Raw genomic sequence first — 70,464 nt, forward strand, 5'->3', positions numbered from 1 at the left:
GGCATTTAAGATCGCTGTCCCATGTTTTTGATCTTCACTGTACATACTTATGGGAGCAGTACAAACAAATCATTTTGGTTTTATAGAGTAACAAAGACAATGATAGTAATTTTTTATATATATTCAAATTCAAGTCAAGGTTTAGACAACTCCAGCTGCGTTTTCTATAGGTGTCTATATTACCATAACTAATCCTGGTGTTAACTGGTGGTGTTGTAATCATGTTCACGGTTTATGTTCAAAAAGCAAAATGACCCACGTTTACTGTAATATATATAAAAAGAAAGAAAAATAGCTGATAAAATTGTTGCATTGTCAGGTGTGGTGTGTCTTTAAGATAATAATAATTATTAATAAGGGATGGGTACTAATTGTTAATGATGTATGTATGTTGAGCGGTGAAGTCTAAGTATATTGCCACTTTTTCTTTTTTTTTAAACAACTAAACTGAAATTTAAAGGACACCCCACTGCTCGTGTGAACTCTGACCTCTTCTGGACTCTTACTGTAAAAAAAAAAAAAAAAGTCCACTGGAATGTAAACACTTGTTTTCTTTTAGTATTTATTTGTTTACGGATTAAGCAGATAAACTGACTGCCGAAGGATGCAGCATGCAGGCAGTGGAAAATGTGCAGCCGAAGAAGAAACATCAGGACGGACTTTGACTGAGCTGCTGTGAACGTGGACCCCCTCCCTTCCATCTTGTCCCACCACAGCAGCAGTGACCGCAGCAGCCCGTCCACACAAGTCAGTGTTCAGTGATGGTTTCACCTTCAATCGTTTGGGCTGCCTGAAGGACATCAGACATGATCAGAACTTTTTTTAAATTCTTATTATTATTGTAACTTGAACTGAAGGAGCAGAAGAAAGATAATCACCCTGCTGTTTGTATGACTCAGAAACACCAGCTCAAGACAATTCTCTGAATAACATGCTACTTTCTGCTTGGTTGGACTGATTCTCGGTGCATGCATAAACTCCTTGTATAAACTCATAGACTGCGGGTTTGGGACGGCCTCGGTGTGTGGAAATCAGTGTGTGGTTGTGTTTGTTCGGTCCCTGTCGGTGCAGGGAGTCTCCGTTCCTGCAGCATCCCTGGTGACAGAGGAACACAGGTCCATCTGTGTCTGGCTGAGGTGTTTTTGGGGTTGGTTTTTTGTTTTTTTTGGGTCATGTTTTTGATCGGTGGGGGGTATTTGTGCTTCTCAAACATTCACATCAAGCAATTTAAAGCTTGCGTAGGGAAAGAAAGGTTACCACATGTATTGGAAAATGATGGGGTGTTTTAAAAAGTCATTTAAGATAATAAATTGATATTAACACATTAACGTGTCTTGATTTGATGAGTTTTACTTTGATTTTACTAATATTTTCACAGACACAAATAAGCTTGTTACCACAACTAGCTAGCGTTTTGCTACTTTACGAGATAGCAAATCTTTTGCTACTTTTAGTTTTCTTTTGCTAGCTTTTGGCTACTTTTAACTGTAAGGTAGCCTTTTGCTACTCCGCTTTTAATGAGCTTTTAGCTACTCAAACTTTTGCTACTTCTAGCCTTTTGCAAGCTTTCATCTAATCTTTTAGCTAGTTTGACCTTATAGCTATCAATTTGTAGTTTTTCTAGCTTTTTTCCATTTTCTAGACTTTTGCAATGTTTGACACAAGTAGCTTTTTGCTACATCTATTTTTTTTTTTTAACAATTAGCTTTTATTGAGCCTTTTGCTGCTTCTTGCTTTTTAGCTAGACTTTTTTGTTTGTTTGTTTTGAGGGAGTGGTGGTGCAAAGGTTAGAAAAGGATTGGAAGATCGCCGGTTCAACTCCCAGTACCGACAACATGAAAATGTGGGTAGGATAGGTGAAGCACCCACACCTGCCCCCACCCTCATTTGTCCCACTCTGGGCCCTTGAGCAAGGCCTTTAACCCCCACCATCTGCTCCCCCAGGTGTCCTAGATGGCAGCTCTCTGCTCCACACTGAGGGCTGTAGTAGCTCGACGGTTGCGTCAGGAAGGACATCCAGCATAAAAATAATCGCCAAGTCTTCGTGCGACTTAGTTCACTGTGGTGACCCCTGAAGAAGGGAACAGTTGAAAGAAGATTATAGCTAGACTTTTGCTACTTTTAGTTTTTACCTAATCATCAGCTAATTTAACCAGCTAGCTTGTCATTTGCTAGTCTTAGCTTTAGTTAGCCTTTTGCTATCTTTAGCTTTTTGCTCCTTTTAGATGTTGGCTAGTCTTTTGCTAACAATTAGCGAATGGATATTAAATTATTAATTATGTTGTTTATAAAAAAAAAGAGCTCAGTCCTATATATTGCTGCATTTTTTTAACAAAGGTTTTGGTTTTACAATAAAAATCAACCATAAAACTTGTGAAAAACAGCTTCCCACCAAGATTGTCACAAAACAACATGAATATATATAACATGAATAAAAATAATAATTTCACCATAAAGGTTTTAATAATATAAAAAAAAACTAAACGCTGTTTGGTTTATTATTATCTAATGTTGCACATGTACGTTTTAGTTTTGTGATCTTTTTTTAGGACCCATCGCCCCTTTAAGATGCGTCTTTAATGTCCCGGCTAATAGAAAGTCATTCTGCGTGTTTCCCTGCTCGGAACCGCCTGGCCCGGAGAAGAAAGGAAAACGCCGGAGCGCATTTTGTATCGGCCGAATATCCAGGAAGGAAGGGGCTAGAGGACAAGCTGTCCACGAGAGGACGGAAATCAGACGGAGAGGAAACGCTATCCCTTTAAGAGCAAGTGGGACACAGCGGTGCGAGGAAAAAAAAGGAGAGGAGGGGGAGAAGAAAGAGGAATTAAAAAAGAAAAGGAAGAAAGAGACAGGGAAGGGAGGAGGGAGCGCGGGGCGATAAAAAAAGAAAGATGACATCCTCGGAGCTGAACGGCCGAGGTGGAGCGAGAGGCTGCGGCCGGGCGGGAGCGCCGCTCGCCGGGGTCAGAGCTTGAATCCAGCACCGAGGCTTCGACAAACACCCGATTGGCCTATCGGGGGAAAATCGGATCAAATAGATTCATACGTTCAAAACAAAGCATGACCCGCTGTGCTGTCAGATACGTGTGTTATAACTCATTAGTGGTCTATTGCGCTAAAATATGCATTTATTTCACGGTGACTGGTTTAATAGTGAATCCTCAGCAGGGAGCGCTTTGTTTTGGGGGTTATTTTTTGTAAGTTCTGCTGTGTGATAGTTCCGTGTTTTGGCAGGTTGGTGTTAAACGAATTACTAAAGTTAAAAGTTAAAGACTTAATCGGGCTGTTTTGGAGGACTCGGCCTGCTCCTCCTGTGCCTGTGTTACTCACTGCTGCCCGCTTTTACTCAACAGCTGCCTGCGTTTTAAGTGACAGCGCTCCCTCAATGAGAACAGATTCCCGACGACTTTGTGATTATTCGCGGTTTTAAGAGGACCCAGGAGCCCCGTGGCTCCTGCTGCGGGACTGTTTGGACCCATCCAAACCATGCGAAAGCTGCTCTCCACGACCTCAATCAGGAGCTGACTTCATAATCTCCATCTCTGTGGCGCAAAATGGATGCTGCTTGGAGCAATTTTCTCTTCCAGGTAGGCAGGCTTTGCAGGCCTCGGATCTGATTTTTCATTTTCTGCTTTCACTTTATTTCCTCCACACACGCACGCACGCAGGCCTGCTCGGTGTGTGCCCAGCAGTCCTCACCTGGTGTTGCTACAAGATAATGCTGTGACTGGTGTTTACGTTTGGTGATGGCCTTTCTCCTTGCTTCTCCAGAGTACTCCCATCCAAAACCAAGTGGAGGGGAGCCTCCAATCAGAGCTCATGCAAGTGCATACGAGTTCTCCCCAGACCCCACCCACAGAGCACATAGCACAGCCTCCTTCCACTGTGGACACCACTGCTCTCAGTGAGGAACCCCTGCCTGGTGAGGAACACACCTCTGCATCTGTGGAGCTCTAGGGAGCAGAACTTAGTCATCTATTGGCTGTTCTTAGGTCAGTCAGGTGTTTGGAAACCCCCAGGGAGGACAGGATGCACTTGACTGAACATAAAGACTTGACTGTATAATCAGATAAATACCTTGGGAGTGAGTTGATAGCACGGAGGTGGCCCTGAGGTGTCAATGAACAACGTTTGAAAAAAACGGAATTACATTTGAAAAAACGGAAATGCATTAAGGCAAAGCGGAAGTGGTCAAAGCAGAAGTAGCCAAAGCGGAAGTGGCCGTAATTACATTTGAAAAAGTAGAATTGCATTAAGCCAAAGCGGAAGTGGCCAAAGAAGTGAAAGAAGTGGCCGGAATCACATTAGAAAAACAGAACTACATTTGAAAAAAAAATGGAATTACATTTGAGAAAAACGAAATCACATGAGAAAAAAACGGAATTACATTTGAAAAAAATGGAATCGGGTAAAAAAAAAAAAAAAAACTCAATTATATTTGAAAAAACTGAATTGCATTAAGCCAAAGCGGAAGTGGCTGGAATCACATTTGAATAAAACGGAATTACATTAGAAAAAACGGAAATACTTTAGAAAAACATGGAATAACTTTATAAAAAACGGAATTACATTTGAACAAACAGAATCATTCAAAAATGATATAATTACCGTTTTTTAATGTAATTTCATTTTTTTCAATTGTAATGCCGTTTTTTTTTTTTCAAATGTAATTCCGTTTTTTTCATATATAATGCCGTTTTTTTCAAATGCAATTCTGGCAACTTCCACTTTGGCTTAATTTAATTCCGTTTTTTCAAATGTAATTCCGTTTTTTTCAAATGTAGAGCCGTTTTTTTTCAAATGTAATTCCGTTTTTTTTCAAATGTAATTCCGTTTTTTTCATATGTAATGCCGTTTTTTTTTTCAAATGTAATTCCGTTTTTTTTCATATGTAATGCCGTTTTTTTCAAATGCGATTCTGGCAACTTCCACTTTGGCTTAATTTAATTCCGTTTTTTCGAATGTAATTCTGTTTTTTTAATGCAATTTAGTTTTGTCAAACGCTGTTTTTGTTGGTTTTGTTGTGTTTTATCAAATGTAATTCTGTTTTTTCAAATGTTCATTTACACCTTAGGTGTAAAGGAGGTGCTTCAAATTGAATGCTAGCAGTTATTTTTAAACCATGCTCTATTTGGTGTTTTTGCCATGACGTAGATAAAACATGCAAAATACACTTCCTGGTGAATTTAAAGGCACCACCTGAATTTAACTAAACAATTAGAAAAGAGTCATCAATTTGAAAACATTCAGAAGTGTTGTCAAGTTATCCTGCTGTTTATTAAATCAAGGCTAAACAAAATAGGGATGCACGATATTGGATTTTTTGCCGATATGTTAAAACTTATTTGGCCCATAACCAATAACTATGTATTTTTTCCTAGACCTACTTACAGAGACTAGATAGCTTTCTCTGCTGTGGAATTAAACTACATTATTCTGCATGGTCTTTGTCAATTTGGCCTGATACCGATGCCAAAAAGGGGGCTGAAAATGATGTAACACTATATATAATATATATTTAAAAAAAACTGCACCTTTTATATCGGCGAGTTATTTTGATGGAATGGCCGATGTCGATATTTAACTTTATCACAAATATCAGCTGATATCATGCCGATAATATCGTGCATCCCTAATACAAAATAATTAGCACTTGCACAGATTTTTAACAAATTTCTCTCTTGTTTTTTTTTTCTCCTTGCTCTTTTGGATCCAGTGAAGCCAGCACCTCGGCCAACCCGCGCCCAACACATCTGTGCCATCTGCAACAAGCAGTTTAAGAACAACTACAACCTGCGGCGGCACCAGTCGGTCCACACTGGGGTACGCATGAAGGACAGGGCCAGAGTGCAGGCGGAGGGAGCAAAGGAGGGAGCAGCTGGCCAGTTGGTTGTGGTGGCAGCAGCGGCCCCGCCGGCAATGATAGTGGGGGCCGGAGGGGGCGTGGAGAGGACCACTGTTCCCCTCTCCCTGCTGCACCTCTCTGCGCCTCCCCCTCTTGCCCCTCCTGGCGTGCTGGTGGGCGCCCAGCATCCCCCACTGGGTGGTCAGGATGGTGAAAGGGTTGCCATGCCTAACATAATGGCTGGTGTTAACCCGCACGCTCCGCCTCCTGCTGCTGTCGTCATGGCCACAGGGGCGACAGTACAGGTGGGTCAGGGCCTTATGAACGATGGCTGTCGTTGGCGCCAAACCTTCAGGCATGTTGTTTCCTAAACCGTTGCACTGTAAGGCTGCTTCAGCTGCTGCCTTAGAATAATTTTTAATTTACCTGCGTGTTAAATATGAGGAAAAATTAAATGAAAACTAACCAGTTTTGGGACCAGTAACGCTCATTCCAGTGTTTGATACTGGCCCCCAGTTTAAGAAACAATGTGCTTGAAGCCCCCACGCTCCCCTGCATGTTCTCTGTAACACAAACAGTGTGCAAGTCAAGCAGGAAGTAACTTCTCTAACATAAGTGTCAGAATTGTCTAATTGGCTAAGTTTCTGTATTTGCATGGGTTCCAATTAGAGCACAAGCGTTAGAGTAGTGGTCTGAGTTACTTCTTACAGTGTGAATAAATTGACTCCTGAGCAGGAAACACTTCCCGATCTAAACTCTGCAGCCTGTCTGTTTTGCCTCAGCGGCCTGCTAACCCAAACCCAATCCCCGTGAAGAAGAACCACGCCTGCGAGACGTGTGGGAAGGCCTTCAGGGACGTGTACCATCTCAACCGCCACCGCCTGTCCCACTCGGACGAGAAGCCTTTCTCCTGTCCCATTTGCCAGCAGCGCTTCAAGAGAAAGGACCGCATGAGCCACCACGTGCGCTCCCACCAGGGTGGCGTAGAGAAACCCTACATCTGCCCTCACTGCAGCAAAGCTTTCTCAAGGTAAACAAGCGGTCATCCCGTATGTGTCATTAACCCTCAAACCATCACCAGTTCTAACGTGTTTTTCCTGTTTTCTAAAGGCCTGATCATCTCAACAGTCATGTCAGACAAGTGCACTCTTCAGAAAGACCCTTCAAATGTCCTGTACGTCACATCAGCATTGTCATATCATCATAGCTTTTTCAAGTTTAATTATCAGGTTCAATCTGTATCTCCAAGTAGAAGTCTGACAATTAATCTAAAAGAATTGATGTAGAAAGGGGTAAATATAATATGTTTAAATTAGATTAGGTTTTTCTGTTTTCGTCATTCATATATTTTTCTTTTTTTTTTTTAATGATGCGTATCCTCTGCCGTTCCTCAGACGTGTGAGTCTTGCTTTGCCACAAAGGATCGCTTGCGAGCGCATATGATTCGTCATGAGGAGAAGGTACCGTGCCACATCTGTGGGAAGCTGCTGTCTGCTGCTTACATCACGGATCACATGAGGGTTCACAACCAGTCGCAGCACCATGTCTGTCACCTCTGTAACCGCAGTGAGTACATAAATGTATTTATCTTACCGCTATATAAAGACAGACATGGGTTAAAGTGGGTACTTAACCTGACAGTCATGTTTTAATGTGGGGTTCTGTGGAACAGTCAATATCTTATCGGTTGTAGATAGCGCTTTCGATGACCTTGGTTTGAAGAAAAAGTTAAATTCTGACCAGATTTACAAGCTACTGCTAATCCAGACAAAGCCAAGGTCAAAGTCGATGGCTGCCATCTTCAAGAACTTAGCATTAGCATTGTGTTTTATTTAGAAACGTTTCAAAGTCATTTCTAAAAGCAGTGATGTTATCACGTCAACGGTTGTTATAGACATACGGTCCATTCCTCAGGGTTCAGCAAAGAAAAACTAACAAAGATGTGAAAAGACAAAGCAACATGTGTGAACTACAGCAGCCATGGCAACTGTTTTAGGACAAACTGCACAGCACCTACTCAGCTGACTTAAAGTGGCAGCACAGATTAACGTTGACAAAATCTGTTTTTGAAAATTGATTTTGAATCTTCCATGTCGGCGGCACTTTACATGTAAAAATAGATTTTACCCTCCCACACATTACTCTAACCAGTATAAATACAAAAAATATGTGCCGTGTTGGTTATAAATTACAACCAATGTTAGGATATAAACACATCAGTAGCAGAAGATATTTTGGTTTTCACTTTCATTCAGGTTGAGTTGCGGTCACATCCTTGCTTTTAGTCTTTATGCTAAGAAAGTAATTGCAAGTGAGCAGTCAGAAATTTATAGCTTTCAATATTCAGTTTCAAACTTCCAGTAAAATGCTTCTGTACTTTTACTTAATATTTTCCTTTGGAATAACTCGTGGCTCTGCTGTCCTCCATCAGGCTTCACCACGCTGACGTACCTTCGTGTTCATGCTCAGAAGCACCACGGTCAGGAGTGGAAGGACAGTCCAGGGGGCTTTGGAGGGACAGCCTCGGGTGGTATTCTCGTTTGCCACTTGTGTGGCATCCACTGCAAGACGCCCACCCAGCTCCAGGGTCACATGGGCACCCACAGCACCGTCCAAGGCGCCCCGAGCCCCATCACCTCTAACGTGGTTGCCAGCAGCTCCGTCTCCCTCAGCAACATGGTGACAGCCCCCACCGTTTATGTTACCGGTAACACGGTGGTGGACCTGCTGGTCACAGACTGCTCTAGCATCGCAGCTCCACAGTCCCACAGTTAGCAGCAGAGAGCTAGCTTGAGGTAGAGGGTAAGGGTGGAGAAGGTGGAAGTTATTTAGATGCTGACCTGGTTTCAGTTTTGTCACACTTACAGGTAAGATCACAGGAGAAGCTAAAACCAGCAAAGCAGTTTCACCTCAAAGCTGCATAGCTAGAGTAAAAGAAGAAAATAAATGGTGACAGACTGAAGCCAATTAAAAGATGGACCTTTGTGGCTGCGGCAAGTTCACTGACACGAATGACAAATGTGGATGTGGTGTCCAGATGTTTCTTAATGCTCCCGTGAAGCGGTAGTTTTGTGAGCATTTACTGTATCGTTCTCCCCTCTCTGCCCTCTCTCTCTCTCGAGACGCTTTCACAAAACATTTCCACACAAAGGCTGCACAGACCAGTCTGGGCTTATCCTGCCTCTGGCCATTCATAAACCATGAACCGGCCACGTCCTGTAGAGACGTGAACTTTCAGAAATAACGTGAACATCGTGGATCAAAAAGAGGCATGGAGCAGAACTTAGCTGGATTGACGTGGAGCGCAACGCATTAAATGTGTGACGGATGGCTCCCTTCTATCATTTACAAAATATGAATTAACTCACTTTAGCAATCCTTTTTGTGATCAATTAATTTGTTTTTAACTAAATGCAAACTTTCTGTGCATCAGTAATAAATCTGTTTGTTGTAGTTTATTCCTGCTGCCACGTTGCACAGACCGAATGTCATCACAATATTAAGCTCACGTCTTTATCATTTCAATGCTACCTCGCTTTGCAGCGTAAAGGTGCTTCAGGGGTAGGTTGGCATTGACCCCTTTGCCTCCTCAGTCCATTTAGAACTGTCACCGAGGCAGCCAGAAGGCGTCAAGTCCCAACTTGGAAGTGTTTTGTGAAAGAGCCTTCTGTATGATCTTCCCCTCAACTCTTTTTGGCATCAGCTGCTCTCTGCAAGCGCTCCAAGTACTGTATGTCTCACACCAGCTCTGATCTTACCTCCATTTTTGCAACTCAGAATTAAACAGAAAATAATCCAAATGACTTGCGTTAAGAAGTTGCAGGGAGAAAATAGCTTGTAGAAAACAAAACATTAGACGGGAAGTTTCACTTGCATGTTTGTTTTCCACAAGATGGAGATTCAATTTAGATTAAATGCTAGTTCAACATGTCTTCTCTTGGTAGGGTGTTAAAGAGGTGGTTCGGATCTTTTGAAGTGGGGTTCCATGAAGTAGTTGTCAATAATTAGTACCTTGTAGTAGACAAACTGAGATTGTAGAAACAGCAATACATTTTAAGATGGGGATCAAGCTAAAGACTGGTCAGACTGGGGTTCTGATTTTAGCAAATTTCGGTAAAAAAAAACAAAAAAACCCACAAATTCAAAAATTTAATTGCAAATAAATGCTACTTGGATTTTACACCTCGGTGCTTTTGCATGAGATTGTCTAGTCCTGGAGTGGGCTACTATTTTTTTTTTTTTTAAAGGCCATTTATGAAACTGGCACTTTTCCTGAGGGCCAGACTGTGTTAAGTTCATTTCAGCCAAATTTAAAAAACATAATTGGCTCTAAATTTATATTAGCTGCTAGAAGTAATCAGTAAAAATCTTAACCAGTCGTACAGAGAATTTAACTTTATCTTTAATGTAAATAGTGAAACGTTTGTTAAAAATATGCACGTTTTACAGCATTTAAAACACCAGCATTAAATTAATATTATTAGCTATTTGTTACATTTCTTTTTAAATAAAAATCTTTTTTTTTTTTCTCCCTTGGGTTTGGCCCCAAAAAAAAAAAAATACACTTAAAAGTTTATATTTTGTGAAAAACATTCAATATCGATTCATTTTTCTTTTCTTTTTTTTTTAAATTTGTGTGCTGATGTGACTGTAACTCATTCACAAACTGGTGACCCTCCCCTGTTAGCGCACACACAGGAAACAGCCGACGTAAGCATTCACTCACCTTCAAAATAAAAGCACTGCAAAAGCAGGGTTTAAAATAAAAGCAGGGATTTTGATTGCAGAATGAGACGTTTGATTTCAGGTTTTCCAATGACTATAAGATTCCCATGCCTGGTCTAGTCAGTTGCTGTTTAGTAAGCCAAAATGTGTCCGTGTTATTGTGTGAAATAACGAGGCTGCTGGTCGTATCGGTCCGTCTTGTCAGCTGAAGATTGTCGGTTTGCTGGTATTATTTCCAGATCACTTTAAGACTAACAATGAAGGATTATGGCAGTGAAGATGACTTCTGTTTAGATAAGAGGATATCTATAAGCCAGTGTGTAGAGGAAGAACTGTTTGGTTATGGGTGGATTGGTTTCCGTCACAGGAGGGATTGTTCTGGGCTGCAGAGAACAAGTTTCCTTTGTGAGGCTAAATGTTAATGGAGTTTCTGTTAAGTGGCTGTTGCAACACCAGGAACGTTTTGTTCCCTTGCAGGTTTTTAAAAAGAAATATTTTTTAGAAATGCGAAAGGACCTTTAATCTAGAAGGTATCGCACAAGAATGTAAAAGATCAGATACTTTTCAATGCAGAATCAGAATAAGCTTTATTATTATTGTACCGAAATACAGTGAGATTATGTTTGTACAGTTGTCCGAAAGATGGGCGGAGTGCACGTTGCTGCTGCTCCTATAAGAGCACGGCCTCTTATTCTTTTTAATTAGAAAAGGCCATGAGGAGAGGATAGTACGATTTAAAACATCAAAACTCTACCAGCAATCACATTTATAAACACATTACATGTGCATTTGACGACAAGACGGTGAGATTTGTCCATGAAGCACTTCCAGATAGTCCATAGTCCTGATAAGATGTTGGTGTCATCCGGTACAGCTCTAATAAGCATTCACAGAAGTTCTTGGGGGGGTGATAGACAGAGATTTTCCTTAGTTTACCCATGTCCCAGAAGAAATGTGATAAGTCGGCCTGCTTCGAGGCCAAACGGGGGAGTCTGATTCAGATGAGCCACAATTGTTGATTTGATTCAGCTGGTTAATCTGACTCATTCTGTCCTTTTTCTGCTAAATCTGTTCGTTAAGACGGTCTGTCAGGTAACTGCTGCTAACTGCTTCACAGAACCGCACTTCAAAAAGTCCAAACTTGTTAAGCGATCGGGACAGAGACCACGATGAACATGCTGTGGAAGGTGTGGGGTTTGAGGGACGTTCACTTCCTAAAGGTACAAAAACAAACGGAGAGTTGTGTTCAGGAGCATCAAGCACCTTAATCGGTTGGGGGGGGGTTTGGACTCTGTGAGGATCGGGGTTTGAGATTTCCTGGATTGTCTTGCTCGGAGTCTTCCTCTCTTTGGTCTAGCCTTCAAAAATAATTTAAAAAAGAAAATACTAATCAGCACTTCAGCTTCTGACATGGCGACTCGTACACCTGAAAACTATGTTTTGCATGAAAACAAGCTAGCTCGGTCATGCTTATTGTTAGGGGAACTGTCCTGACAAAATAAAAATGTTCGCAGTTCCACTAGGTTAGTTAGCTGTAAACAATAATATTTATAAAAAAACATTAATTTTACTCAAGATTTTGACATAGTTTGCCATTCATTTGATTATAACTGTCATTGCCATACTTCTTTTTGTTTTCTTTATGTACCAGTCCAATAAGTGAAACTTATGCATTAGATTTAGTCGTTTTAACTCTTTGTATAGCACTTGTTTTAAACACAAGTCCTTGTTCTGCATCAATAATGTAATGAATGAACAACCGTCTGATGTGTGGGGTTTTAGAAGGGTTTAAAAAGTTAGCGAGGATGGATAAGAAGAGTTTGAAGTACTATTTGGTTGTAAACAAAACCCGATTTTGTTTTTGAGTGCAGTTTCAGTCAGTTTTGTGTTAATTTGTTGCCTCAAAATTTGTAGTTTCTTTGTTCGTTTCTTTGAAAATGCTTCTTTTTCCCTTTTCTTCCTGTTGACAAAGTTAGTGATTTTAATCCAAATTAATTTTTAGATTTTCCTCATCACAATAAAACAAGAAGAAAAAAAGTTTACCTCTAGAAATCTGTACAGCTCTTGTGATACATCATAATGCCTTATCGTACTCAACTGCATTTTAATTCTTTTATGACAAAATATTTCAAATCTTAGTCATGAATTCATTCAGAATATTAATGGGATGTATTTATATTTATATTTTTATATTTCTCAACAGTATGCATGTCTAAAAAGTTGTTAGAGTAAAAAAAAAAGATGCTTACTACAGTCAATAATTATGTTGTTTTATTTTTTTTTTGTAGATGAAGTAGATATCATGTTATTTTATAATTTGGACAATTTAAAGTAAAAGAGTAAAGAGGCGTTATTCTGTGTGCTGGTTATTTTTATCTTTCTGTCCTAAGCATCCAAAACAATGCACAATATCATTATCATACTACAAAGTACACAACTGGTTATTTATGCATTTAGTCATTTTGCTCATCATTAAATGTGATCATTATGATTAAAAGTTCAGTCAGTACACATTTCATTGACATTCCAGCCAAATATAACCAACAGTTTCTCAAACATTTCACGTTGGCCTAAAAGGCTGTCACCACTGGAGGGGTGGCTGTGGCTGAGTGGTTAGAGCAGTCATCCTCCAATGGGAGAGTTGGGGGTTCAATTCCACCAGCAGTCACGTGTTGAAGTCACATTTGATCATTTTCTTCTACAAATTAACCAGCGTTTAATATTTTTGCTTGACTTGGTTCCTTATTGAAGTTAAGTGAATCATACGATTTAGGCCCTGCTCACACAGATGTTCGTAAAACATTTATTATGGGTAAAGTTCATGTACTGTAACTGAACATAGGAAATTGAAGAGAGTACAAATTTAAATTTTTAGAGACAGTTTTGAGTTCAGTCGGTACACTTCAGTAACAGTAAGGGGTGAAGCAATAAAAACTAATAGTTTGATCATACAGCACATTTTGTACATACAGTACAAGAAGACAGTTGAGGGAATTAAATGTATTTATACTGAACAAAAATATAAACGCTTGTTTTCGCTCCCATGTTTTATGTGATGCACATCTTAGACGCTTTCACAAAGGGCCCTTTTCTCTCAAATGTTCACAAATTTGGGTAAATCTGTGTTAGTGGGCACTTCTCTGCTGAGCTCATCCATCCACCTCACAGGTGTGGCATATCAAGATGCTGATGCATGATATATGCACAGGTGTGCCTTAGGCTGACCACAATAAAAGACTACTCTAAATTGTGCAGTTTATTACACAGCACAATACCACAGACATAACAAATTTAAGTGTGTCCATGTTCAGAGAATTTGGCAGTACATCCAAATGGCCTCACAACTGCAGAACACGTAGAAGGACCTCAACATCCAGCATCTTCACCTCCAAGATCATCTGAGACCAGACAGCTGCTGCAACAATCAGTTTGCATTACTAAGGAATTCCTGCAGGAACTGTGTCAGGGAATGTCACCTGCATGCTCATGTCTGGAAAATGTTCACATTTGAGGTGTTGGAGCGGTGTTCTCTTCATGGATGAATCCAGGTTTTCACTACAGGGCAGAAGGCAGACGTGTGTGTGAACAGTTTGCTGAATAGAGTGGTCCATGGAGGCGGTGGGGTTATGGTATGGGCAGATGTATGTTTTGGACAATAAGCATGGGCAGGTGTGGTTACATGTGGTTTATGGTTATAAGTGTGTAATTATAAATATCAACAAGTGTGTTGGATATTTATTAGGAACTTAATGATGTGCCATTTTAACATGACTTAGGATATATGTACATCTTCAGTTTACTTTTATCTGTCTCAGCAACTCAAAACATTAGGAATTTATAACATTGACTTTTTTACTTTGACGTATTTAACTTTATTTGCAATTCTCACTAAAAGGTGTTAAGACATCTTTCAGTCCTAAATCAGCTTTGTCTCTTTCAAAAAGTTGCTTTCTTTGTCTCTCCTTTTGCATCTTTTGTCTCTTCATGCTTCTTTTTATCCATTTTTATGTATCTTATGCATCCTTTTTAGTCTTTTATGCATCATTTTAATGTCATTATACTTCCCTTTAGTCTTTATATTTATGTATCTAGGTCCATTTTAGGCTTTGTGTCTCCATATTCATCCTGACTTTTTATATCTGCTTATGCAACCTTGCTGTGTCCTTATGCATACTTTTTTCTACAGTCACTTTTGATTTTTTTCTCCCATTTGTCTTGCTTTTTGTGTGTCTTCTTTGAGCAATATTTTAACAAACGTTTAAAGTTTGAACTTTTGAAAGTTAAAGAACGAAAAGTTAATTTTTGTTCCACCTCATGTACCACATGCGGTGAAATGACAATAAACCTACTTGAACTTGAAATTCAATTATTGATAACTCACTCTCGCCTTTAAAAAAATCATTAAACACTCAGCAGTCACAGTTTTCACTAAGAATTACACTACAGCACTCCTGTCCGGGCCCTATCTCAAACTAATTACTGTGTGACTTCATTATGTGATACAACGGACTGCCTTAAATAACGGGCTGGCGCAGCAGTCCTCAGCGTTGAGTCAACGGTGCATCTGTATTTGCTGCTGCTGTGGCGAGAGACAGAGGCGAGGACATCCGCCAACAATACCTCCACATCTGGATCACAGCGTGCCCTCGTCCTTCAGCCGTTTTCGCCTGCTTTATTTAAATAACGCCATTTGTTTACGCCGACTGGCTCGGACGCCAGTCGCCGACGTTTCGCAGACACCGATTTGGATCAAAGTTAGCTGGCGTTAGCTCGCGCTGCTGCTACCCTTCAAACATTCAAGCGGCCACATAAAGATGCGGAGCATCGAGGCTGAGAGCCCTGGGGTATCTTTAAACGCTGCACGCAGGACACGACCTTCGACTGGCCGCTGACTGGACTCTGCAGAGTCGTCGAGGGTAATTGTTGCTTTTCTTATTCTCCTCTGAACATGTGCAGACTGATCTGTTAGCTAACGCTAGCGGTCAGTTGCTACAGCTGAATGCTACAAGCTAACAGCCGCAAACATGTTGCAGTTGAGCCAAGCTGCTCAGGCTAACGCTATGCTTACATTTAAACACGATAAATATCAATAAGCGGCGTGTTAACATATATCCGCTGTGTGTTGTTTTGTAAGCGACCCAGAAGAGCGTCCTCCTCCCTGACAGGTGACATTAGCTAGCGTTGTTTGCAGGAACAATGAGCCCCGGCAGACCTTGCTGTGTCGATACTTTCGACGATTTTAAAATAGCGCATTGCGTATTTCGCTAATGGACTTGAACTTTTTAATGAGTCAGCCAGTGTTTTCTGTTGTAAGCAAAGTATAAACCAGCACATGGACGAGGGAAGAAATGGAAAAGTGGAAACCAGCCTGAGATGGATGATGCTCCAACTGGGACTTTGATTTGCCGTTCATGTCACCGTGGTCAGCAAACATACCCTCTGTATAAAATAAACGGCTTTAGGTCCTGCTTATGTTTTAATCTGTTATTTTTATCATTAATCTGCTGTCCAGGTTAAAAAAAAAAAAAAAGCAAGCGCATATTATTTCACTTGTAAAAGAAAAGCAGACATGAACAGTTGACATTGACAGATGGAAATGCATACAATATTAGAGAAAAGTTTATTTTATTTTTCTGTACAAAGAGCTAAAGTGGTCTAGAGCAGTACTTTTGTTGGCTCTTTGAAGTTTTTATTAGTATATTTTTACCAAGTAAAATATTTTATTCCATCCATCCTGTCTTTTTACTAAATTTTCAAATTGTTTTTTTGTTAGTTTTTTGATAATTAAACACAAACACATTGTCAATCCAGGTTGCCTGTTAGCAAAATACCTCATGAAACATTCATCATCTACTCGCTTCTTTGTCTTCGTGTCGTGCCCATGTCCAGCAGTAATTGTGCGAGAGGTGTGGGACACCGTGGACAGGTCTCCAGTCCATCACAGGGACACATCGAGACAATCAACCATTCACTCTCACTTAGGGACAATTTAGTTACCAATTAGCCCAACATACATGTTTTTAGTTTGTGGGAGGAAACCGGAGTACCGGAGAAAAACCACACATGCACAGAGAGAACATGCAAACATCACCCAGAAAAGTCCCCCCGGCTGGGATTTGATCCGACGACCTTCTCGCTGAGAGACTGCAGCTCTACCAACTGTCCCACCGTGCCACCTCTCATGAACCATTGGATGTAATTAATGAAATCCCCAGTAATCACTGGATGTACATCTAGAACTGAATAACTTTTGGAGTCAACCAAATCTGAGATGGCCCCCACCGCTAATCAACCTAATGAATACAGAAGTGGCTGTAACTCAGTCAGTTTTATAGATATTGAGCTAACACATGTTGTGGTAGTAGCTCACAGTAGCCTTCAACATATACTTTGATTGCTAACATTCATATACTTTACAAGGTTTGACCAAAACGACTAAAACTCATTTCTCAACATGATCTTTGTTCAAAACTCTGGCATGAAATGCAATAAACCATCCTTTAGAATTGTCTTCTAATAACTGAAACTAGAAATTCAAATAGTCTCTTCCTGCTTCTAATTGTATCTGTAAAATGCTAATGATTACACTACTTCACATTAAAAACTTTTTATTTTTTGGCCTTAAATTTCAAAGTTATTGAAATGTAAGGACACTAAACGGATGAAGGACACAAACAAAAACGGGTGAACCGTATCTGAAAGTCAAGAAAATAAATCCTTTAAAGACTGGATACCCCAGTGTGGTTCCCATTGTTGGGGTCCTGAGATGATCTCCTGAAATCAAACCAAAATTAAAAAATATATATTTCTACTAGCATATGTTAACTAAAATAATTACAAAAAAAAAATGAATAGATGTAATATGAGTTTAAGTTTAATCTGTTTTCATTATATTTTTTATTTACTTTTTCTAGCAATGTTTGTGTAGTTCAACCAAGGATATTTGGGGTTACAAGTTAGTTGTTCTGTTACTTTGGGGTTCAGAAGCTAAAAAATCTGGTGTCCGCTGGGATACAGGACATGGACTACATTTTCAGCTTATATCTCTTATAACTAAAATGCAGATACTATGAAATAATTACAACCTATAATTAACTTTAAATAATTGTATGTCATATCAGTCTGTTGTGGAGACATTCTTGGACCATTCTTCTTTAGATTGCTTCAAATCATGCAAGTTTATTAACATTTGTTTAGCTCTCTTAAGGTTTGATAATCAGGTTGAGGTCTGGACTTTGACTGAACCACTCCAGCATCTTAATCTTTTTTTTTCTTTTCTCAGTCATTCCTTTAAAGATCTGCTGCTGTGACCCAACTTATGCCAAGCTTCAGCTGCCTGACACACATTTAGCTTTGATATGCAGAGAAGGTTGACTTCATGATGCAGACACTGTGGCTGTTGAAACAAAATAGACTAAGATTCAATGCTTGTAAATTATATTTTGCTCTATCTCATGATATGTTGTGAGGATTTAGCTCACTATGTGAAAAACCTGACTGAGTTGTAGCCTTTTTTATGTTGGTTGACACCCAAAGTTGTTAATTTAAATCTAGCCTGTGGTTCAAGTAATAAAAAACAGATACATTTTGTTTTGCATGCTGTCCTAAACCAAATGTAGCTCACTTGGTGAAGTTAGCTTAATGTATAGCCATGTGTGTTTGAGTCAGATAGTTGTTTTTTTTGTTATCTCAGTAACTGCAGCCGAATGGAAACACGAGGGAGTTACCGGTGCTCACATCTATGTAAACATTTACCCACTTTTGTCCTGTTATTTTCAGGGAAGAGAGAGGAGAGCGACAGATCTCAAGGACCAGATTGTCTGCTGAACTTTTTGTCTCTTTGAGTCAGCTCGCCGAGGACCATGCTGATCATATTGGCTGCTGGGTCCGTGTTCTTTCCGGGCCTTTTCCTTCTGTCCAAACAATGCCTGAAGTCCATCCCGGCACTGAGATGGAGCGAAGGAGATGCAGTCATTGTATCGGCCAGGTTAGACCACCTGAATTCTTCTTACTTTGTTTATTAGTGCGTCTTTGGTCACGTGTCATTAAAATTGTTCATCCTCTTCATCGATATTTATAATATTTTGGCTGGATTTAGTTAAGTATCGTTAATATTGTTGTTTATACACAAAAGACTAAAAGTACTACAACTTTCTCAATAAACCAGACAACACAAAACTGTTCACTCATTAATTGATGGGAAATACATTTCTTCTCATCTTTTTTTAATTTTTTTAAATTTTGTTCCATCATCAAGGTTGGTGTCATCTATTCAGGCAGTAATGGCTTCGTCAGCTGGCTACATCATTGCTTCTTCCTGTGAGGACATCATTGAGGACCAGTAAGTTATTTTGTTTCATTTTATCACCAGCCTCCTGTTTCCTGTTGGGGAACATAGCGGCTGATGGGATTTATGTTTTCAAGACATCAGCAAGTTAATGTCTAGATTTCTTGTCATTAAAAATCTCACTTTAAACAAATAACTGAATTAATGAAACCAGCATTCCTTGAAGGATTCAAAGACAGTTGTAGCTACAGTGTTTCAGCCCGTCGTGAGTTTAGAGACACTGTTTTCTGGGTCTGAGGGAATTCCTTTGATACTTGTTCAAAATTAGAGTTATTAAAAGTCTTCTTTTCTGCACAGGCACTGGCTGACCAGCACTTACATCATGTTTGCTGTTCCCTACTTCGTGTACGACATCTACGCAATGTTTATGTGCTACTGGTACAAGCTGCGGGTCAAAGGGCACGAGGAGGCCTCAGCCGCCCCCCGGCACATGAGCTCAGCGCTGACCAGCTACCTGCGTCGCGAGTTCCTCATGGTGCTGCACCACGTTGTCATGGTCACCGTCTGCTTCCCCGTGTCTGTGGTAACTGCCACACGCTGAGTTTTTGTTTTGTTTGTTTAGCTGAGATTTGAGTGAGGCAAGAATAATGCAGTACTGACATATGAATCTAAATAAAATACCCCCCTACCCCGGTTGTAGGGGAGGGGGGTATATGTTTTTTTATTTTTTTTATTTTTTTTAATCCTAGAAGTAAAAAAGTGTAACTGAAGAAATAACATTTTTGTGTGATCATGCAGAATGAACACTGAGTGCTGAAAACTACTTGAACAGTTTGAAACAAGTTGTTAAAATTAGGCCTGTCGCAATAAACAATAAATCAATTAATCACATGATAAATGAAAATTATCAACCTCATTTTCATTTATCAGCTTTATTGTTTCTTCGTGTCTGTCTCTTTCTACTGAAGACACTGGATGACAAAAGGCTCAGTTCTGGTGCTCTTCACTGACCCCTCCCTTTCTCTTTAAAATCCATTGAACCGTCCAGAATCATGTTTTTGGATCGTTTAATGCAGCTAAGCTGAGAAGCTAAGCTACGAGCTAAGCTAACAGGCCGACCTTGGAAAATAAACTCTTGTCTAAGATCCACGGTTGAAACCCGTGCCTTCGTGTAAAAAGTTGTTTTTCTCTGCAAAAAGAAGCTGAGAACTTGTTTACTGATTTTTTATTAAAAGCTTTATGTGACATGCTATGCTAAAGAGCTCAAACCACAATAAGCATCCGCCATTTTGAGAACCAAAGCGAGACAGCCCATATCACGTCAAGGGGCCTCCCTCCCATTTTTCTTAACGAGACACGCTGCTCGCTCCCTCACTATCCATCCTTCAGTTCAAACAGTCTTATACTGCCATCCAGTGGTCAAATAAGGTACTACATACAAAACAAATAAACCAACATTTCTTCTTAAATTTGACAATAATTACTAATTATTGCCAAATAAAAAATATTAAAAATCGTTTATCGCAATAATTTCTGAGACAATTAATCGCCCAGCAAAATGTGTTATCGTGACAGGCCTAGTTAAAATCTAAAATTAGCTAAACAGTAGCTAGAAGCTAAAAGTTGCATAAGAAGACAAAAATAAATCATGTTTGCAGAAACAAATGTCAACGAGAGCAATGTTTGAGGGAATTTTAGGCAATTTGCAGTATTAAAATAAAGTTTAAATATTTTGAGAAGTGTAAAAGTCACAAACTTCAGTCACGTTATTTAAAGACGTGTCAAATTGTAATTTTTTTTCCTAGTTTTGGCGGCAAGGAAAGGGAGATTATTTCCAGGGAATCATGTTCATGGCTGAACTCAGCACCCCGTCTGTCTGCTTAGGAAAAATCCTCATCCAGGTAAGTGTCTCACTTCTGCCTGACAGAAAATTTCTAAAGATTATTTTTGCATGGGCATGTCTCTTACTAAAGATCTTCTGCATTTACCCTAGTTTTTCATACTTTTAATTTGTTGGAGAGGATATTTCTGGTCATTTCCCAGCATGCAGCTTTTTCACATCTTTTAAAGTGGGGTTCTGTGGAAAACTATGAGCAGTTAATATGTTACCTGTCGTAGATAACTTTTTGAACATCCTCCGTTTGGAGAAATAGTTAAATTTTGTGTGAACTGATGAGCTAACGTCTAGACTAAGCTGTCATAAATAAAATAAAATAAAATAAAATGGAGGGCGAAACAAGAATTTTTGAGGCGATAATGGTTCATTTTGAAATTTGACAATAATAAATAAACCTGAGGAAAATGTAGAGCTGTTGTCTTGCAGATGCAAGATTTTTTTTTCTCCAAAATTAAACTGAAATGAGAATAATTTTAAAACTGTCCAGCTGCAGCTTTCAAGAAATCGAGACCTGAACTCTGCCCTCCTTCCACCCCTCTTTTAGTCGATGCAGATAGTGTGGAATATAATAACCGTGTTAACATTAACTTTCTGACAATAATAATTAGGGATGCACGATATTGGATTTATGTCCGATATCTGATATGCAAGTATGTTAAAACTTATTTGGCCGATAATCGATACCAATACTGATTATTATTATTTTTTTTTTAATTTTATCCTAAACCTACTTACAGAGACTACATATCTTTCTCTGTTGTGGAATTAAAATACTACATTATTCTACATGGTCTTTGTCAGTTTAACCTGCTGCCAAATGCAGATGCCAAAAAGGGGCTGAAAATGATGCAACACTTCAACTTGGATTATGTTTAATGTCAAATTTATTCATGACATTTACAATCTCTAACACAATGACAACACTCGAATGGTGCAAATTTGTACATTGTCATAACTCACTGTTCACAAGCGACAAGTGAAAAAATGCAAAAGTATTAGTGCTTTAATAGATATACTTGACAGTTTCTTAAATTAAAAAAATTAACTTACAACAGAAGCTCAATACGTGGTAGTGAGTTATTTTGATGGAATGGCCGATATTTAACTTTATCGCTAATATCAACCGATACCAATACCACGCCGATAATATCGTGCATCCCTAATAATAATAATAATAATAAAGATTAACATAGTTGGCTTCACGAAACTGTACTGCTCGCCTTTCTTTCTCCCCTCTCTCTGTTTTTCCCCACTCAGTACAAACAGCAACACACACTGCTGCACAAAGTGAATGGGGCTCTTATGCTGATCACTTTTTTCATCTTTCGAGTCCTACTCTTCCCTTACCTCTACTACGCATATGGAAGGTATGTCTCTCCTCTGTTCGAGGTCGGTAACTTCCACAGCTACTTGAACCTGCCTGGTATTCCTGGAAGAAATCGCCCGCCATCTTTAATGCCAGAGTTCTGAACTAAAATTGTCATAATGAGAAATTCTGGTTTTGTAAATAATGGGCGTGATCTTGTGAGATGTGTTAATGCTCAAAGTATGTGTTGAGAATGACTTTCAGATACTACCACACCAAATTTTACCTCCATCTGTCGATACAACTGTTTGCTACTGTCAATTAGCTGTGGCGGCCATCTTGAATGCAGTCATTTATACATTCAGTGATTACTTTCTCACTTTCTTTGGTGGTGGGTCATAATTGTGACACTAAGGTGGCAACGATTTATTTACGACGTTCCATCCTTTTTGTGTACAGGTACGCATCGATTCCCTTCCACATGGTTCCTCTGACGGTGCCATGGCACTGTAACCTCGGCGCCGCTTTGCTCATGGCGCCCCAGCTCTACTGGTTCTCGCTCATCTGCAGGGGCGCCCTGCGATTGTTCATGGGCACCTCCCGTTCTCAGAGGCCGCGCACGGCCTCCGCTAAGGAGCAGACGGACAGCAGCACGCCGCCACAGCCCGCCAACGGCTACAGCACGCGCTCCACAGAGCCCGAGCTGACCACTCACTGAGACGAGCAGCAAGGAGGGGAGGGAAGGAGGGCGAATGTATCAACAAGTGTGTACAAAGGAAAGCAAGACTTAAAAAAAAACAAAAGTTCAGACGATGACCTCAGATTGTGCTGAAGTGTTTGTAGCCGGTGAACAACTAAAAGGCTCCTCTGACTTCAGCTTCTTAGTTTGTCGGAACCAAATGGCGTGTTAGCGGCGCCCAGTATTTACGATGTCATCAGGCACTGTGAAAGATAGGAACATGCTCTGACCTGAGAGGAGCTCGCCTGGGTTTTGAGCGAGCGTTGAAGGCTATTCCCCTCATGTAGATGAAACACAGTCCTCTCTGCCTCATTGTACAGGGAGAGCAGGAAAATAGGAATGTATTATATTGTACGTTGGTATGTTTGCTGTAGATGAACGGCCTGATTCAGTTTAGATTCAACTCAAAAAAAAGAAAAGAAACAAAAATATCCCAGCTAAGCAGTATTTTGACTTGTTAGTGTTTATTATCTGTATCCTCTATGTAGTCACTGTCACTCTAACAAAATGTAACCAACCTGCAGACTGACTCATCTTTAATAGGGAGATACCTTCATGATACTGTATTCTGCTGCCTTATCCCGTTTCCTTATTTTTTGCCTTTTTTATTTTATTTATTTCTACATTTTTATTTATGTGTTTATTGTTTTTGAGAGGAAGAGAGGACTTGTTAAAACAGTCAAATGTGGTGGTTGTACATAGCGGATGTAAAATTTTCCTTTTCACGTCAGTATTACGTCACTTGGGAGTTTATTTATTTATGTATTGTCCAAAAAAGTATTGGGCCACTGTGGTTACACAAAAAAAGAGAGAAAAAGAAAGAAAATTATTATTATTTTTATTCTTATTTATTTATTTAAAGGATGGATTTAAAAAAAAATTACAATTTGTGAGGAAATCTTTCAAGTTTTAGGAGCAATAGGAGCTCAGTGATGCAGCCAGGTTGGTCCCACCGTACAAAATGAAGCTGAACTGTTTTACAGGCTTGTTAATTTTCAACTTTAATGTCAAAGAAACGTCCCCTTTTTTCTCATAAATTTAAGCCTTGGGTCTTGAAGAGTTTTATCCTTTTTTTTTCTTTCTTTTTTTTTTTTACTACAGCTGTCACAAACCTCTGCATGTGATGATTATAGACTTTTTAAAACGATGCCAGTTAAGATTTAAGACGACGTTTTACAGTGTAGTGTATGCAAACTAACCCAGAAAGGTTTAGTTCTTGTTTTATATGTAGATTTAAATTCATTCCATTCACTGATATCACTTCTTTTTTTTTTTCCTTTTTCATACAAAGTTCTGCACATGAGTACTCACGCCAAACCCTACAGTGGTTTTGTTTTTATGTTTTAGTTTGGTGCTGATGTAAATCTCACAATATCAGTTTGCTTGACGGGACGATTTTCACAAAGGGATATTCATAAGATGTATTTTTCGTTGTTTTTGTTCGGAAACTTTTAACATTGATGTTTAAAGAAAACCAAAAGTGTACATTTATCTTGCAGGAGGGCATTTCCTTGTGACTGACATGCAGCACTTTTGTCTAGTTTGTTTTTATGTTAATTTTCTATCTGTAGAGTTCATGATTTAAACCTTTTTTTTTTTTCAGGTAATGCCCCAGATCGTTAAGCTGTTGTTGGAGCACTTGTGAACAAACTGGCTCACTTTTGTCACTTTATGTTCATGCAGCTACAGTGTTCTGGACACTGGTTTAGTGAGAACGGGAAAAAAAACTCCTAAAACGGCTCAGAAACCACTGAAGAGGGTTTAATGTGTGCTGTAGCATCTGAGCAGCTGTGGGCATGTCCAGCACAGAACATCCACCCCACCCCCTGTTCCCCAGATCCATAAAGGTACTGCTTCTTGACAATACTGGAACATTTCAACTGATGTACTGTATATTCCACAAATGCTTGTTATTTATTTGTTAGTATTTATTTATTTATTAATTTATTTGGTTTGTGGATTTGAATGCATATTTATGCATATGTATACTCTATGCTTCTGAGCCTTATGTGAAGGCTGTATTGTTACTCAAACTTAGCTACAATATACTTCTCTGTCCTGAGCCTGCTTGTCTCTTTTTTTTTTACTTCTGTAGTCCATTTTGAGTATATTACCTTTTCATATCACTTTAAACCAGGTGTCTGCAACCTTTACATTTCTGACCCTTTGATCACTACATTAAACGTGCCGCAATACCTGCTACATTCTCAAGTGGTGGCCCGCGGACCACGTTAAGGTTGTCGGAGGGCGCTTTTCTGCCCAGTAGGGGTGACTTTATAAGACTATAAAAATATCTAATGATTTTAAAATTTATTGATAGTTTTACATTTTAAGACGAGATAAAAGATGAGATTCTTGTAAAGAAGGAAAAAATATATAGTTTTTGCCCAAATTCTAAAGACTAAAACTATTACAAAGGAGTATTAAGGCCATGCTAAGAAAAAAATTGCATTATGAACGAGAATAAAGTTATAGTATTACGAAAATAAAGTTGTACGACATGTAATATTACAAGAATAAAGTTGTATGAGAATAATGTCCAAATATTACGAGAATAAAGTTGTAGTTTACAAGAATAAAGTTGTACAAAAATAATGTCGAAATATTATTAGAATAAAGTAGTATTAAGAGAATAAAGTCGTACGAGATTGTTGAAATATTACGAGGATTTTTTCATTTTTTTTTTTTTTCATTTAGCCTTTATTTATACAGGTTAGTCTCATTGAGCCACGAGAACTCATTTTCAAGAGAGACCTGTTTAGGGAGCACATGGTGGGGGTTAAGGGCCTTGCTCATGGGCCCAGAGTGGGGCGAATGAGGGTGGGGGCAAGTGTGGGTATTTCACCCACCCACAGTTTTGATGTTGTCGGGGCCGGGGCGTGAACCGGCGATCTTCGGATCACAGGCCCACCTCTCTAACCTCTGCGCCACCACTCCCCAAATAGGATAATGTAGTATTACGAGAATATGGTCTTAATATTATGAGAATAATGTCGAAATATGATAATAAATTTGTAAATTACTAGAATAAAGCCATACCAGAATAATGTTGAAATATTATGAGAATAAAGTAGTATTACAAGAATAAAGGTGTATGAGAATGCCAACATATGAGAATAAATTAGTCAATTATGAGAATAAAGTCGTACGAGAATAATGTCAAAATATTATGAGAATAAAGTCGTAATATTACGAGAATAAAGTTGTACAAGAATGCCGGCATGAGAATAAATTTGTAATATGATAGTAAAGTCGTATTACGAGAATAAATTTGTACGAGAATGTCAAAATATGAGAATAAAGTTGTACGAAAATAATATTGAAATATGATAATAAATTTGTAATGTTATGAGAATAAAGTCATACTAGAATAATGATAAAATATTATGAGAATAAAGTCATAGTATTACGAAAATAGTTGTACGAGAATAATGTTGAAATGATATGAGAATAAAGTCTTAATATTATTAGAATAAACTCGTAATATTACCAGAATAAAGTCATAATATTATCAGAACTCCAACACAAAAAAGTAGCCTTACTGCAGTAAAGTGATGAATGTTGACGTCAGCAGTACAATAGCTGGGGCCCAACGTATTGTGGCGTATGGATTCTTATGATAAACTGAAGCCGTATGGTATTACAATTAATGGCTGCATTGATGGATTTAGTCGTCACATAATGTGGATGGAGGCATATTTCACAAACAGTGACCCAAAAGTGATCGCAGACTACTTCATAAACACAGTGACTCACATTGGAGGTTGTCCACAGCAGGTGAGAGCCGACCAAGGAACATATTACAAGTTTATTCTCGTAATATTACAACTTTATTTTCGTAATATTTCGTCTTTATTCTCGTACAAATTTATTTTTGTAATATGACTTTTTCTCATAATGTAATTTTTTTTCTTAGCGTTGCCCTAATACTCCATCGTGCCATCGTAAACAAACTATGCAGGCCTATGAGATTTTCTTTTTTTTATTTTAGAAAAATTAAGTATCCTACTTTAAAGAAATAAAGCCTAAAGTGAAAGTATGTTTTACTCCTTGTAATATTTCTAGTATTCACATATTTGCAAAATAAATTACAGGAAACTTGCTTAAACTAGCCATTTTAGTTGTTATAACAACCAATAACATTCAGTTTTATGTTAGTTTTGGTCAAAGCTTGAAAGAGCCGCTGTGGACAAACCAAAAAGCCGCATGTGGCTCCAGAGCCGTACGTTGCAGACCCCTGCTTTAAACACATTGACTGCAGCCTTTCCATACCAGAGCTTTAAACTAAGGTTATTTTAGAATGAGAAGGAAGTTATGTGCGATCTCATGCAGGATCTTGTGAGATGTTAGCACTCAGACTGTATGTTGAGGACGACTCGGCTACTACCACACTGAATGTTAACTCAGTAGTTGTAAAATTGGCTGAATTATAGCCATTCACGTGTCTCCTAAAGAGAAATGTGTTGAATGGGGTTGGCTCAAATGTTTGAACTCTTCTGGTCAAGCCTTGAAATTAATATTATCTACAATGTCATATTGAGATATACAGCATGATCTGTGTTGTGTGTTGTGAATGACTGTCAGATACTACCACGCCAAAGTTTAAAATAAATTTTAGATAAATCCTCTTTAAAATCAAATAAAGTACAGCCTTTCTTTATGTTGAGGTCTATTAGCTGTGGCAACCATCTTAAATTGGGATCATTGTAAAAGTTAATCGTTGTAGATGTGCATTCGTTCTGAAGTTTCATTAAAGTGCACACTGATTCATGAGATATTTTGCTAACAAACAGATGGACAGAGCTCAAGAGTTTAAGGATAGGTCTCAGCGAGCATTACCATTCTAGCTCAGTTTCTGTAAATTAAAGAATTAAAGCCATTTTTGTGCTTTCTGAGCTCATTTGGCTGTGGTGGCTATCTTGAAAGGTAAATCAGTTGTAGATATATTGACTGATGACCTTTTAAGAGTTTCATTTAAATCCTTCCACTGGTTTATGAGGTATTTTGCTCACACGACAGACAGGGGCTCGAAATGTTGCTCTTATCAGAAACGCCACCAGGGGGCGCCAGACTGAGATTTAACTAACCAATTTTTTACTGTAAAACTTTAAATGCTACAAATACAAGTGGCAGTAATTCTTGTTCTATGGTGAATTCTGGTTGTTATGGAGAAAAGGTGCTATTTTAACCAAATTAAACATTTAATGATAAAACTTTTGTACTTCAGGTTCTTACTAAAATTGAAGCTGACAGTGTGTATTTTAAGCCCATTCATTATTTTGCTTAAAATCATGAAAAACCAGCAGCCACTGCACAAACTGAAACATCAGCTAACATTCTTTAGGATGAAAATTTTTATTTCAATCATATAAAAGACAAAAAAAAAAAACCCAACATAGAAAACTTCTTGTGTTAAAAAATGTAAAGTCTTTTGAGAGCCTTGTTAAGGTTTCTGTTGCATTTGGCCAAGTCCTGGTCTCTGAATACTTCAGTATCTCCTCTGTCTCGGGGAGAAGATGGTGTTGGGGTTGCTGTCTCGCTCCCGCTCCTTCTCCCGCTCCTTCTGGCTGTTTGGGGAAAGGGCTTCCTCCAGCTTCTTATCGCTCTTGAAGAGATCTCGGCCCGTGCGCAGGATGTGCTGCTCGATTTTGCGGTGCCGCTTCATGTCCGACAGCACTTTGTCCAGACGAGCTTCCCGTTTTACAGAGGAGCGAGCTGAAGACCCTGAAAAACGAGTGCAAACAGGTTACTGTATCAAACTATTTGGACGCTTTTTTATCTGAACCCCCCCAAAAAAAATAAAAAATAATAAATACAAAATAAATACAAGCAGCAAGTGCAGAGAGGAACTTCAAATGATGCTGGAGATATTTATTGTCTGAATGCTGATCCAGCTCGCATGCTTTTGCTTTTTTCCTGTTGAATTTTTCCACACAAGTTTTTGCAATCTAACCAGAACAACAAATAGAACAATCTTTGTTCTATTTTAGACCATAAATATGAAAATCTTCAGCTCATTCAGGGGACTGGCTTTTGATTTTGTAACTTTTTTTTTTTTAATACTTACCAGTAACATTTTTCTGTTATGTAGAAATACACAGGAATCTCTATATCTTCTAAAATGTTCTCATTTATATCTGCTTCAGCAAACTGGCTTCAGTTGTCGTCATCTTATGCTACTTTTAGCTAATCACATCTTGCTTTTAGCTAGTGTTTACTACTTTTAGCATCTAACCTTTTGTTCTTTTGACCTAGAACTTAACTACTTTTAGTTTTTAACCACATTGTTGCTTCTTTTACCTTGTGTTCCACCTTTTAGCTACTGCTTTGCCTCTTTTAACTTATAGTATTTGGTGTTTTACCTTGTTTTCAGTTAGTGTTCCGCATTTTTATGTTAGCATTTTCCTTATTCTAGGTCTTAGCTAGTATTCTGCCTCATTTAACTTTTAGCTAGCATTGTCTTTTAGCTTGTAGTGTTCTGCTTCTTTTAAATTAAAATTTTCAGTTTCAGCCTCTTTAGATAATTTCAGCAAAGTCTCATTGTTCATGCTGGATTTTCGCAGTATCTGCGGACCCACCTGGTGTTCTGCGCCTGTTGATGAAGGTGTTTTTCGGAGTGGTTTGAGTTTGCTCCTCACTGAAGTCGAACTCAGTCGGCGACAGCGGTCTGGAAAATAGAACGAGTCTATTTCAAATGAATCAAAAATAATTCAGGAGAGAAGACATGGAGCCAAGGAGATCTACTGACTTGCATTCCTTCTCTAGTCTCTCCCTTTCTTTTGCGGCCTCCTCCTCTTCATCTCTCTCAGGCGAAGGGGTGTGTTCAGGCGTGGGGGGTCTTCTGGGGAGGGGCACAAAGTTCAACTCCAACATCTCCCCTTTGGCGAGGATCTCATAGAGTCTTTTGATCTCAGAAGGGGGAGGCATCCAGTTCTTGGGATCCTCCATTTCCTCGTCGCTGTACAGAAGCTCCCACTCATCCTCCACTTCAGCAGCCTGCTTCCCTCCTTCAGCGTCCCCCTCTGTGACTTCCTGAGGATCATCCTTCTGTGTCTCTCCTCCCACCGTCTCTGTGTTGTCATCTGAGAAAAAAAAAAATGCCATCTGTTTTACATTGTCTTCTGAATAAATGGAAAAAGTCAGTGCAAAGACTGCAGACTTTATATGCAGACTTTGTCCACATTGGATAATAATTACACAATTATGTGCACAAGCTGTTGTGTTTTTATTACAGCTATAGGATAAGTCCATCCAAGATCTTCCTACATGAGCTTATAGCTATAGCAGTGTCTAGTGAATCTCAAAGCTTCATGACAAACACTATCCAGACCAATATGGCAACACACAATAAAGTCTTAGTCTACTAATCTTCGTAGTAGACTTAGTATTTCTGATGTGATCTTAAGTGTGATAAATGTGGAAAATCAAGCTGTGTGCACGTTTCAGTTTGGTCCTTTTGACTTGTGCGTTCTAACATGTTGCTCACTCCTTCAGATGCAACAGCACAGTTAAATCCAACGTGAAGTACAGGTTAAGTTATGCATACAAGTTCTGCCAAACACCTATTTACAGGGTTCCTAAATTTTCCATATATGTATACGAATATATGTCAAGAAACCACACAACAATTACTGACAACACTCCTCGGACACCTGATGAAACTGTTTTGTTTGTCTACCTGTTTGTTCCTTGGCAGCTGGGTCCTCCTCTGTGACAGCTGTCATCTCTGTGTCCTGTTGCTCCGTGACGCTCTCTTCTTCTTTCCTTGCAGCAGGTTTGTCTGAGTCCGTCACTCCAAGAGCCTCAATGCCCTCTCTGAGGGAAGAGTCTGAGACTTCAGCCTGCATCCTGCCTGCTGCTGGGGAACTTAGCCACGGATCTGTGCAACAGAAGCATGTTTTTATGAGCCATTAGAAAACTACAATCTATTAATGGTGGTACACATAAAAGGTCTTAACTAATAACTAACTTAAACCTACAATATAAACAGTCAAATTGTAGCTGTTACAGTTAATGATGAGCAGTAAGAAGGAAGCATGTTTTTATTTTCATTAGCTTAATATGCCAGGCCTAGCTGCTAGCTTTGTCAATATAAAAAACGAACATGCGTGCCTTTGTTATTACCGGTTTGTCCTGGTCCGTTAGTGCCGTTAAATGCTTGTCTTGAATTATTTTCCGTGCGATACGATCATCGTAACTCTTTAGAAGTCTAGCTAAGCGTAATAAAAGATTAGGCTGTGACATAAACATAGCGCCATTTTGACAGGACGATTTGCTTGGTTCTGCTGGGCTCTTCTTCTTCTTCTTCTTCTTTTAATTTATTGGCGGATTGCAAACTGCTTTCAGGTGCATACCGCCACCTACTGAGCTAGAGTGTGCAACACATGACCTCTGTCCCTAAATTCTTTTTTTTATGTTAATGTTTTTCAAATATGTAACCAATGCTTTTCTGACGTCTTTTATCTTATCCTTCTCCCCTTCATTTCCTAAAATTCCTCCTAAACTCCAAGCTCTCCCTGTCTCTTTGACTTTTCTTTTCAGTCTCTCCCTTTCTTCCGTATATTTAATGCAATCCATCAATACATGTTCCACACTTTCTGTTTCCCCACATTCCTCGCATCTATTGTTATTCCTTTTCCCCAATATGAACATTGTGTCATTAAGGAATGTGTGCCCCACCCTCAGTCTCATAAGTATCACCTCCTCTCTTCTACTTCTTTCTCTACACGTTGTTATTTTAACTGATTTTTGAATCCTGAATAATTTTCTTCCTTTCTTGTCCTCATTCCATCTCTTTTGCCATTTATTTAGTTCTTGTCTTTTAATAATTGATTTACCCTCTCCTTTCCCTAATGGAATATTAGCTGTTATTTCTCTTTTCAACGCTGCCTTGGCAAGATCATCCGCCCTTTCATTCCCTTCCACCCCTTCATGTGCTGGCACCCAACAAAAATGCACATCTATTCCTCCTCTGTGCAACCTAAATAATGCATGTTGAATTTCTAAAATGAGATCTTTCCTATTGTTTCCGTTTGACTTTATACTTTCTATTACCGCTTTTGAATCTGTGAATATTGCCACTCTATCTGGTCTAACCTCCTCAATCCATTCCAAACTAAAAATAACTGCCACCATCTCAGCCGTGAACACTGAAAGGTGATCTGTAATTCTTTTGATAATACTAACTTCAAATTCTGGTATGAAGACTCCTATTCCCACCCTTCCCTGATCGTTTTTTGATCCATCTGTATAGATTTCTAAGTAATTGGAATAATTTTCTTTAATATATCTGCTAGATTTCACCCCTATTTCATTACCTTTCCATTCTTTTTTCCATTCTAGTAATTTTTTGTCCACTTTACTTTCAGGGATTAGCCAGGGTGATATAACACTTTTTGGATTACTCCTAGCAAATTCTATATTTTCTATCCCATAAATTTCTGCTAATTTATTTATTTTCCATCCAAATCCTCTTCCTTGATATTTGTCGTACTCCCAACAGTTCTGTATAGTCATAGCTGCTGGATTTCCTTCTTTATTTCCTTTAAGTTTGATCCAGTATGATAGTGACAGTTTTATTCTTCTCATTTCTAATGGCGTTTCCCCTGTTTCTACAAGAATTGCATTTATGGGTGTCGTTTTAATCGCTCCTGTGCACACCCGTAGTGCTCTGGATTGTAGTCTATCTAATTTTTGAAGTTTAGATTTTGTAGCTGCTCCATAAACTATACATCCATAGTCCAGTGTCGATCTCATTAGAGCTCTGTAGATATTTAATAAAGATATTTTATCAGCTCCCCAATTATTTCCTGCCACTGCTTTCATTAAATTTATTACTTTTTTACACTTAGTTTCCATCTCATTCAAATGTGTTTGCCATGTATACGCACTGTCTAACCATATACCTAAATATTTAAATTCATTAACCCTTTTCAGCTGTTGCCCATATAATAAGAAATGACCAATATTGATCTTCTTTTTGTGAGTAATCACCATGTAGTTGGTTTTGTTTACTGACAATTTAAAACCCCATTCATAAGACCATTTCTCTATCTGATTTATTGCTTTTCTTATACATTTAGCTATATGAGGAGAATTTCTACCCCTCATCCATATAGCTCCATCATCTGCATATAATGCAGATCTAATACCCCTATCCAGATTTGCAAACATGTCGTTAATCATTAAATTAAATAGTACTGGACTAATTACACTTCCTTGAGGAGTGCCGTTTTCTACTTTATAATCTCTTGATAGTTCACCCCCTACTTTAACTCTTATTGACCTTTCCTTCAAGAAGCTGGAGATCCAGTTGTACATCCTCCCATCTATTCCCATTTGTTCCAATTTTATAAGAAGTCCTTCTCTCCACATTGAGTCATACGCTTTTTCAATATCCAAGAATACTATAATCATAATTTCTTTCATTTTCAGAGTTTTCTCAATATCTGAACATACTCTAACTAGAGCATCCACTGTGGATCTACCTGTTCTAAATCCGCTCTGATACTTATTGACAAGTTCTCTTTTTTCAACGATATATAACAATCTATTAATTAGTACTTTTTCCATCAATTTACATAAGTGAGATGTCAATGCTATTGGTCTATAATTGTCTGTGTTTGTTGGGTCCTTCCCCGGTTTATTAAATGGTAAAATGATGGCTCTTTTCCAACTCTGAGGTATTGTTCCTTCTTCCCATATTTTGTTAAATAATTTCAATATTATACTTAAAGTTGTTTCTGGTAGATGTTTTAACATGATATAACATATATTATCTTCTCCTGGCGCCGCATTTCTTGTGTCTTTTAATGCAATTTTAATTTCTTTCATTGTTAGTTGTTCGTCTAGTGTTAATCTTGATTTATTTTTCTTTTGTCCTACTTTTTTAAATGATTTGAGTTTTAGTTCCTTCTGTTGCCTATGCTTTTGTTCCAGATGATCCCCATTATTGATATTAACAAACGCCTCTCCCAGAGAATCCGCCTTATCTTTATTGGAAACCTTTATTTCGTTATTTTTAATTAGTGCTGGAATTTTCACTTCACTTCTCTTTCCATTCATTTTTTTAAACATCGACCAAACCTGATTAATATTTATTTTATATCCTATTGTTGAACAGTAGTCCCTCCACGATTTCTTTTTTGCCTCCTTGATAATCCTACGAGCTATTGCTCTTTTCCTTTTGAAATCTATAAGGTTACCGCAATTCATATTTTGCCGTAATGTTTTTAGAGCTTTATTTCTCTCTTTAATTGCTTTACTGCATTCTTCCGTCCACCAAGGTTCAATTTTTATCCTACTTTTCATAACTACTTTAGGAATGCTAGAGTTTGCTGCATCTAAAATGTGGTCTGTTACCTTGGCATTGCATTCTTCTACATTTCCTGTAAGATTTACTAAATGGTTGAACTTCTCACAAATTATCTTAAACTTGTCCCAATCAGCTTTCTTAAAGCACCATCTAGTTTCAGATAATTCGTTTTGATTTTTCAAATTGTCATTTAACATTGTACTAATCGTAAAGTGATCGCTTCCCAGAGTTGAGTCTCCGTTCACACCCCATTCACATGATTTAACTAGAGAATCTGATACTATTGTTAAATCTATACAGGAAACTGTTCCATTATTGATATTAACTCTTGTTCCTTGTCCATCATTCAAACAAACCATTGATCTGTCATCCATCCATTCTTCTATTATATTGCCATTATAATCTGTTGTGCTACTACCCCACAGGCTATTGTATGCGTTAAAGTCTCCACACCATATTTCTTTCCTGAGTATATTTCCAGTTAATTCTTTAAACATATCCTTTTCTATTGTTTTACATGGGTTGTAATAATTTACTACTCTAAGATGACCAATACTTTTTAGATTGTATATTTCTATAATCACACATTCATATTCTGAGTTGTTGGCAATTTCCTTATATGCTATTCCTTTTTTAATAAAAGTAGCACACCCTCCTCCTCTATTTCCGACAGTTCTGTCTTTCCTTACTGAATCGTAGCCCTGTATTTTAAATTCTAAAATGGGTTTTAACCATGTTTCCTGTATACATATTATGTCTGGAGCTACTTTTAATTCATAAATAATTTTTTTAAGTTCTTGTCCATTAGCAATAATACTCCTAGCATTCCATTGTAGAATATGAAAGACCATCCTATTCCTTTCCTTGGCTGTTTCCTGATGATTCAACTGAATTTAACAGAGAATGAATCTGATCTGCTTGTAATTCTTTCATGTCCAAAAATTTTCCTGCAGCTGCTACTACTGTTTTTATTTTATCACTTTTCTTTTTCATTTGGATAGTTACGTTGATAATATGACATATGAATGCCACAAACTTTTCTTTTTCTACAATCATTGATTTGTCATCTACTGTACATTTGTGATTTGTTCTATTGGTTGTAATAGTGATGTGCTCTGTTGGTTATTAGCACTTTGTTCCGAGTATCTCTGATCTATTTCAACATTTCTCATTTCTTTCGTTTCTACTTTTCTTACCCTCTTCAATGCTTCTGCGTATGTTATTTTTTCGGTTATTTTAATTCGTTGTGCTTCTCTTGCTTCTCTCTGAACTACACATCCCCCATATGCAGCACTGTGCTCTCCTCCACAATTACAGCATTTAACCTTCGAATCTTTTTCACATTTACCATACTCATGTGGACCTCCACATCTTGCACACCTTATTTTTCCTTTACATTCTTTTGCAACATGCCCCATTCTTTGGCATATATAGCACCTTATTGGATTGGGAATGTATTCTCTTACCCTGAAATTTACATAACCCAGCTGCACACATTCCGGTACTGAGTTTTCGAACTGTAGTATAATCGACATAGTTTCTTTGATGATTCCATCTTTCTTGGTTTTAATCCTTGTTGCGCCTGTTACTTTTCCTCCTTTGATTTCTTGTTTAATGTCCTCTACAGTCATTTCTACTGGAACTCTTGAAATCACCCCTTTTAGTTTAATATTAGAACCTGGTATGTATGTTTTAATTTCTTCTCCCATCAGTGTTGTCATTTTCAATATCTTCTCCTGCTGTTTTTTATTTATTGCGTGAATGAGAACTTTTCTATTGTTTATTAATCTGGCTAACTTGATTTCTCCCATTTTTTCCTCTATGCCTTTAGTTAGTTTAATCGGATGAAAACATTTTCCTTCTTGTTTAAATTCTATGATTACTTTCAGTTCCTCTTCCCTGATTGATTTCACCTGTGTTTGATTGCTTGGACTGGGATTAGATTTTGACTTTTTGCTCATTTCTATTCTTGAGTCACTTTCTTGTGACCAGCTCCTATCTCTTTCTTGTCTTTTCCTTTGAATTCTTTTCATTTTTGCTGTATTTGCCATTGTCCACTCCATTTCATCTCCACTATTTCCTCCTGATGAGGAAGCCATAATGTTGCATTCAGAGCTCAGTTTATGCAAATCCGCCAACTGTGTCCAGCGCCTACCTTCTCCTCCAGATGCACTTTTACCTCTTATTTTTTAAATTTTAACTTTAGACCAACTTCAGAAAACAAATCCTCCTCCTCCCTCCAAAAACCGCCTCACGCCAAGAAAATCCTGCACGGAAATTACTTCTCAAGACCTCTTCCAACCAACGTTGAAATGTAAAGCGCGAATGATGTTTTGATCTTAACCTGACGCAACTTCCTGTTATATGCGCAAGGCATTAACAACTAATGTCATTTAGCAATAAATAATGTATTTGGCTTCACTTTTTACGCTAAGTCGCTTCATCAGGTCTAAGTAGCAGAACTTTATACTTATAATGATTGCATTATCAAATCTACAAATATGCAAAAGGCGCGTGAGTGTACGCGAGTTCTGATTGGTTCATAACCATTTCCGGTAAGAGCGCTCTCTGTTTGAAAAGAGTTCGGTTAGAAGTTGTACAACCGACCGCCATTTAAAAGGAGGAGATGGAGCTTACGACGTGGTTTAAAGTGAATCCCGAGCGATAATTCATCTTTATATAAAGAAGTTTTTTTTTCTTCTTGATATCGGTAAGCTCATAAAACTTATAAACAAAGAAAAGCTTTAACTAGCAATGTCCGGTTGAAAACGTTAATATGTAGCTAATGGTTGTCTTCGTGCGAGTGGCGACCCCGAGGGGAGCAGCTGAAAGATTAGCTAATTGAATGAAATGTAACTGAAAATCTAGATTGTGTTATTTAAAACAGCTTGCGTGCATTTGCTGCTTTTTATCCTACGAATAAATTCTTGTGTAACACAGCATGCTAACTATACGTTTGATTATCCAGGCCTTTGTTTTGAGGAGCTGAGAAAAAGAAAGATGGCGCAGCGTGTGACGGGGTCCGATGGCGCAAACAAGAAAACCTCTCGGGTTCGAGTAGCGGTTCGTCTGCGACCCTACATGAGCAAACAAGATGAGAAGGGCGAGGGACCGTGTGTGAGAGGCCTGGACTCCCAGAACCTGGAAATAATCAACTGGAGAAATGCAACAGAGACCGTAAAATACCAGTCAGTCTGGCCGTCTTGATGCCCCGCTACCCCAACAAGGCAAATGGTTTCAGTCAAACATTAACAGTGGTTTCTTTGTCGTTTCAGCTTCGACGTTTTCCATGGAGAGCACACGACACAGCAAGAGGTTTTCCTCTCTTCAGTGAAAATTATTTTACCACACGTACTGAATGGACAAAATGCCAGTGTGTTTGCTTATGGCCCCACAGGAGCTGGTACGTTCAAGCACCAGTTTGTCTAAAAACAACAATGTTTTTGTGTCTTTGCAAAATACCTCATGAACCACTGGACTAATTTTAATAGAGCTTTAAAAAAAAAAAAAAGGCCTAAAATTTTGTGTGGTAGTAGCTGAGCTTGTGCTACTTAATGCTCTATCTTTGTGTAAAACTTTGCCATTAACTATTAGCAAAATATCTCAGAGATTTAATTTACCCCCATTTTCTCTCCTAACACACATGATCTTCTTCATAGGAAAAACCCACACCATGTTGGGAAGTGCGGAGCAACCTGGTGTCATCCCTCGCGCTGTCGGAGAGGTTTTCAAACTGGTCAATGCTAAGGATGAACATGAAGGATGGGACTACAGCATTGGCATGTCTTACTTGGAGATTTACAATGAGAAGGTACAGCATGTATAGCACTTGTCAGACATGAGACACATTACGTCTTCATTGGTTTATAAAGGATGCAGCGTTTAGACATTGGTTACATTTCACTAAACAGCTCTGACTTCAGTCTGTATTATGAAATTCTTTATCAAAAGGGCTCGTGAAACGGTCGGCACAGATATTCAGACCAGAAGGAAAAAATAAAAGACAAAAGCTGTCACTGCTAGGATAAATTAGTGTCCTTTATTATCCTGCCACAGAGAACAACCGAGCAAAAAACAAACATGTACACTCGTACACTCTTAACACAGATTGATATGAAAGAACTTCTCACCGTGACACTGGCCGGGAAGTCGTTTTCGACCCAGGTAAAGAAGAATCACATCAAAATTGGTGCATGGCATTCAGCGCGTGCTGATCCACACCGGACTTCCAACTCTCTGTTGTCTGATACATTTCTTATAAAGGCTTCCCTGATCGCGTGAGAGCAGATCAAAGCAAGTTTGATGGTTACCAGAACAACGGATCTAATTAAACCATCATCAAAAGCGATGGCTCATCCTTTAAGGAGCGCCTGTGACCGTAAAAGCGGGCCAAAGCTTCCAGGTCAAGAGCACTCCTAATGCTTATTAAAGCATTCCTAAAGAGCACTCCTCGTCCCTTCTGCAAACCATCAAAGAGTGTCTAAATATTATAAGCAACACACACACACAAAGTATATGTTTGAACACATAATACAAAATACAATCCCTAATATGTGAATAACACGTTGTATAAGTGTGTTTAAATAAGTGTAATATAGGTCTAGATTGACATAAAAGCATTAAAATAATAATTTCTATATCACAGTCGTACACAAACATTAGAACGAAGCCATGATTTGCTTAAGGATATTCAGTCAATTAGTTTAGATATATCCCTGATCAGTAGCTACAAATGATTATCTTTTGGAGTTAACTTGATTAATGATGGCCACCACAACTAACTCCTCTTAGCAGTTAGCAGCAAATGCTGGTCATTTTACAGTTTTTGGCTAAATATTGGTGTGGTAGTAGCTGAGAGTCATCCCAAACACATACTGAGCACCAACTATTTGATCTTTGATGTGCATGTTTCTTAAAAGAATGGTACTTTTCTTTTGAAGCACAAAGATTGTGAGGAGGTCTGTTTATGTCCAGCACGGTTTTTATTTATTCTTTTGGGTGTTTTTTTTTTTTATTGTTTCCTACAAAATATTTGCAATTACACTTCTAACTGCAATGTTTTTTTGTTTTGTTTTTTTTAAACATTTTTCTAGTTCTACTAGCTATTTATTTCCAACATATGCATTTCCTATAAATGAGACTGAATGAGATTTCAATGCACAAATTAATTTAGTAACTTTCAGTCAGTTTCAAACAGAAGGTCTGAGTTTGAGCAGACAGCTGCTGCAGGGACTGAATTTATTTATTTTATCTATTCATGGATTTGTCCATCTGTTTTGGAACCTCTGTGTTTATTTTAGCATTGGGCTCGTTCTTGCAGCTCTGTGCTCTGACCGTTCAGCACAATTTAAATGTCCGCCTGGGTGTTGTGTTTCGTCCCTGCAGACTGGCTGGAAATGCCAGGTTACTGCAGAGGAATTTGACCTGCGACCGCCTGCAGATTATTTATCATTTGTATTTATTTACTCAAACATGAAATAATGATAGCTTCTTGTTTAGTTTATGCTGAACTGGATACATTTTATTCAACTTGTTCTCAATACTTCATAACTGTATAGCCTGAACTTTGAAATGTAATTTATGTGCACAACTTTATTATATGTCCTAATGTTTGAAAAATGGATTTGTGTAATCCCTCACAACTTTAATCTCTTGTTTTCTCAGGTTCTTGATCTTCTGTCTCCAAACTCCCAGGATTTGCCCATCAGAGAGGACAAAGACAAGAACATTTTAATCCCCGGTCTCACCCACACAATCATCTCCTCCTTCTCAGATTTTGACCAACACTTTGTCCCCGCCACCCTCAATCGTACCACTGCTTCTACCAAACTAAACCAGCGCTCCAGTCGCAGTCACGCTATTCTTCTTATCAAGGTTTGTCAGCAATCGTTCAACAAACTGAGAAATGTTTTTGTTGAGCTGCTCCACGTTTAAGTAAGGCAGAGAAACAGCATCTTAGCAGGTCATGGTCTCTGTGCAGTAGACCAGGATTTGGTAGCTGGTGCTAAAATCAAATCTCTTCTGTGACAATCCCAATAACTATTGTGCTTTTTGGGACTTTACCAGGAGAGGTACAAACATGTGCTTTTTCTTAACTTGTCTTTTTTTATAGGGTTTTATATTGCAACCAAGATTGTAATTTTTTTTACACGTCAGTTTGAATTTCTCTTACAAAATATTTATGAGATTTATGAAAAAGATTTGTGAAATTTGCTTTTTGTCACTTTTCATCTAACTTTCTGTCTTTCCGGTTTTGTCCCCTTCTCATGATCTCTCAAATCAATCAGGTTGTACGGACTCGACGAGCCTTACCCCACCGGCAGCAGACAGGAAAGCTGTACTTGGTAGACTTGGCTGGGTCGGAGGACAATCGCCGCACTGGAAACCAGGGCATCCGTCTGAAGGAGAGTGGAGCCATCAACCTGTCCCTCTTCACACTCAGCAAAGTGGTGGACGCCCTCAACTCTGGCACGTCTGGCCGTGTGCCATACAGAGACAGTAAACTGACCCGGCTGCTGCAGGATTCTCTGGGAGGCTCAGCACACTCTGTCATGATTACTAACATCGCACCAGAGTATGCATATTATTTTGACACTTTTAGTGCCCTGAACTTTGCAGCCAAATCCAAGCTCATAGTGAACAAGCCTTTCACACGTGAAACCGTGACTGTGCCTGTGCTGCCAGGTGAGTTGGACTGGATTTGTAATTATTGCCCGGCGCCATTACAGCAACGCTGGATGATGCTTTTGCCTGTGTCTGCTTCCCATTAACTATTTGAGTCAAATGTGCTCTTCAAAATAAGTCACAAACCAGTGAACTGATTTTAAACTTTCAGGAAATAATCATTTTCTGTGTTGGATCAGAACAGCTACAAATAACAGCAGCAAGAGATTTAGCATTCCTTAGAGGAATTTAAGGCCTTTGGTCTCCAAACTTAACAGAACTGGTATAGAAATTACCAGTAGGTCAGAATTTGTCGTGATGTTTTAGTAGAGCACATCTAAGTTGTATCCCAGAGAATGATGACCATGTAACAGCTCTGAACCACTAGGACGATGAGATGAATGTACTGTACACACTATGAAAAACCATGTTTCAAAAACCTGCGATGCAGTGAACGGCGAGCGACGACTATTTTGTTCAGATGGCTCATCTGTTTTTAAAAATGCATTTAGTCATTCTGCCTTTTCTGTCCGCTCAGTGCAACCTTGACTCGTGTGCCAGCTTTCCTAGTTTCTTCCCACCAGAGAATCTGAGACTGTCGCCACAGTGCACTGAATACTAAACTGTTAATTTTCACTCTGCCTCGATCTCCAGTGAAGCGGTCCAGAGGAGAGCATGAGGCAGGGCCGTCTGGCACTGAGCCAAACAAGAAGAAGCAGAAGGACGAGAAAAGAGCCGACGAGGATGGTTCCTCGCCTTCAGCACATTACCACAGGTTAGTGATACACAGACTTTATGTCAGACCTCTGACTTTGTCTGGACAAAAAATGTCTTTGTCCAAAGTTCCCAGGTGAGCCCAGTTTTAAGACTTGTTTGAAGAATAGTTTATGGAGTTGCTTGGAGAGAAGCGTGCTGCTTTTTCACAGTCTTTATCAAATGTACATATCTGAGCTGCCTAGGATACTTGACATTTGTTTCAAAGCTCAGTCGTATGACCTGTCCTCATTATTTACCCACCTTTCTGGATTTGGTTCTGTTTCAGTTTGTCTGATCCATCTGTAATGGACAGACTAATCGCTCTGGAGAAGCTAGTAATGAGCTGCCAGGACAAAGACAGGCAGAGCGTGCTGAAAGACATGGCTCAGTCTCGCAAAGAAATCCAGGTGAAGTAGCACGGTCGTATAAAAAGCATGTCGGTTTGCTAATATGTCACAGCTTCTGTTTGTATTCAACCTTTTGTCCCATTGTTCAATCAGCTTTTTTCTCTTTTATCGTTTCACATTTTTGCTTCTTGCAGGAGCTCAAAGAAAGGCAGAGGGAGTTTGAGAGAGAGGCCAAGTTGGCAGAAGACAAGTTGAGATTAAAACAGGAGCCTCTCTTCAAGAGCTCAGCCCCCCTCCAAAGAAAACAACCAAATGTCATAAAAACCAATAAGCAGCAGGCTGTGGTCCAGCCCTTACAAGTGTCCATGCTCCAGCCTCAGCTTGTGGTCATCAAAAAAGAGCCTGTGTGCATCACGAAGAAAGGACCTGTGTGAGGCCCCAGGTGGTAAAGAAAACGCAAAAGAGCAGAACTCCTGGGTGTCTCAACTTGGCACGCCTTTGCTGGAACAGTCCAAAGAGAAAATCCTGCATATTCTCAACACTGGCTGCCTCAAAGAGCTGAAAAGTCTGCAGCAGATCGGGGACAAGAAGGCTAAACTCATTCTGGGCTGGAGGGAGATCCATGGTCAATTCACCGAGGTCTGTTCAGAAAACGCTTATCTGTGCGTGTCACATCCTGACGGTTTGTAATGAGTGATGTTCTTAATATTTGCAGTTGGAAGATCTAAAAAAAGTTGAGGGCATGACGGAAAAGAGATTTTCCACCTTTGTCAAGGTAAGTCAAGTCCTCAAGAATCACGTTTTTCAGTTTGTATCAAAAGGTTTACCTATAAACTGTATATTTAAAAAAAATATGACTGTTGTCATCCACTGATGGGTTTGTGGACTCTAGGTTTGATTTCTGCTTTGCTTTTTAAATAATAAAATGATTAAATATACATTTAAAATAAAAAATGACCACTTAGTGATGTCTCATTTTAATTTAAACAGGTGACGTTACAAGACGAGTTTCATTATGGGACAGATGGCGCCCCAAACTGTTCAGAACTATTTTAAATGGGCCGGTTTTATTCAAAGGTCATACTAAGTATAGTTATATAGTGGGGGGGCTGTGGTCTGGATCTGGACCCAGATCAGATTTTCTGTTATTCTGTAGTGAGCACCTTGTTCTTGCCTGCAGAGAGAAGCTGCCAGTATGCAGAAGAACAGATAAAATGTGCATGGCTGATGCTAAAAGAAAAGTCTGGAGGGATTTTAGAGGGTTTTATTCAGACTGGAAGTGTGTGAAACAGACGAGCAGTAAAATTTGCAAAGTGTTGCTCCAAATTTTAACAAATGTAAGCAGAGGCAATGATTATAAACCCCAGTTTGATAGATTTGTTAAGCGTTAAACCTTGGAAGACGTGAATTTTGATTCATTTAATTGATGGTTGTGCTGGATCGTTGACAAATATCCTGAACACCTGAAGGGGTCCTGAAGTGCTCGACTGCAGAGACTTTATGAATGTTGCTAGTTGCATTTAAACAATATGCTGATTTCAAAAGCTCTTTATTTTAGTTTAAAATTCTAATTTTATTCCACTAAGGGGGAAAACTGAACTGATTTGTACTAATCAGCATAACATCAGTTTATTGTGTAGTTTAACTGCAGTTGATTCTTATTGACTGTTCTACATTTCCTCTGAATTTTGCCATTTAAAAAAGTCTGAAGTCCTTTTATTCAAGGCAGTTATGAACAACATTCAACATTTCTCTCTAAAAAGACTATTTTTATAACGTTGCTTTTGAATTAACTCATTTGTACTTTTGTTCATTGCAGGCGAACATCCTGAGTGCCATGGGAAAATGATTTTTATTTTTATTTTTTTTCCCTCCTTCCAATAAAGCCTTGTTTAATGTAAATAGCTTTTACACAATGCCTTTTTTTTTTTTGTGCTATTTTTTGTTGTGGTGATTCCTGCTGGTGACGCACCACCAGAGTTTTTTAATAAACCTCACACATGAACCGAGTGGTTTTATTTATTTCATATGAGCAATAAATCTTAGTAACCTTATGTCAATGTTGCTTACCCTGCGAGGTATGAAGTCATCAATCAGCATCTGTGGGGTGGGGTTGGTGGGTGTCCTGTTTCCACCTTTGTGGAGCTGCTGGTGCAGCAGCAGTGAGTAAATATTACATGTTTAGAAAGTGTTTTCAGTGGAGTAAGGAGAGGATGATGCTCCAGCTCTCCCCTCCTCCTCCTCTGCACAGCCTGGTGGATTGTTCCACACCTCCCTGCCATCAGGAGGCTCCATCCATCCACACACTGCGCCTCATCTCTGCATCCATCACTTGTGCGCGCTCGGATTTTACACAAACAGCCCCCGTTTGTAAACGCACCAGCTGGGAAAGGACATGTTTGCCTGATTTTTTTTATTATTCCCACTTGAGAATTGGTTTCCACGATGCCGAAGCCAGGGACAGCCCAGCTGTAATCAGACAGACGTGATTTAAAAAAGGTCAGTTTGTTTTTATTTACGCTCTAGTTTTAAGAAGCCTAATTTCTTACGTATGACTTGTTTTCTTCTGCTCATCGCTGCAGTTTAGCATCAGCTCCATCTGAAAACAAACGATGAGCAGCAGCTAATTACTGAGCTGCCTCCCTCCATCACAGGGCTTCCCCCCCCCCCCCTTTTTGTCCTTCACCTCTTCCCGCAGCTTTTGTTCCAACAATGCTGCTTCACTAGTGTCAACATGGTGGAATAAAGCAATGTACACACCTGGCCTGAGATCATGGCTGCCACTTTGGTTTCAAAGGAGCCTCCATGTGCCCTGCCTTTGTGCTCCTGTGTCATTGTGACCCGTTTATTTCTCCTTTCCCTTTTTTATTTCTCATTCTGAACACATTTAACGCTTTATTTACTGAATCAGGGGCGTGTTTCAGTGTTTACAATCCAGCATTATGACAAGTGGTTAAATAAAAGGGTGAATGTCGAAGAGGATTACGGATTAATATTTGGATTTTTTTTTTTACGGGTAGTAGATATTCTGTTCACCTCTGTCTGTAAACAGACCTGGACTTCATTTAATTCATGAGAGTAAATCGTTATAGATCCTTTGGTTCAGGCTGCAAATCTATTTCTTTGGAATTTTAATCTCCGAATCGGATCCTAATCCTATTTGTGGGTAGTTTATTTATTGTTTATTTATTCACAGATGTGTCCTTTCGTGTCTCGGCTGCGCTGAGTGAAATCAATGCTGATGCTAGCCGAGGGCCGTGGAGAACAACAAGCTTAGACAGATGTCCAATTGAATAGTCCGCTGGCACTTCGGGGAAGCCTCTGAACAAACAACGAAGCTGCGAGCTGCTCTTAATGCTGCAAAGCTACGTCACGGGTGTAGCTACGCTGTTTAGAAAGCTGACGTCGTTTCCACAGCAACCCTGTAGCCTGTGTGGACATGTTATGAACACATAAAACCAGCTCTGAACTGCTGTATAAATAAATGAATAAACCACATCAGAACTGCTGTAATTCTCACAACTTGTCTATAACTTGGACCAACGCAACAGGAAACAAAAATGCTAAAATAGCAATTTAACGCCGTTAGGTGGCGATAAAGTCTTTAACTTCGTTAATTTTAACCTAGCTTGTGAATTTCTCAAATAGTAGTGCTTGGTTTTATTCGAAGTTGTTACTCATTTGAGTGATTTTAGTAAAATAAACAATTGCAACACACAGGCAAATGGCAACAAGGTCGTTAAAAACCGGTAAAAACAAAACCTGACGCCATTGTTGTTTTGGTTTCTTGCGCATGCTCAGTACACAGCAACATCAAGCACGCGCCAAAATAGATTTTTTTTAAACAAGTAAGCTTTATTAATACACGCGTTTACAAACAGTTGCAAATATAAATAATGACGTTGTATGATAAATATAAAAGACATAATGATGGAGATAAAAATGTTTTTGAAATTTAAAAATAGCAATAATTTTTGAAAGTCCTGATCTAAATTAAAATATAACAGAAAGGCAAACATGTTTAAATTATTTTGAAATGGCAAGCACGTTTTAAAAATATCAATATGATAGTTTTCGATTTTATTTATTTACCAATAAAGTTTGACAAATGCAAAGATCTGTATTTTTGTATATGGTGCTAATTTCTTCTTTAGCTTTGTAAATTTGGCCAAAATTATGTTATAAAATTGTTGTATATTATTATTTTATATAAATGTTATTAAATTATGTAAATTAATAACAAAATGCTCTTTACTGGTAAATTTGATTTTTACAAATAATAACAAACACTGTCTTATTAAGCAGTATATCTCCTATCCAAATATATTTACAAATTTATCTTAAAATCTGTCAAACTTACAAAGATTTCCAATGCAAAGTGTGTTTGCCAAGCATTTAAAATAATTATGCAAAAAAAAATAATTAGGAAAAATATTTGAAAAAAAGTGTATCTAAATAAAAATTAGCATCCGCATGTGGATAACAGGCACATCTGCAGCAGATAATAAAAGTGTATTAATTTTTTTAATGTAGTTAGTGCTTTTGAGACACACAGAATGGGTTTAATGGCAGAATCGTTTTCCTGTTAACTCGTGGTAGACACAAGTTTTATTTTCTTTAAATAAACACCCCCTGCTCCTACAATATTTGTCTTTAATCAGACTCTAGTGAGCAATATCTTTTTACAGCTCTAACTGCAATTATTTTCTGCTCTGTCAGGTGTAACTACAAACAACACACTCAGCAATGGACCTCAACCAGAGGCCTAATTTTGTTGACGGAATGGCTGTGAACATGATGCCAGCTCCCGCCACTTGGTCAGGAGAGGAACAACCGTCCTTGCTGGATCAGGAGGGCTCCGTTTCAGGCCAAGCCCCCATCTTTGTGCCATGTCGATCAGCTACAGGCGAAGAACTCCACAGTAGCAGCAGCAGGCCGGCCAGTACAGGGCCCCCCCGCAGCAAATCCAAAGGAGAGCTCGTGATAGTCATCAACGAGAAACTGAAGAACGGTAAGTCGCTGAGTGTGACCTCATACTGAGGCAGAGGGTGAGTAGAGGTTGGGTCATGCAGCTGCTTACTCAGCTAGTGCAGGGAAAGTCAATTCCCACTGCATATGAGCTCCAGGGAGAGCGTGCGCGCACACACACACATTAACTTTTGCTTGTCCTTGTCCTTTTCACGTGCAGGTAATGGGATCCACGCTGTGCCTGCAGAGAGCACCTCTCCCGTTATCTCCTCCCCTCCTAGAAGGCAACACTCCATCTCCTACCCTCATCATGGCAAGACCAGGAAGGGCAGCAGGGCGAGCTCCATTGGCTACACCGCCTTCTCCCCGAGGCCGTCCATTTCTCGTCACTCCAGCATCGCCACCAACCCACCGTTAGACCGGACCAAGGTCAAAGACTACCTCCTTCTGTCCGTGCTGGCCTGCTTCTGTCCTGTGTGGCCCATTAACATTGTTGGTTTCGTCTACTCCATCATGGTAAGAGCAGGACATGCAGATGGCACAAACATGATGTCGTTAGAAGCTAACAACGTGGTTTGATCTTCTCCTTTAGTCCAAGAACAGCCTGGAACAGGGGAACCTGGATGGCGCTGTGCGGTTGGGACGTGTGGCCAAAATGCTCTCCGTGGTGTCACTAGTAGGAGGAACGATCATAATCATCGCCTGCATTGTCAACCTGGCTAGTGAGTGTCCCAAATCTGACCTTTAAGCAACACCTCTTTATCTTCTGTGCATCTGTGTCCAGTTGATTCTTCCCTCTTATGTCCTTCTTTTATATTTCCTTCTCAAAAACCTCTTATTCCCTATTTGTTCCATTATAATATAGTAAGCATAATCTGGCTATAACTCATGACATTAATATGAAGAACAGAACACGCTTTTAAATCCAACCCAAGTCTACATTGTAAGCTTTAATCACTGCATGCCTCTGTTCTCCTGTAGAGTGACATGTGTACTCCATTGTCTGTTTTACATCTCGCACTGCTTGCTTGTACCAAATGTAAAGTCTTGTTCCTGAATGTAAACAATGTATATCAGCATGTGAGTTATTGACAAGTTAACAAGCTGGAAAAAAAAATGTACATTTTAATGCACCTTTTAAATAAAAGGATTCTGATAACAAAACAGTGATTATTTCAGTCACTTGCAGAGGTTGGGACTAGTATATGTACTGAAACTTTTATATGAGAGGTCAAATCAATCCCAGCTGTAGTTCACAGGATTTGAAGTGGAGTTCTGTGGAAAGATTATGAACATTTAATATCTTACCTGTTCTAGATAGAACTTTGAATGATCCAAAAAGAGGTAAATACATCTAATGTGCTATCTGAGCACACATCTTGTAGGCGCGAGAGGTAAAATCTATTATTAGATGCAAGGCAGTGTGAAAGATGGAAAGATTTTCAAAAGTAATAAATCGATTTTATCACCAGTAATTTGCTCCGCTGCTTCTAGAAAGTCAGCAGAGTAATTGCTAAGCAGCACTGTTTGTCCTAGCAGAGCTACCGTAGCAAGTCCATATTCATGTTTTCTTTGCTGAACCCTGAAAAGTACATATTTAAATATGCAATGGATGTAAATTTATTTGTGTATACATTTCCAGTAATAAACACAATAATAGTTTTTTTGGGGTTTTTTGCGTTTTCAATGTTATGTTAGCATTTGTGCTAACTGTTGGTCAGCAGCTTCAATAAATCATCAATAGGGTTTTTGTTATTGTGCTGTCTTTGTTAGGCATGAAAATTTATAAATCAGTGCTCATTTATGTAAAACAAGACATTTACATTTTAAGATAATCAAAATGCATCAGTGATTGTTTTTTAGAAGCCCTCTGAATCATAACCAAATCAAATTGTAAGGTGCTTAAATATTTCCACCTCTAACACACAGTCAGGGGTCAGAGGTCAAGTGCACAACCTTTGTGCATTTATTTGTAGAAGCACTATAACATTCAAATATTGCTTCAGAATCATCAAAAATCTACAAATAAGTGATAAATGTGCTCAGACAATACAGGTGACAGGTAAGATAATGACTGTTTACCATGTTTCCACAAACCTCACTTAAACTAAACTGAATTATCTCTTTAACTATTTCCCCCCACTTTTTATTTGAGCCCATTTCAGTTTATGCTGGTACTTTTGGCTCTGCCTGTTGGGTCCCATTAGACCAAGAGATCATTAGCTCAATAACCAGAAGACCAATTGTAGACGCAGGTTGAGTTTTACACCTCTGGGACTCTGCAGCCCTTGTTTTTCTCATGATGTAACTGTCCTCTGTGGTCTGTGAAAGTTCATATATCCAGATGAAGTTGCAGAATATGTAGCTCTGACTAACACGCCTCTTCTTTTTTTAGTAAATGTGAAAACCTGAGTTTCAACACAGGATGAATCCGGATAAGGCAACTGACCATCTGGCCTACACCTGCACCACCACCTTTACCGCCCAGTCATTACCTGGACCTGTGACAAATACGCTCCCGACACACAGTGCTAACTTATATTTCTGTAATATGTGTACAGTCCCTTATGGTAATGGAAGAAATTAAACCATCCAAATGATGCTGCTCTCAATCTGAGGCGAGAAGGGAGAAAACGGACGAATGAGACTCGGGGGACTAGAAAGCAAAGAAGCCAGCTCCACATGCAGCTCCCAACAAAATGCCAAGCCCACCCATCACTGAACGAACTTGCTAACAGATCCTCTCAGACACACGCAGAGACTGATGCTCTGGTATCAAACAGCAGAGATTCCTCCTTTTCACACGCAGAGAAGAAACACTTTGAACCTCTTGTCTCAGAATGTGACTTTTAAACGCCTCACGTCTGTTTGAGCATGAATGGGGGAGGGGGGGAAGAGGATGAAAGTGGGGCTTACGACGACTGGGCGCTGAAATGGCAAAGGATTATGGGAAGTCTCACTCAGAAGGCACAGTCTTTACTGCAAGGAAAACACGTGCCAAATGCAAGAAATGAAGGGACTGCTGACCACATCAGTGTCGGGATGAGGATCGTGAACTGCGTCGATCTCCTCCAGCAACTTTATAGTTTATCTGCTCTACACCACTTACCACTGTGATCTGGGAACAGGGTTCAGTAACCAAAACCCATCGTAGCAAAAACACAGTTTCCCTGCATCGTCCACTCTTTTTATGACGTTTGTCAAAGATCAAGCTGCGTTAAACTCAATCCAAACGAGATGCTCCTGCCTGCTGTGCTCACAAATTCAAATTGCGTGCGTGGGCATCGTTATTTGGTTAACAAATCCAATCACTTGTTATTGTCGCCACAGATGCAACCTCAGTTTCTGTCCACGGGTGCTTCTTAGCTGGACACATTGTAGCCTTTTTATGTCCCTTAAAAAAAAAACCCGCCACAAACTGTTGATTTTTCTCCAGAAAGTGTCATATCAGTCGCCCGTTTTGTTGTGTACAGATTTCTTGTTGGCGACTGGTTTGTAAGGGCACCATGGTTTTGTGGTTGAGAAAGTTTGATTAGCTTTATAGTGGAAAAACAATTTTAAAACCTTTTTTTTTTTTTTGTTCTTCTTATTCTAATACCTGCTGTGTTTTTAACTAACCTCTGACCTTTATCTATCGTGAATCTCACTGTGATTTCAAACAACTTGGGTTCCTTTTTCAATCAGACTTTAGATTTTCTGCAACAGTTAAAACGGCATATATTTATTTCTTATAATGTAACTGTAATAGTAATCGATTGTATGTATCCTGCAGATAGAAATGTCAATATTGTGATCATTTTCTAGTTGATATGAGTTAGCATTATGTAGCCAGCCCTCGCAGGGCTTTATAATCTTTGTGCTTATTGGCATGTTGTGGATTTTTATTCATATATGATAATATTAATGAGCTGGCACTTGAACTATGCTACAACAGCACATTCTTAATAAAGACACAATGCATGTGGTGTGTTCTCGTGTTGTTTTGATGCAATAATTACATGAGAGTAAAAAAAAAAAAAGCGGGGGTTATGTCATTATTGGTGGTTGTTTTTCTCATCGCTGTGTCTGTTGAAGCTGCAGTGAAGCAAAGTGTCTGCTGCTGGCATCAAACAGTAAAGCAGGAAGAGCAAAATGCTGAAGGGAGTGGCTCGGAGCCAAAAGACAAACACGCTGATGGCCCGTAATGAGAACCGCAGTCTCAGATGACTTCGGCTAAACCCAAACAAAATAGCCCTCACAATTGTCTCTGAGGTTTTTAAATCCCCGACCAGGCTTTTACAGGTGGGAGCCGAGTCTTTTCTCTCATGGCCTGAAAATGTTACAACGGTTGCAGTGCCTTCAGTGTAGAATTTAGAAAAACATTAAAAACGTGTATATAAAAAAATGAAAATCATCAATTCTGCAGCCTTGCTATAATCACGAGCTAGCAGGAAAAAAATCACACTGCTAGCATAACGGGTTAATTAGCACAAAATATTAACTATTAAATGAAACTAGATGTTTAGATTTCAGTCTGAGAGAGACAGACCCTCATTATAAAGGAATTTACCCCTTTGGATGTTTTATGCTTTACTGCTGCCATAAATCAGTCATGGTCACTATAATGTGGCCTTCCTTAGGAAAAAAGTAATGAATAAATACTAGAAAGTTCCTGGAGAAAATTTGACGGGGACTGACAGGCTGCTGCTAATTTAAAAGTTTGATTTGACAGTATTATGTGTTGGGATTTGCTCTCAGCTACTAACATACCAGATTTCAGCTGAATCGCTCTAAAAATGGATGAATTATCATGTTTTTTTCTCTTTTAGCTAAGGTGGCTGTTGTGTTCTGCTGATGAAACTGAATTGTGTTATTGCATAGAAAGGGCACCAGAGGGCGCTATAAGACTGTATGTTTGAAATGTGCTGGACAGAGTGACGGAAGGAGAAAGAACAAAAGTGAAAGTAAACAAGAAAACGGAAGCTGATCCAAGTGTCTGCCTATTTTGTCTTTAAATCAATCTTACAACCCACAACAGTGGCCATCTTGGATATTGGATTTGTATTAGGAATGTATATCCAGATAGCAAACTCCGGACCCCGGACCAGATCCATTGCGGATCTAGTGTAGGCCTCGCAACGGATCCTCAAAATGGACCCGGATCGGATTCCACTTGCACAACGGAACGGATCCGGAATGGATCCAGATCAGATCTGGCTCGTACCCTATCCGGATACACTCATTAAGTGCCGCATCCACCTTGGATCCGTTCATAAACAAATCATCCGACCCGGATCCATTTTGGATCAGTTTGTTGAACACATTATCTGGCCCGGATCTGTTTTGGATTCGTCCGTAGAGCACATCATCTGACCCGGATCCGTTTTGGATCCATTCGTAGAATACATCATCCGGCCCGGATCCGTTTGTAGAACACATCATCCGGCCCGGATCCATTTTTGACCCATTTATGATACTCATACTGGAGGTGGCCTCATTTGGTTCAGAACCTTTATTTACCATGATTTAATTAACAAATGTAGGTACAGATAAAAACTTGGCTTACCAGCTACACAAGACTCCATAAAAATCCCACCAGTTTAACCTTAAACACATGAAACAACTCGCTCTCAGGTACAACCATATTAGATTTCAGCTCAATATCCTTCCTACAACCAGTATGGTGTTAGGAAGAGTTTGTTTGATGACTTTCTGATTTTATTTCATGGAGCTGTACATTCCAGGTGATGTGACCTCAGAACGGCTGTTTAGAGTGTGAGAAGTGTTCCGTCATGGGGAAATTGGTGTCTTTGTTTGCAAATTACCTCGCCATGGTAAAACGAAACGCCAATAAAAGTAATAGCACACATCACGGGGCCGAGCCGATTGTTTTGATATAAGATTTGTGGGGGTACACGTTGCAGTTCGGGCTGCATTAAAGTTAACGTCAGAGTTAAGATATAAATAAAGTTAAGAAACCTGTTTTCCAAGGTGAATATGTGTCTGCATATTCTGTGCAGTCTCCAAAAAATAAAACTTTTTGTCGTCAAAGTGAGATAAAGTTTCTAAAAGTAAAATACGTAAAATAAAACAAATTTGTATATATTTACCCCCTTTAAAGTGTCAGTCCTACTTCAACTCAGAGAAAATATTAAATAAAAGGACAAGACCAGGATGGGTATAAAAGGATTTCCAAGGTCCTAAACGTCTGCAGGAGTTTTGTTAAATCCATCAGCAAGAAATATGGGACACGTGTAAATCTACCGAGTGAGAGAGGACACCAAGACACCCCTGACCTTTACAAGGCTTCCAGGCCGGATGCCCAGCAGCACGTGACCATGGAGTCTTTAAAGGCTGTCCAGTCAAGGGAGTTTTCTTCAGCAGTGGCTTTCCCTTTGCCAATCTCCATAAAGCTCAGACTGATGAAGAACCAGGGCAGCTCCTCCATCAGAGTGGTCACAGCTGGTCTTTCTCACTTTATTCAGTTTGTAATTACAGCAGTGGAATAGATTGTCCTTAAAAAACAAAAGTGTGGACGTTATGATCAGCATGTTTTGTTGTCTTCAGCTCGGTGTGTGAGTAAGTCTGTGAATTAGTGTCGTATATTTTTAAATTGTGCTCGCCATGGACAAACACTGACACAAAAACGCCACTTCCTGACAGCAGCAGAGCCCCTCATCCCATCATTTTGACAGCTAAAGTCATATTTTGTTTGTGCTCAGCTAATTTAACAGGATGTAGACAGCACAGGGCTGCTCACCAGTATAACCAGATGAGGCCCGTCCAGATGCGGTAAAGTGGGTCAGAGATTATCCAGCCGGGTCACATAAGCTCAGAGGCTCTGATTCGGCCTGGCGTCGTTCAGATGCATCACGATGGTCCTGATGTCGGGAAATATCTGGCCTGTGCCGGGCTGCCGGTGCTGCTCACTTCACTGATGTGGTAGAAGCAGGGCTGGATTATAATGAGTGTGAACAGATGCAGAGATGGATTGTTGTGGATGTGCAAAGCAGAATTACTGTAGCTGTTTTCGGAACTGACGTTAGGCTACATGAAATATTTCATCTGTCAGGAACTCCTCAGGTCTGCTCAGGTTTAACACTGAACTGTTTCAGTATTCACTGCTAAACCAGAAAAGTTTCTCAACATGTCATTAAAAACACACAGATGCTCCTAAACTGATCCATCTATGGGTGCCGTTTGTAAAGTTACACAGTCACAAATTAACAGCAATATTTTGGTTTATTTAGCCTTTCATAAGAAAAAAAAACTTTTTTTTTCAAAGTCATATTTTCACTATGCTATTCTTACATTTATAAAAGTCATTGTTCCAAAATAAATATTTAATTTACATGCTAAATATTTAGTTTACAAACTAAAAGTTTATGCCCAAGCTAAATGTTTTAATTAGCAAATTAAATATTTATTTTGGAAATGAAATGTTTAGTTTGGAAAATAAATATTTAGTTCAGAGCTAAATGTTTAGTTAGCTAATTAAATATTTAGTTTAGAAATTAAATGTTTAGCGTAAAAATTAAATGGTTAGTTTGGAAAATAAATATTTAGCTTTGAAATTAAATATTTAATTTACACCTAAATATTTAGTTCACTAACTAAATTCTAGTTAGTGAACTAAACTAAACTAGTTCACTAACTAATTTAACTTGTATTAACTAATATTTTACTTGCAAGTTAAATATTTAGTTTGTAAACTAAATATTTAGCTTGTAAACTAAATATTTAGTTTGGAACTATGAAATTTAAAACTTTATGAATAACAGTAAAAATATGACTTTGAGAAAAAAAAACACTTTTTTTTCTTATGAAAGGCTAAATAAACCAAAATATTGCTGTTAATTTGTGACTGTGTAACTTTACAAACCCCATAACCATCGTAATCAGTGTCAGTACTGTAATTTAATTATTCCTGTTGGTTTAATTGAGCTGAAATAAGAATTGAGATGAAAAGTTTCTTCAGGCTTGAAAAAGAATTCATGCAACACAATAAAAGTGAACAATTTGTCGCCAAGTTCTGCTTCTATAAGTATAAAAGGAGAGAGAAAAACTTAAAGGTCTTCATTTTGGTCATACAGTTACATCCATGTCTAAACCCACATACACGTGTCTGACCTAAATCTGAGCAACAGAGGGCAGCACAGCTGTTTGGAAGCACCACGGCTGTTCCAGATGTACAGGACACACTGAGGACACTGAGGATGACACAAAACACACCGATGATGTGTGGATGTCGTGATCACCGTATCTAAAGTGCATGACCAAGATCTCATGCAGGAGGCACACGATCTTTGTTAGAATTGCTCAGATGTGACACTAACAAACAATAATTGCTATTATTTACATTTAAAATGCAGCACTTGTGTGGAACAGTGCTTGGTTTGTGAGACGAGAGTGAAGTCACGTGCACCAAAACACAACTTACCATGTCTTTCAGGAGAAACATGAAACAAAAATAAACTAGATCTGTGTGAATCAGCCCAAGTTTTATTTAATCAGATTTATAATACTGTATTTGTTCAACTGCAATTGGAGCTTCAGGCTCTTCATGGAGTTCTTCATAAGACACACTCACTCCAGCTGCTTTCATTTTAAACTCCTCATCATTAAGAGTTTATTCACAGCTCTCACATTTATGTTCCTTCCCCCTCATGATCGCCACTGCCAAAAGGCAAAGGTGTTTATGTGTGCGTCTGTCTGTGAGCAAAGTATTTCATGACATGTGGACACATTTAAAAGTAATCATATGATGTAAATCTATATCTGATTACCTTTAAAACACAAAAATGCCTTTAACTCAATGAACGTTACAGATACTGACCTGCATTTTGGTGTGGTAGTAGTTGAGCGTCGTCCTCAACATGTACTCTGAGTGTAACACGTGATCACATAATGTTATATAGTTTTTAATGTTAGATCTAACAGTTATAATTCAATTTCTTGCTGTAAATGGATCCTTATCTAAAATTCTGGCAACAAAAGTGACAGGCTTTCTGTTGCTTTTTGTTGATTGTGTTTATTTGATTTGGTAATTCTTCTTTCATCTGTGTGTTTTTTTGTGTTGTATTTTGTATAAGTCCCAAGATGCACCTGTAATAAATCTCTCCTTGTATTTCCTCGAGGGACAGCCCCCGTTAAAGACAGAAACTCAGTCAGGAACAAACACTGACTGAGATGTAACAGTAGGAGCCGTCTCTTATTTCGCACAAACTTCTTATCCGGCTCAGACTGCAGAGGAAGATGCACAACAGTCACAAACTGCACCGCCGGAACCAGACGGGCATGTTTTGATGATTCACTCCATCAGATAAATGTGAGACGGCCTCGTCATCTTCATCATGACTCTGCTGCTGAGTCAACGGTGAGCCTCACGGTAAGATGCATAAACTCCGAGACACAACGAGACCACAGTTAGTTTATAAAGACATAAAGAGGCACCGACGCTGACCTCTGACCTTTCCTGCCAGAAGGAATGAGAGGAAAGTTTAACTGAGCTAAGTTTGTGAAAAAGTCAAATGTACCATATTTTTTTATTATAAGGCTATGGGGTGCCATTTGTAACGTGACACTGTCAAAAATTATCAGCAATATTTTGGTTTATTTAGTTTTTAATAAGAAAAAATATAGTTTTTTTCCCCCAAAGTCATATTTTCACCATGTTATTCATACATTTATGAATGTCATAGTTCCAAAATAAATATTTAATTCATAAGCTAAATATTAAGCTAAATATTAAGCTAAATATTGAGGGGGAGTGGTGGCGCAGAGGTTAGAGAGGTGGGCTTCTGATCCGAAGATCGCTGGTTCACGCCCCGGCCCCGACAACATCAAAATTGTGGGTGGGGTAGGTGAAACACCCACACTTGCCCCCACCCTCATTCGCCCCACCCTGGGCCCATGAGCAAGGCCCTTAACCCCCACCATGTGCTCCCTAAACAGGTCTCTCTTGAAAATGAGTTCTCGTGGCTCAATGAGACTAACCTGTATAAATAAAGGCTGAATGAAAAAAAAAAAAATCAATTTACAAGCTAATTTATAAGCTAAACATTTAATTTCCAAAATAAATATTTAATTTGTTTACTAAATATTTAACTCTTTTAACTCTTAACTTGCAAGCTAAATATTTAGCTTGCAAGTTAAAAATTTAGTTAGCAAGTTAAATATTTAGTTTAGGAATTAAATGTTTAGCTTAGAAATTACAGATTTCATTTACACCAAAATATTTTAGTTTACTAACTAAATATTTAGTTAGTAAATTAAATATCTAGTTTGGAACTATGACATTTATAAATGTATGAATAACGTAGTGAAAATATGACTTTGAAAAAATAAATATTTTCTTATGAAAGGCTAAATAAACTAAAATATTGCTGTTAATTATTGACTGTGTAACTTTACAAATGGTACCCCATATAAGGCGCATTAAGCGAAACAAGTTCATTTTGACAGGTTTTTGAGCACTGTGTACTAGAGCTGTCATTTCTAACCTGAACCCGGAGCCCGGTTCCGCCCAACCCAGATTAGGGTCGATCCGGGCCATAATAATGTGCTTTATGTGTGGGCCGGGTCGGTGTCGGGCTTTTGATTGTGTCAGCGGACGTGTGCAGCTGACGATCCAAATATATGGCAACATGGCTTGCCATACTTTCACCAGCTGCACGCAGCCATTTCACCATGTGCTGACTAGTCTTGAAAGAGGTAAAAAGTTCAGTTAATCTTCAGATGGACTACTGCCAGCGATCCATCAAAGCCCGTTTATTCAGCCACTGCACTCAGCGGACGCGCACGGCCGATGACCCAACAGGTGAGATCACAAAATATCCAACATGTCCCAACATGTCAGAGCATGGTCCATGTCTGAATCATGCAGAATGCAGGCAGAAGCAGGTATTTAATGCGCTTTGACGGCCATGAAAGGACAAACACCCCCTCAGCTCTGACCTTCTGCTCCCTTTACTCATCTGCCACGTCCCCTGATCGTTAATAAGCAGTCAAAGCTTTATTCAAAATGTCAGGGGTTTATTCAGGTTCTGACCTGTAATTACTGTTAATTTGTTGGGTTGGGTGGGGTACAGAAATGATGGCTATGGGCTGGGGCCAGGTCGGGTTGGATATTTTGGGCCTGAATGCAACTCTACCGTGTACCACATAAAATTGGTTTGAGGTCGGTAAGCACAACCACAATTAATACATAAGGTTTATTCCGGATTATAAGGCTCACTGTCAATTTTTGAGAAAATTAAAGGATTTTAAGTGTGTCTTATAGTCCGAAAAATACGGTGGTAGGACTTGAACTCATTAAGATTTCAACTGGATCCAACATCAAACTGAGCAGAACTGTGAGAAAATATGCAAGTTTTAAAATTCAGAACAAAGAAATATCCTAAAACACTGTGTGTGTGTGTGTGTGTGTGGCAATAATGAGAATATTTTTTATGACTCCATATGGAATTGTGCACAAAACAGGTAAACAGGTTAAAGGAATCGTTCAAGTCTTTTCATCTTTTACATTTTATACACAGCTCTTTAAACGTCCTCAGTTTAGGGATACAATAATTTTGACCACAAGGAGGCGCTATGATAATACTATTTTATAAACTTTACATCTTCCATTTTGCTTTACACAGTTATTGTGGCAAAAATACAATAACATATTCTTAGCTTGTTAAAGGTAGCTGCTGCTGCTTTATATTCTTGCAAATAACTAAAATGTTTGGAAAATAAGGGTAAAAAGTGTGTTTTTCAACCTTTTTGTCATGTTCACACCAACAGTGCTGTATGGACATTTAACACCTGTACTGATGCTCGTAATCCTGTAAAATGGATTTCTGAAGATCTCCTAGAGGCTTTATTTATTTATTTGTTTATTTATTTTCAGCGGTTTATCTCACTCATCCTCTGTCCTGTCTACGTACACGATACTTTGTGTTGTGTGTGAAAAAAACAAGTGGTTAAGTCACATTTATTTTATATACAACAGGGGGTGGAATCCAGCTGACTTGACACACCTGGCTGCTCTTGAGTTGGTAAAAACAACAACAACAACAACAACAACAACAACGTCATGTGTCAAGTTGTGATATCGCTGGCATTTTAATTAATTCCACCAAAGAAATGGAAACAACTTGTCTTTGTGACAGGTTGCTGGTAACGAAGAGACCCAGTCCATTTAGAGCGGGTCTTTGCTGAATTTTTGTATTTTTTGTAATTAGGGGCCTTTTCTGTTTAGGTCAGAGTTGAATGTATAGCTGGTTTATTTTTGAAGTGATGCTTTGTCAAATAGTTTTCAATAGTTGTTTGTAAAATGGCCATTTACTGTAAAAACAGAGAAAAGGAGTAAATATCAGCTGAAAACAGCTGATGAGTCAAACGAGGCTGCAGACCAGGACACCAGGCGGCAGTGTAAGCTTTATTATAGCCACTGGGCTGTGCATAAATATCAGATTGACAGAGGCCACTTTGGAAACAGGGAGCAGTTATATTATAAATGTAAGAGCATACACAATACCTATAAATATAAACGTTTTATGAAAACCAACACTTTTCAAAGGACAAATATCCAGTCGATGCAAACACTGCAAATATACATTTAGATATGAACACCACTGGTAGTGTCAGCGTGCCCCGTTCACCACAGATAAAACCTGCAGCCGCGCCAGAATAATCCAGAATAATCCAGAATAAACCAGAGGTCGCAGCGGACACAAATTTACCAGACAACACTGTTTCATTTACATGATGCATCAGACTACAACCATGCACACCTCGTCACAAAACACTGCTGCTGTTTTCTGTTTCTTACATCACCAATATTTGCTTAAAAAGTAGAAATTGTGAAGCAAATTAGGTCGACATGTCATCACACACAGGTATAAGAACAGATATACGTTAAACTACTGTAAAAAAACATTAACATTGTTCAAAGGTACTCATTGCAAACCATCAAATCAAACATAATGTAAATAAAATGTATTTTCTGCGTAAATGCACTGAGTCCTGAACGATGCTGCTGAAATGTACTGGAACAGTTAAGAGTGAGTTGAAAAATATTTGAACTTTCAATGTTCGTTAATTTGTTTGAAGAAGGAGATGAAGTGACACAAGGAGCAGGACAAACAGAAACAGAAGAAAGAAAAAAAGCACAAGGAGACAAAAAAAAACTATGGACAGTTAAAAAACATGGCACAGGGAGACATAAAATGACAAAACAGATGCACAAGGAAATATAATGATGTATACACAGGGGTACACAAAAAGCTAAAAGGACACAAAAAGGTACATGACAAAACAAAAAGGATGCACAAGGGAAACAAAAAAGCCAAAAAGAAGCACACGGGGACCTGAAAAGACCAAAAAAAACACACAAAGAGACGTGAAAAACAGGAGCACCACATCACATGCAACAAACTGTTATACAGCAATGGACCAGACAAACATTATTACTGTGTGAATGTTTATGAAGCATTCACACTATTGTGATCCATTTTTCTTATGTACAGTTTTCAGCATCGTTCTTGTTCTGCAATTTTTGTGCTATTTCAACAAATCATAAATCAAAACGTTCAGCTCAGTCAGAAGAAGGGTGCTATGACTTTTGGTGTTGGTGCAACTAGCTTTTTGAAATATTTAGCCTTTTTTGCCACTTTTGTTCTCATAGAAAATGAATTGAGCTCATTTTACATCCTTCAAATCTTTAGATTTGTTTATAAACTTTTACTGCTCCTTTCACATTTTGTTCTGCTTCAGCTTCTTTCAGCTTCCTTGTGCAAATTTAAACTTTTTTTTTCAGCTAATTTCAGCTACTTTCAGCTGTTTTTTGGCTGTTTTGTGCTCCTTTCAGATTTTGTCTACAACATTTTTGTGCTTCTTTTAACTTCTTTCTGCTAATTTCAGCTTATTTTGCTCCTTTCAGCTTTTTCTGCTATTTCAGCTAATATTTAGCTGTTAGCTTTTCCAGCTAATTCCACATGTTTTGCACTTATTTCAATTTTTATCAGCCCAATTCAGCAAAAATGTGCTCTCACTTCCTTCTGGTAATTTTAGCTTCTTTCTGAGTTTTTAGCTTCTTTTCAGCTGTTTTTTTTTTTTTTCCTTCATTTCAGCTTTTTTCCAGATAAATTCCACTTTTTTGTGCTTATTTCTGCTTCTTTCAGCCTAATTGTGCAAACATATACTCTCTCTTGGATGAGGGGCGAAACGTTTCTTTTTAACAAAAAAACGAAGTCCAGATGACATGATTCAACCTTTTTTGTTGTTATATACCTGGATGACTGAGAAAACAAACTTTGAATATACTCTCTCTGCTTCATTCCGCTAATTTAAGGTTGTTCTACCTTTTCAGCATAACTTTTTAGCCTTTTTGACCTAATTTCAGCTGTTTTCAGAAAAATTCTAGTTTTTCATGGTAATTTTTGCTACTTTCTGCCAAATTAACTTCTTTCTGCTAAATTCATCATTATGCACCTTTCAGCTTTTATTTGCTAGAGTTTAGATTTTTATGCAATTTTAGCTACTATTTAGCTGTTTTTATGCACATTTTAGCTTTTTCAACAATTACATATTTTTTTAGCTCATTTCAGCTCTTTCCATTACCTTTTGATAGTTTAAGCTTCTGCCTTTTCAGCTACTTTTCACTAATTTCATAGCTAATTTCATTATTTCTGTGCTCATTTCTGCTTATTTAAACCTAATTCAGCAAATGTTTGTTGTTTCTGCTTTCTTCAGCTCATTTAGACTTGTTCTTTCTTTTAAGCTAGAATTCAGTATGTTTTTTTTTAGCTATTTCAGCTGTTTTTCAGCAAGTTCTTCTGCAATAAGCATTCATACTGCATTTATGCAGGAAATGCAATTTCTCTGGTTATTAATTATTATTTTATTGTTTGCCTTTATTTAAGCAAAGACCTTATTACCTTGACCCCTTGTTACCTTGACCTTTAATTTGTGGTGATGAAAATTGTACACAACACTCCTTCTATTGATGATGCATGTATGTGAAGTTTCCTTAAATTATCTTGAGTGAATCAGATGTTATCATTATGGCAGGACAAGAGGAAGTCATAAAAAGGACAAACAAGGAGACGTCCAAAGATTTGAAGGACAAACACAGTGGCATGAAGGACAAAAGGTCAGGGTCCAAATAGGACATGTTTGCCTTTTTAACTTTAAAGAGCAATAAAGAGGAAATGTTCATTTATTTTCTTTAAAAAATGATGGAAAAATAAAAAAGAGTCATGGCAGGAATGTTAGGTTGTTACTGAGTGAACAAATACACGTATTTGGCAGCTGGGCATAAAATTTGCCTTTAAATTATTAATTTAGGTCCAGATAAACCATCAGTATGAGAAAAAACTGCAGAGTTTGTGTTTTTTACTTCCATCTTATGTTTTTCGGGTGGTCTTCACAACTTTACAATGAGTACCTTTAATAGACACAGTGGGGAACAAGCAGCTCATCTCTTTGCAGAGAACGACTCCATCGACACTGAACATGCAAACAGCGCACGCCGACACGACAGCCAATTATCTGTCGAGGCTGCGGGCGGTCCAACAACAGCCAGATCAATAGATGCAAAACATCCAGCGGGATTAAAACTGCCCCCCAATCTCTGGAAGCATCTGGGAAAACCATTATTGCGAGGGCGTGTGCGCCGTGTGACAGATGGTCATTACCCGTGGAGTTTTAATGTCAGGAGGTAATGAAAAGAAAGACAGACTTTAATAAAAGAGAGCCGAGCTGACAGGAAGGACGACAGGGGAGTCAAACTGCAGAATAATGAACCCCCTCCCCTCTTTGTTTTTCTTCACGAATGAAGTCTGTAACGCAGGGGAGCATTTGGTTTGACATTAAATCCATGTTAATGTCCGCGAATATTAATATAAGCTCAGCTTTCTGCTGGGATCAGGACCCTGGAGATGACAGGTCTATGGATCAGGCCACCCCTTCAGTAACACAGAACGAGTGGAACATGAGTCAGGCGTGCAGAAAATCTCGAGAGCATGCGATGAAGCACCTCCCGTGTGGAGGAGGTTCAGTCCTGCAGGGTGGATCCGGGCAGCTCGTTGGTCAGGGTGTGCCAGCGCTCCACCTTCTTGCCCTTGTTCTTCAGACAGTCTATCCAGTGCTGCAGGGTCTCTCCCTGTGAGTGGCACCCCAAGGAGACTCCCCCTGTCCAGAGCGGAGACAATTCATACATTTTGGGTTTGATTTGTTCGAGAAAGTTTTCAGATTGCTCCATAATATTTTGGTGCAGGATTGATTAGGGGTTTTAAGAACAGCAGGGTTTTGTTAGATGGTTTTATTTACAGAAACAGTTCACGAGCAGGAAGTAGCTGGGTTTATTATTTATTTTGCTCATGTTTTTTTTTTTTCACAAACATAGGTATATAATTATCACCCACCTTCCAGGCCTGTTCTGTTTGTGCACATATTTGTTTGTCTGCACAGTAAATTATCTCCTGAGCTCAAAGGGTTTTAGTGTAACTTTCAGAACATAATCATTGGATGCGCATCATCATCATCATCATCATCATTCAGTCTAATTCAAGATGGCCACCACAGAAAACTGACGTAAGCAAACTCAAAAATGGTCTAACTCTGTCAGTTTGACAGATATTGAGCTAAATTTAAATGTGGTAGTCGCTGAGAGTTATCCTCAACAGAAACTTTAAGCGCTAACAGATCACGTGAGATCTCACAAATCTCAAGATGGTGCATCAAGTGGTTTATAAAGTTTGACCAAGAAGACGGTGGGCGATATGCATTCCTCTAAGGCAGGGGTCCAAACGTTTTCATATGTGGGCCAAAACTATCAAGATGAAAAGATTCATGGGCCACAAAAATGTGAATTTAACTCTCAGCGTGAACAACATTTTGGAGAAAGGACAAAGTTTACTAATTATGGTGGAGAAAGTTTTAACATTTTGTACATCCAAAACATTAAAACCTCATAAACACTAAGCTTATATTTTTATATTTTATTAAAAAGGATTTAATTTATTTGATTTTTAGGTCTATCTTTGTTGTTTTCTTGTGTTTTGAAAGTTCATTTTAGTCTGTTCTCAGCAACAAAAGTATAATTTGAGTAAGTGTCCTTTTAAAAGGAGGTCGATCAGCCTTTTGGGTCATGGACGACTCAAAAGGCTGAACGAAGTGTTGAAAAATTGTCCAGCTGTCAGTTGCTACAACAGAATCATAGAAGGTTTGATAAAGTTGATCAACTCGTATGCAGATGATACCTCATTATATTCATTTAAAAATGCCTTGATTATTTGATCAACTGCAATATGTAGCCAAGTTTTATGAATCATTATCCAAAAGTCTCCTTTCTGGTAGAAATCAGTAAAGGTTTTTGGTGCTTTGTACCAGTAAGTGAAAATAAAAAGATTATAGCCAAAGGTTTGTATTTTGTTTAATGTTACTCATTTTGAGAAGATTGTTTTTCATCAGTTTAACCTAAACATTATATAAAAACAGATTATCAACAAGAAGAAAGTCTATCAACCTCTTAAACCTGCTGGCTAAAATGATACCATTCTTAAACTGCAGTTGTGGGCCGCACAAAATCACTGCAAGGGCCGTAAATGGCCCTGGAGCCACACTTTGGACACCCATGTTTGTTTCTAAAAAAAAAATAGGTCTGGGGCCCAAATAACAAAGTAGGCTATGTTATTAAAATTCAAACGTTCTCTTTTTATTATTCGAATGAATGCAGACCACGTGTGTTCTGGAACATTTAGTTCACAAAGTGTTGCCACTGGGTTTAATGTTTTACTCAATTCAGACACTTTCACATTCACAGAAGTGCTAAAATGTGTGAATGTCATTTAAATGACAGATAGTTTTTTTTGTTTTTTGTAATATGGTCATAATAACGTTGATTTACACCTGCTTTAATATGATCCCCATGACTTCAAAAAGCTGACAGAGGTCAAGCTGAATGAGCTTAAGAGGAAAATGTGAAAATTGCAAATTAAAAATTAAAAATTAACAAGTCAGGTTGGCCTTGATACCTTTCCTGACAGAGTGCACACATTTTTCATCCTCATCCACAGGCTTTCACTTTTACTATCATATCATATTAATAAATTTCTACTCTAATAAGCTGCTAATGGAAACGTTCTGCCTCAATATGAAAAATGCTTATTTTGACCCAGTGTTACAGTTTATTCCTGTCTTATGACAATACTGACGCTTGTGCAAAAGTAAAACAATGTATTTTTGTCCTGTTTTGACACGTTTCAGAACATAGCTGGCATGGTGCCACTAAACATAAGATTTCTTGTCAATGTCCTCTTCAGAACAACAAAACCATGTATTGCTGTTATGTAAAATATGGAAATTTGTCAAATAAAAACGCCAAAACTCAGAGGCAGATGAAACTTATTTATAAAACGTGACAAAAATACATTTTAATATCACCTACTCCTACTCAAACAGCCTTTTTGATGGCTTTTAGCCACAAACTAAACCCTGTGCTGCACTTCAGCAACATCCTAAAATATCTTTGGCAGCATCTGCGAAGATCCACAGGCCGCGCAGCTAATCCAGCAAATATACCCTTTTTATCACAAGCCAAAGGGTGATAATGTTTTGCTTGTCTGTGCACAAGATTGTGCATAACAACATTTTCAAGGCTTTACCAGAATGACTACAACTCCATCTTTTCCCAACATAAGATGATTGTAGTCTAACTGCAGTGGGCGACATGCACTCCTAATAGGCCTTTAATTTGTTGTGAACTCACCTATGAAGTCATTAGACTTTCCAAGATCGTAGTCCCACACGGTGACCTCTAACGTCTTGTTGGCCAACTCTGAGAAGGAGATTTCATAGAAGAACTCCTGGGTGAGAGTAAAGACGTCAGAAGATCACTTAACGTTCCACTAATGGTGGTAAACAACAGGTAAACTGTCATTCTCTTACAAAAAGAACGTATCCGGGGGGGTGCCTTCATGAATTATAAAATGCTGTCTTGTTCGAAATGTGCTTTTCGTGCACACAGACGTGCAGAGATGTGAACGTTACCTCATTAAACTCTGGGTTGAGAGTCTTTTTTATGACTGCCGTTTTGTGCTTGGATTTCTTCTGAACATCTGGCTTTAGGTACCTAGAACAGAAGAACGTATCATCGTGTAAGAGACTGGTTGGAACGAAAAGTAAAGGGTAGCAGCAAATGCCAGGATTAAAGGTCAGAGCGTGGCCATACATCAGCAGAATAATTATGTTGGGTTACATAACAGATTTACTGGTTCTGCCCGTCGTCTCGCTGTCATTTTATTGCTAACGACCTCTTCAGAGACGAACAAGCTTCAGAAAAAGTTAAAATTTTGGGAGATAAAATTGTTCATGTTACATGTCATGTAATATAGTTGGCTATGTTGTTAGCAGGAGCTACTTCTCTTAGCTTTTCTTACGTTAGCTTAGCTTAGCTTAGTCTAGAACAGGGGTCTGCAACCTGTGGCTCTTTAGTCCCTCATCTGTGGCTAAATGAAGCTTTGACTAAATCTTACAGGAAACAATTGTTCTGGTTTTTAAACCCACAACAAAAAAGGCTCATTGTGGCGGTTATTTTTTGTCAATTTTTTGAACGACACTATGTTTTGCTTTATTACTTCAAAGTGGGATATTTAATTCCTCCTTACATCAAAGGCCACATGGGCCTGCAGAGTTCAGTGTTTTTATTTTCATCTAAAGGTACAAACTAGAAGTTTTTCCTAATTTATGTCATAGTTGTTTTTTGTCCCAAAATGTAAAAAAAATTGAATAAATATTGAATTTCATTATTGATTCTTGGTTTTAAAATGTCACCCCCGCTGGTCCAAAAAGCCCCCTCCAACTAACTCAAAGTGGCCCGTGGGCCACCAGTTGATCATCACAGTTGTAGCAGTTTCTCTTTTTAATTTAATGAGTAGGACAGAAATGGCTCTTTGACCAAAAAGGCTGCAGACCCCTGGTCTAGAAACAACTTTTGTTGTATGTCCAAAGGTTTATGAAACACGATTCACTATTTATCACTGTTAATTCTCATGTTTAAAGTTTGAACAAGCAGCAATTACTGTGCTCGTGTCTGTCTGTTAGCAAAATATTTCATGAGACTCTGGATGGGTTTACATCGCTTTATAATGTAGCCGTTTTTGTTTCGTTTTTATTTCCTTTCTTCTATTTCCTTTTTTGTTTTATATTCTTTTCATATGATCGTCTGCACCTCATCTGTTCTTTGTTTAAATCAGGTCTCTCTTGTAAATGAGTCCTCGAGGCTCAATGAGACTAACCTGTATAAATAAAAGTTAAATGAATGGGTTTTAATGAAACTTTTAGTGGCTGTACATCTACAAGTGATTGCCTTTTGATAATCCATTTCAAAGTGGTTGCCATAGCTTCATATTAGCGTATACAAATACAGCTTCAACTTAGTCAGTTTTACGCATATTGAGCTAAAACCTGATGTGGTAGTAACTGAGAGTCATCCTCAACATATGACTCCTCAAGAATTATAAGGAATTGCACGTGACGTGAGTTTCAGTTTAACCAAAACAACTATAGTTTGGTAATTTTTCTGCAGAAGTGGTTTTTAGTCTAAATCTCTTCATGAAAGGTGGTGGGGATTTTCATTCTTCAAAGCCTTTTATGAAAATTAGATTTCCTAACCAGACATAAACACATCTTTTAAAATAATCCCAGCTGTTTCCTTTCACTAAAAAAGCTCTCCATCAATGATAGTAATGAGCTTCTCCATCATGCCGATGTGAAACTAACCCTGGTGAGGAGCACTGATGAACAAAACAGTACAGATCGAAAAGGCTCGGTTTCTCAGGCAGCCATTAAAGTTGTGGGATATTTTTAAGCCAGCTGGAAGGAGCGTGGCAAAAATCACTATTCACATTTGTTTTCCACCCACCACCCACAGCTCTGAATGCGTATGTTCCCACACGCTCTCAGACACAACAAAGCATCTGTGAAGAAGCTCCTGCCAAAGGCCAAAGATGTGCGCAAGCATCCAAAACGAAACAAGAGGCATGATGTGCGGCGATGAACGTGCGTGAGATGGATGTGTAGGTTTGGTTGATGCAAAGACGACAGAACATCAGTTCTTACATATTTGTACAGCCCTAACTCCAAAACAGTTGGAACGTTGCATAAAAGAGAAGTCGATGATTTGCTAATCTCTTAATCCCATATATTATAAACAATGTACCATAGCATATAAAACATTTAAACCAAAAATGTGCAATTTTGAGAGGAAAGAAAGGTAATTCTGATTTCTGTGGCTGCAACACGTCTCAGAACAGATGGGAGAGGACAACAAAAAGCTCTAAATGCATAATGAATAACAGCCGGAGGAGCATTTTACAACTAAATAGGTTAAACAGCAACAGGCCCGTAAGAGAACTGGTTCTAAAAAAACATTTTAGAGAGGCTAACTGTTGATCAGGGGTTCACCAGTCTGCAAAAAGCTGCCTCTATAAATAGTGGAACATTTTCAGAATAATGTTCTTCAGCAGAAAATTGGGAGGACTTTGAACATCCCATCACATACAGTTCATGAAGTTTAAATAGTTCAATTTAGAGAAATTTTTGAGCTCAAAGGACAATGCAGCGTTGGATGCTCGTGTTCTTCAGGCCCTCGAGGACCAGGTCTGATTCTGTTCACAGCTCACTGTGTCTGTCACACATGCTGGTTGAAGCTCTATCGTACAAAAGAAGGCACATGTAAACACCATCTAGAATGCCATTATCTTTTCTGGTCAAAGCTCATTTAAAGCTGAGGCAAAGTAGAAAACTGCTCAGTGGTTTAAACAAGCCTGTGGCAGCAATCAATCCAGTTATCTCTGATGGTATAGGGGTACATTACTGCTTATGCAATAGGCAGCTTACACATCTGAAAAAGCACAATCATGCTGTTGTTAAAACAGAGATGCTGTTTATGGATGGCTCTTCTTTAGCGTACATATTGAAAACGTGCGTATTTTGCTTGTCTGTATTTTTTGATTTAAAGTGCTGCCTCTCAGTGACAACATGAAGACATTCCAGCTCATTCATCAACTTTCTGTCAATTTGCAGTTCAGGGACCTTCCTGCCCTCACTGCAGAGTCACGACACATTCGATGACAAACGCTGAGTTGCTTCTCCATCACCAGTGAGTAATGAAATGCCAAAGGACATTCTGACATGGACATCACCATGATCTGGTTCTCATCCTGCGTCACGTCCAGCGGGCACCTATATTAGATCAGTCTACTTTTTAAGGCTGTCAAACTAATATTATTGTGATTTCCTTAATAAATGAGACACAGTGCATCAAAATGTCTTTAAAGTAGTAATCTGTCACATTCTGAGAGGTGAACTCAATGTATCTGCTGCTTGGTCTACGTAGTTGACATGATCTACGAGGTAGCAAAACTGGTTTGGGGGGGAAGAACTGAATCCTTCCTGTGAATGGCATGAATACCACCCCAGACTGGAAACCACATGCTGTAGGTCCCACATGTGGTCCACAGCTGGAGAGAATACAACTCAATTAGCAACAACTTCATCGATTCCTCAAACCAAGCCCAGTTTGGATACCAGTTCTAGATCCAGTGCTGGTTTACTCTGATGCTCTGCTGCCAGAATGAATTAAAACGAGCCAACATTTCACCTCAGTCAGTCAGAATCAACTCAAACAAGAATTATTTAAATATTTGCTACATTTTTATTTGAATAAACATCACAAGGACCAAAACATTATGACAACTCAGTGATGAATTACTTTCTGGTAAATAATTTGTTTTATTGCATGTTTCATGCCAAAGAGCATCAGCTCGGCATTTAGAGGATATGAAGCAGTTTGTGGACATTTACCAGTAAATGTGATTATAAGTGATTTTTAGGTCCTGACAAGTGACACATGAAGGACCAGATGAGATCAGCTCTGAAAGGTTTGGGGTGCACTCTGCACTGCTGATGAATATTAGGACACAAGACATGCCATAAAATAAATAAATAAATAAATAAATAAATAAATAAATAAATAAAATAGGGCCTGTCGTAATATTTTGCCCGATTGTGTGAATGTTAATAAAGCATTCACATCATTGCTTTCCTGTTTATTTATTTGCTCTATTTTGTTTTTCAATGAAAAATTTTTTTTGCACAAATGTACCCATTCCAAAACCAAAAACGCTCTGCTCGTATCAGGACACGAGTGCTTTGACTTTTGTTTGTTGTAACTTTTACACTTTTCAAAATAGTTCATTTTATTTATGAAAAAAGTTTCCCATGGAAATAAACCGACATCTCTTAAAATGCTTCAAAAACTATTATCTTTGAAACCTGCTTTAGCTTATCGGCTGCATTTTGTCCTTCTATGCTACTTTTGGTTTATATAGCTACTTTAGCTTTTAGTTAGCCTTTTGGATACTTTGAGCTGACATTTTGTTGCTTTTAGCTTGTACTTACTCTTTTGCTACATTAAACCTTATGGCTCCTGTTTATTTCTATTTTTTATTAATTTTTTTTTTTTTAAACTACTCAGTTTCAGCTTCTTATAAAGCTTTTAGCTAAACCTTTCAGTGCTCAGCGTGTCCTGCACGTTCACAGAAGCAGCAGCTTATGTGGTCCTCATAGTCCTCCAGTTTGATGTCAC

The 70,464-nt window shown here is 38.6% G+C and overlaps 6 protein-coding genes across 8 annotated transcripts in view; 4 read left to right on the forward strand and 2 right to left on the reverse strand.

Annotated features, from left to right (window-relative positions):
- Positions 1-3,215: 3,215 nt before the first annotated feature.
- Positions 3,216-10,301, forward strand: mazb (MYC-associated zinc finger protein b (purine-binding transcription factor)). 2 transcript variants are annotated; one of them, XM_037691412.1, is made up of 8 exons: positions 3,216-3,234; positions 3,354-3,587; positions 3,772-3,922; positions 5,717-5,823; positions 6,628-6,875; positions 6,956-7,019; positions 7,240-7,411; positions 8,277-10,301. In XM_037691412.1, exons 2-8 carry the CDS (start codon positions 3,555-3,557, stop codon positions 8,618-8,620), a joined length of 1,119 nt encoding a protein of 372 aa, XP_037547340.1. In that variant the 5' UTR covers positions 3,216-3,234; positions 3,354-3,554; the 3' UTR covers positions 8,621-10,301. The 2 variants fall into 2 exon arrangements, with proteins under 2 accessions (XP_037547340.1, XP_037547341.1); XM_037691413.1 differs by lacking the exons at positions 3,216-3,234; positions 3,354-3,587; positions 3,772-3,922; positions 5,717-5,823 and adding an exon at positions 6,049-6,150.
- A 4,850-nt stretch (positions 10,302-15,151) lies between these two features.
- Positions 15,152-24,505, forward strand: tlcd3bb (TLC domain containing 3Bb). Its single transcript, XM_037691419.1, has 7 exons — positions 15,152-15,486; positions 18,350-18,557; positions 18,828-18,911; positions 19,215-19,440; positions 20,663-20,758; positions 22,012-22,121; positions 22,520-24,505. The coding sequence occupies exons 2-7, from the start codon at positions 18,433-18,435 to the stop codon at positions 22,776-22,778; spliced, it is 900 nt and encodes a 299-aa protein (XP_037547347.1). The 5' UTR covers positions 15,152-15,486; positions 18,350-18,432; the 3' UTR covers positions 22,779-24,505.
- A 3,689-nt stretch (positions 24,506-28,194) lies between these two features.
- Positions 28,195-31,095, reverse strand: pagr1 (PAXIP1 associated glutamate-rich protein 1). Its single transcript, XM_037691415.1, has 5 exons — positions 30,924-31,095; positions 30,478-30,678; positions 29,548-29,881; positions 29,378-29,466; positions 28,195-28,523 (listed from the first exon to the last, which is right to left on the reverse strand). The coding sequence occupies exons 2-5, from the start codon at positions 30,644-30,646 to the stop codon at positions 28,288-28,290; spliced, it is 828 nt and encodes a 275-aa protein (XP_037547343.1). The 5' UTR covers positions 30,647-30,678; positions 30,924-31,095; the 3' UTR covers positions 28,195-28,287.
- Positions 31,096-36,730: 5,635 nt separating this feature from the next.
- Positions 36,731-43,728, forward strand: kif22 (kinesin family member 22). Its single transcript, XM_037690884.1, is given in 12 exon segments — positions 36,731-36,823; positions 37,082-37,301; positions 37,389-37,516; positions 37,773-37,924; positions 39,778-39,987; positions 40,401-40,797; positions 41,431-41,551; positions 41,819-41,939; positions 42,074-42,300; positions 42,302-42,518; positions 42,595-42,654; positions 43,699-43,728. Coding segments are annotated over 11 exon segments (1,851 nt in total). The 5' UTR covers positions 36,731-36,823; positions 37,082-37,113.
- Positions 43,729-44,139: 411 nt separating this feature from the next.
- On the forward strand, positions 44,140-50,812 carry prrt2 (proline-rich transmembrane protein 2). 2 transcript variants are annotated; one of them, XM_037691417.1, is made up of 5 exons: positions 44,140-44,378; positions 46,599-46,890; positions 47,068-47,363; positions 47,440-47,569; positions 49,243-50,812. In XM_037691417.1, exons 2-5 carry the CDS (start codon positions 46,626-46,628, stop codon positions 49,257-49,259), a joined length of 708 nt encoding a protein of 235 aa, XP_037547345.1. In that variant the 5' UTR covers positions 44,140-44,378; positions 46,599-46,625; the 3' UTR covers positions 49,260-50,812. The 2 variants fall into 2 exon arrangements, with proteins under 2 accessions (XP_037547345.1, XP_037547344.1); XM_037691416.1 differs by lacking the exon at positions 49,243-50,812 and having other exon boundaries at positions 47,440-47,823.
- A 12,023-nt stretch (positions 50,813-62,835) lies between these two features.
- Positions 62,836-70,464, reverse strand: part of LOC119423976 (double C2-like domain-containing protein alpha) — a 25,636-nt gene continuing 18,007 nt past the window's right edge. Inside the window, exons 8-10 of the mRNA XM_037691411.1 lie at positions 65,865-65,946; positions 65,584-65,680; positions 62,836-63,005 (exon numbers count right to left, since the gene is read on the reverse strand). Of these exons, the coding sequence (XP_037547339.1) occupies positions 62,869-63,005; positions 65,584-65,680; positions 65,865-65,946 (316 nt within the window). The 3' untranslated portion in view covers positions 62,836-62,868. The remainder of the gene's footprint in view (positions 63,006-65,583; positions 65,681-65,864; positions 65,947-70,464) is intronic.

Source organism: Nematolebias whitei, chromosome 17, assembly GCF_014905685.2.
Source record: "Nematolebias whitei isolate Nwh7 chromosome 17, NemWhi1, whole genome shotgun sequence".
In the NCBI taxonomy this organism is placed as follows: Eukaryota; Metazoa; Chordata; class Actinopteri; order Cyprinodontiformes; family Rivulidae; genus Nematolebias; species Nematolebias whitei.

Excerpts from the sequence above, each read along its gene's own strand:
- prrt2 (XM_037691416.1), top strand. The coding sequence starts at position 46,626 with ATGGACCTCAACCAGAGGCCTAATTTTGTTGACGGAATGGCTGTGAAC. Across the intron at positions 46,891-47,067 it reads CAACGAGAAACTGAAGAACG|GTAATGGGATCCACGCTGTG; the intron begins GTAAGTCGCTGA and ends TTTCACGTGCAG. Across the intron at positions 47,364-47,439 it reads GTTTCGTCTACTCCATCATG|TCCAAGAACAGCCTGGAACA; the intron begins GTAAGAGCAGGA and ends CTTCTCCTTTAG.
- mazb (XM_037691412.1), top strand. The coding sequence starts at position 3,555 with ATGGATGCTGCTTGGAGCAATTTTCTCTTCCAG. Across the intron at positions 3,923-5,716 it reads CAGTGAGGAACCCCTGCCTG|TGAAGCCAGCACCTCGGCCA; the intron begins GTGAGGAACACA and ends TTTTGGATCCAG. Across the intron at positions 5,824-6,627 it reads ACCAGTCGGTCCACACTGGG|CGGCCTGCTAACCCAAACCC; the intron begins GTACGCATGAAG and ends GTTTTGCCTCAG.
- pagr1 (XM_037691415.1), bottom strand. The coding sequence starts at position 30,646 with ATGCAGGCTGAAGTCTCAGACTCTTCCCTCAGAGAGGGCATTGAGGCT. Across the intron at positions 29,882-30,477 it reads AGCTGCCAAGGAACAAACAG|ATGACAACACAGAGACGGTG; the intron begins GTAGACAAACAA and ends TTTTTTTCTCAG. Across the intron at positions 29,467-29,547 it reads AGACTAGAGAAGGAATGCAA|ACCGCTGTCGCCGACTGAGT; the intron begins GTCAGTAGATCT and ends TCTATTTTCCAG.
- tlcd3bb (XM_037691419.1), top strand. The coding sequence starts at position 18,433 with ATGCTGATCATATTGGCTGCTGGGTCCGTGTTCTTTCCGGGCCTTTTC. Across the intron at positions 18,558-18,827 it reads GCAGTCATTGTATCGGCCAG|GTTGGTGTCATCTATTCAGG; the intron begins GTTAGACCACCT and ends TCCATCATCAAG. Across the intron at positions 18,912-19,214 it reads GAGGACATCATTGAGGACCA|GCACTGGCTGACCAGCACTT; the intron begins GTAAGTTATTTT and ends TTTTCTGCACAG.